A 72,089-nucleotide genomic window follows, 5' to 3' on the forward strand; every position below is an offset into this window, starting at 1 on the left:
TTGCACCAGGCCTGTATTTCTTTATACTTCATCGTTATTTTAGAGTCATAAACATGCCATTCTACATAGACTACGTGCTTGTTACAGCTATCTGTATAAAACTGTGGTTGTATCACACAACAAAACACAAAAGCAAACCAAATGACCCTGAGGTATCTGGTCAATTAGAAAAATTACTGTCACAGCTATATCAAGTGGAACAAAGCTGCAGGAAGGTGAAGAAGTCACCTTGATCTTAAGTCCTTGCAAATTCCATACAAAGCTTACAGTCAGCTACTAGCAATTGCAATACTGTCCTACAGGGCTACAGTACGGTTACAATGAGCAGGGGAAAACTTTGCATTCAGAATTAAACCTAACCAGAGTTACTATGACAAAAAAAAAAAAATTGTGCTTCTAACCACAGCTTTGAAAAAAAATCAGTGCCATGAACTATTCAGAAATTAAAGTTTTCACACTGAGTAAAATGTCTAGTAAGATTTCAAAAGTTCTGAAAGGTGTCAGCTACTGTAGGAAACACAGTTCCTTCCCATAAGCTATTAAATTTGACCCTTGTCTAGTTTTCTGTTTCTGTTTCTATTCAACCATTCTTTTTTTTGCTTTTGTTGTTTGCCTGTTAATTGCTTCTCCTCTTTCTTAAAAATCTTAAAGAATTTTTGCTCCTTATAGTGAGTATTGCCATGTACTCAGTAAGGTTAAATAAAGAAAGGGAGGATGAAAATATGTCAGGGTAAACTTATACAGTGGCAATGCTACACGCCTAATTAGGACAGTATGAACCATTCGGTAGACCACAAGAAAAATGCTGTGACAAAGGACTTCTGCTTATAAAGCATGTACCTTTCAAGAAATTGCATGAAGACTAAAATCATTAATAGTTTTATGAACAGAGTTCACATATTGGCACTCATAGGCCTACTGCTGTAGGCAGTATTACAGCAGAGACGTGGATCCCAAAACACAAAACCAGACTCAGTACGTAGTGAGATACAACCACTGCAAGAGGCAGCTAAGCAGTTGTATTTAACTTCAATTCAAGGCAGCAAAGAGCTCATGTTTATCTGTATGCATTTCTTCTCCTCCAACAGAGTTTATTTAAGGCACAATGGGTCCTTCCCTGACAAGCTGGTGGTGTTACTGTGTTTTTTGTTTTGCTGTAACTGCCATACTAAAATGAGTTCGGGCTTGTAGAAATGTATTACAGGAGACTTACTGGCTTGTTCACAATTTACCTCATGTTTTCTATGTGACTGATCTTCTGTTTAAAAAAATGTGACCGTTCACCTTGTCTTTGCTACTGCATTACAAAGAGAGGCAATCTTCTGGAAGGAGGAATAAAGGGCATGTTCCTTCTCTGAGAACAACTGGATTTGTTTCAGTGTATCCTAATCCTGTATTATGTGTCTCAGCTGAGATTCCTGAGATGAACAGGGAAGTTGCAACCAAGAGGCATCAGAGCAAAAGTCATACCTTAGAACTGGTGAAAAACCTAATAATCAAAGGGTTGTTTTGTTTTTGGTTTTGGGTTTTTTTCAGGGAGCTTGTTGCAGCATGGGAAACAACTAAAATTTAGTGCAGAAAGGAAGAATCACAGGAATAGTTCTGCTTCTGTGAGGACAGAAATCTATTTCAACATTTTTTATATTTTATCACAGCAAGTCTGCTTAAAACTTTGACTTGTAGCAGTTATTCTCTTTGTGTTGTAATGAAACACAATTTAGGAGATTGGAAACTTCTGCTGTCTTTGGCATGCTCACTTAAAGCCAAAGTAGTTCCTCTTCAAAGATTTTAACGGTCTTAGACTCCTGACTCAAAAAAAAAAAAAAATCAAACTAAAGTATTATTTAGTTTAAAAGTTATCAAGAGGAAATATTTTCATTTTTTATATTCTCTCTTAATGAGTCCAATATGTAGATGGGTTTTGCTATCTATTGTCTGTCATTCCACTTTTACATTTCATCTTTTTTAATGCTGAGTCCTTTCAGTAGTCCCTTTGTCATTTTTGTTCTCTTTGCCATTCTATTTTATTTGTTTTCACTTTTCCCTGGTTTTAGTTTGATTTTTATTTCAATCTAGTTATTCTTTGTTTATGATAATCTGTTCTGGCTTTTGAAAACTGCATTGTAAATCAACTCTTTTGTTTTCTTTGTTTTCTAACACTTTTTTTTTTTCAGTTTCAATTATCTCTTGCTTTTTTATTTGTCATACAAACATTTATAATTTCATCATTACAGATGAATTTGTTCATATCATCACTATTTAAGGTGGTCTGATGGTTTTCATGGAAATACCTTCTTTTTGGTTACAGAGAGTAATGCCAAATTGTAGCTACATAGACTGACATTTTACTTGATAAATGTTCCATGTTGTTTCTAGTATGAATGTGTATTACTATTACTAGTAAGTATGTGGACAGGAAGCACATGTGATGTGTTTTTACAAATATAGTTCTGTAGTCTGTAACATTTTAACCAGTAATAAGATAGAATTGGCCTGCAACTAATTAATTCTTAAGAATATCTCTCTGAAGCAAGATTTTGGCAGCTGAGAAGTCATATGTGCTGTTTGCTGAATTCTTAATTGTCTACTGAAACTGTGAACATTTGTCCAAATCATAAAAATTTGAAACATCGCAATCCACGTATGCCGAACAGAGACAAATTAAGACCTTAGAGTTTTTAGTGACTTCCTGTGTTTTGTGCATGCCTCTAACTTACTTGTAAGGTAGCTGACACACGCCACTGTTGCAGTTGCCCTTCCAACCTGCAAGGGCAGAGCCCGACGTACCCAACAACTTCTGTGGTTCGTAATGTAGCTGGAAGTAAAAGCTATGAGACTGATAGCGTAGAGCTACTTGTATCCTCCTCAGTGAGACTAGCTTCAGTTACGTATAGGAATATACATACAGAATGAGAGAGGAACAGATTTAGTTTTGCTGTAAAAAGGTGAATCAGAATAAAAAACTGCTGCAGATTTTTTTTTTTTTAATTGAAATTCCTGCAGAACTCCTGAGTTACGGTAATATATATACATAGCACATCATTAGCAATCCCAAGCCTTGACAAAAGAAATGAATAGAAAAGATTTTCGACACATCTACCCTTTTCTTCTTCCTAGTTTACATGAATACTGTATACTACCTTTGACTGTGACTCATGTGTGACTTATTTGACTCATAAGAAGTACTAGTTTGTTATTTTTTTAACCAGTAACCTTTAAATGTTCAAAGTTAATGTTCTTAGAGACTTAATAAGCTGAGATTCTGCAAAAGTTTCAACATGTGAACAAAATATGGAAAGAACCATGAGGGAGTGGAATGCAATTGAATGCCATGACCACGCAAAGCAATGAAAGGATTTGTTCTAGCATGGCTCTTACTGTGGTCTTGATTACTTTCAAAGTCTTGATTACTTTCAAAGATTTAGGGCTGTAAAATATAGTGAACCAATATACATATTGTTCAAAACTTTTCGGTTGTGCATCTTTATGTATGTCTTGTGTACGTATCTACTTACACAAACATATGCACATGCAAACTGCTGTATATTCCTTAAAAAGATATATTAAAATGAAATCAAGGCAGAGGACATTTATAAGCCAAAAACCAGTTAACTGGTTTAACTGCAGTTATAAACTGTTAACTAAAAATCAGTTATAGAGAATATGTGATTAATCCCAAGAGTAGGCTTGTAAAGAATTCATTTAATATAGCTTGGCCAAATTGACGTACAGAATTGCACAACTAATCAATCTCAAATTCTTATCCTGACCTGTTGTGACTTCATTGGAGAGTCTAAGCATTGGAACAAGCATATTTTATTGGTTTCATTCCAATGATCGATTAGTTTGTCTATCTCCCCTCTTTGTCCTTACTATTATCTTAACCTCATGGCACTCTCTGTGTATTTGAAAGCCTTAGTGCGTATGCATATTAAAATGATGAGTAAAAGAAAAATATAAACTTCTATGGATTTGTACAAGACATTTGAAATTGGGAAAACACAAAGAAAATTTAAGAGTAGTCTAGCATACTCAGCATTTATCAGACCCTTTCTCAGGATCACTTGTCCGCAACCAATAAGTTGAAAAGAATTCCCTTTACATAATAGAAGCATTGTTGGTTGCATGACTTAAAGGCTACATAAAATACTATCAAATGGATATATAAAAATTAAAGGAAGTCCAGACTGCCCTTTAAGAAACATATGTTTTTCTGAATATTTTTAAAACACATTACATGTATTTGACATAAATAATAATAATAAAAAAGAATATATCATTCTGATTTGAAAGCAAAACATATAATTAAAGGAGGAAAAGAAAGAGGAAAATAAAGACTTCATTTATTCAAACTTGCATTTAGGATTCACCTCAACCCCTGAAAAGGCCAGTCTCAACACAATCATGTAACATTAACTTGTATAAAAAAAAGGGTTTTTTTAAAATGAAAAATATTCTACAAAACACACAGTGTACATACATTGTACATTCAGTCATCTTGTCATCCAAAGTAAAGAAAATCATATTTTTTAGAGCCCACAGATAGAAATAGATATTGTCACCAAGAGCTTGCCAGCTACAAGAGTATATATGCATAAATTCAAGTAAAAAAAAAAAAGAAAAATTAAAAGCTGTTGTAATCACAGTATTCAGGACTTGCCTTTCCAAATTTTTTTTTCCTTAAGCTTTCTGTCTCAGTATTTAAGTTTCCTTTCTAATAAATGTTCTAGTAAGTTTTGTAGTGGTCGATGTTAACCATTGTTGGAAATTATAGCAGCTGCTTGTATCCTTAAATTTCCCTATACTAAAACTGGTCCAGGTGAAAAAATGCAAGTTACCTGAACAGGAAACCAATACTAATCCATTTCTGTATTTGTAAAAAATTTTACTATACTTTCATTTCCATAAATCTTCGTACTTCCTGAAGTGTATACAAAAAGATACCACAAAAAATGCAGTACTTGTGGCATTGTGGAGCTTACTACATGAACATAACAAACACAACCAAGCCTCAGAGGAAAGCCTTCTTTTGGAGATTTCCTTAGAAATCACAATCTTGTAAACCCAGGAAGCTGAGTTGGTTTGACTAAGATACCTGAAGCAAAACAACCATCAAATCTTAGGGCATTGACCATCACTTTTAGAGTTTTTCATCTGCCTTTACTGCTAAAAGAAATAATTTTTGGCCAGAAAATACAAAAACTCAGAATAAGAAAAATTATTTCTTATATGCAAACCTACATAATAAGTAAGCTTTTATTAATCACTTGGAAAATGTCCCAGAAATCTGTGAGTAAAAAACACAGAAGTGTGACAGTGTAGATACAAGATGACAGATTCTTAGATCAAGAGGAAGGATCTAACAGCCAGTGAAAAATGAATGAACGGTATGAAGCAAGAAAATTTCTATCTATTTTGTGACCTGCTTGCAGTTATAAACGTACCTTGAGCGTTTTCTTTCTTATGTACATATATTAAAGTATTAAAAATTGATAGCCATAAGAGGAATAGATGCTAATCAGTAACAAAAGGAAAGGAAAAGAAGCAGGGAAGTTGTGAGGTAACATAATAAAACCTAACTCACCATTAAATACTAAAGTTTGAGGAGGGTATTTCAGATACTCAAGAGAAAATGTAAAGTCATTCTTTTATAATGAAAAGAATTGAGGTGGAATCTTCAGATGTACTCACAGTTACTCTTTCTCTACTTATGCTGAAGTCAAGAAGAGTTCATCACCATCTCTGAAAGGCATTGGAAAATACTGTGTTTCATCTTCAGTAGCGAAGAGGAATGTTAGCTTCTGAATATGAACACCCCTTCTCTGGAGAAAATCAGCCTTCTTTAAATGTATGTACTATATCCATTGAAAAAATACTTACTTTGTCAAGGTATATGTACCTATAAATGTTTTGAGCTCTATAAGGCTTTTGCTTGTTTCTTTTCTTACTTGTTCTCCAAACTTGGACTTAACAGTCTACCCGAAAAGGAAGCAATAATACTATTACTTCTCTTGTTCAAGTTAATCAAATTAGTAATAGAATTAATATTTTTTCAACAAATTTCTGTTTCTCTTTCACTTCAGAGATCAAGAATTAAATGACAGGTGATGCTTCATTTGCCAACAATTGCAATACATTTTTTTTCAGACATCAACACTTCAGCTTTTTTTTTACATTGTGGAGGTATTGTTCATTTTAGATAGGACATTTTAAGGAAGTGCTTGTCCTTTTCTGACATGTACAGGAGATATGTTGGGACCAAGTCAGTATGCTTATGTCTAACTCACAGTTACGTCACTTAATTAGCGTAATTGAAACTTCTGATCTTTCGTACAGGTGAGTTTTGAGATGGTATATCCAGCTGCATTTAAATAGAAAGACATAAGGCTATTCCTCTATTTAGTCTATATGGATGTCAGATTTTATTACTATGACCTTCGGCAAAACTTCTCCCCACCTTCAGTATAGCATTTCTCAATCTGAGCTGTACCCATTTTTCTGTTACAGCTCAAAACATCTTGATGACATTAAAAATTACATGTTTTTTGACAGGAAAAAGAAATAGCACCATTCTATATCATTGCTTATTCTTTACAGTATGTAAACTTTATGGGAATCTAATTAATCCAAAGTATCACTTATACCCAAAACATTAAAGAACCCTTTGAACTTCTACCTAGTAAATATTGTTTTGGATACCTTCCTAATGTATTTTATACCACATCAGACTTTTTTTTTGTTGTTTTACAGTAGGGTACCATCAAATGAACTCACACAATTTTTAAGGGGAAGCTGGAAAATTTGGCACTAATAAGGAGTGGATGGAGGGAGGGAGGGACAGATGGATGGAAAAAGTATTATTTCTGCCAACTGAGAGGACAGCTTCTGGTATCCAGGATGGGGGCAGATTTGAGAGCTTTCTGAAATTTAGGAGCAGAAAAGTCATAAAGAGTTTTGATATCCAGATAGTCCATGTGGGGTTTTTTTTCCTCTTTTTCCTACTTTGAGGGGTAGAGTTATCCTGCTGGTGAAGGGGAAAACCATTTGGTAATGTGTTTTTCTCCATTTCAGACCCTGCTGCTCTATTACTATCGATACTGTTAGTTTTGTGTTGACCAGAAATTTAATTTGCTATTAACAGTGAACATACCCTTGGAATAAGACTGTAGTATCTCTACAGCAGAGAAAACAGGGTGCAATCTCATAAGAATTTACAGTATGATTAGTTCTTGGAATTAGTGATTTCCCTGACCATGTTCATAATTATTCCCTTATATTAAGAAAATCAGAGACTAATTATTTTCCCTGAAAACAAGGGACTTAAAATTCTGTAGCTTGTGCTGATTAAGTCTGGTGATGACTTTCCCCACTTTTTAGTAGGATTTAGAAAACCTGAGATGCTGAGATATAGCTTCTGGGAAAATATTCTTGAATTATGCTGCAATGGAGAAAAAATACCACCTTTATTGCAAAATACATAGCATCATTCCAGTTAAAATCCTAACAAAATATGAAAACTCAATCAAGTAGCTGCATCAAAGTTGTGCTAGAAAATTAGACATTTTTGTTTTAGGTGGCAAGTCCGTTAACAGGGTTGTCCTCTGGCTGGAATGAAAGCTGAGAATACAGCTTTCTTTTCTCCCCAATTATTATATGATCATATATCTTGGAATGGTATTATCCTTAGCTAAGAGTTTCAGAGAATTAAAAGCAAAAAGCAAGCAGAGAAGGAAGGAAAGAGGGAAAAAGGTGAAAGTTACTAAATTTCAACTCTGTTCATTATACCCCTTGCACTTGTAGAACTGCTTCCACTGGAGTGTGCTGCCCAGTAATTTAGTTCTCTGTGTTACTGTCCTGGTTTCAGCTGGATTATAGTTAATTTTCTTCACAGAAGCTAGTTGTGAGGCTGTGTTTTAGATTTGGGATAAAAAAATGTTGATAACGTGCTGATGGTTTGGGTTGTTGCTGAGCAGTCAAGGACAGTCCAGCTTCTTGTGCTGGGCTGCCAGCGAGCAGGCTGGGGGTGCCCGGGGAGCTGGGAGGGGACACAGCCGGGACAGCTGACCCAGGCTGGCCAGAGGGATATTCCCTACCACACGACGTCATGCTCGGTATATAAAGCTGGGACAAAGAAGAAGGAAGAGGTGTGGAGAAGGAATGTTTGGAGCGATGGCATCTGTCTTCCCAAGACACCACTACGCGTGCTGGAGCCCTGCTTCCCTGGAGATGGCTGAACACCTGCCTGCCCATGGGGAGTGGCGAATGGATTCCTTGTTTCCTTCTGCTTGTGTGCAGCAGCTTTTGCTTTACCTGTAAAACTGTCTTTATCTCAACCCATGAGTTTTCTCACTTTTATTCTTCTGATTCTCTCCCCTGTCCCACCAGAGAGGGGAGTGAGCGAGTGGCTGCGTGGGGCTTGGTTGCCGGCTGGGGTTAAACCACGACAGTTACGTTAGTTGTTTTCAGAAAAAATCGAAAAGACAGAACAAGTAAGCTTACAGAGTGTCTCATAGAAATAGGAGTTTCTAGAATTGACAAAGATAGTGAAAGGAAAACTTTATTTTTTCATGAAAAAAATTGCAGTATGTGATAGTATAAGCCAACAGACCCTCAAAAGATTAACCTACAATATTATAAATATTTGTTTAAAACAGTGAACATAATGTTTTTGCAATAGTTCTTGATAGCCTGTTTCCTAGTTCGTTCATTGCTTATTACATAGCTAATTAGTTATTGCACAAGTTCAAAGTCATGGATAAGTATCAGACATGGTTTTGGAACATTTGTTGCAATTAGATATAAAAGATCGTAAGATATTTATTTTACATAGCAACAGGAGAAACCACCCTCAGATATGCTGTTAAAATCTCTCAGGACAGAAGAAAGATATATTGCTCTTATTTTTCTTAGTTCCTTATTTCCAATAATTATTTTTTTTTTCATAACTTCTTTCAGCTTGTTTTGCTCTATCATTGATCTTCTGACACTGCTGGTGGCAGGGAGAATGTAAAACGAATGAGTTTTAAGGCAAACATGTCACAGAGTTGTATAGAAACAGAGCTTAAAAGATACTAATTTAAGATTCCCAGTGTAAAGCTTGCTTTCTCTCCTCTAGGCAATTCTGTGATATGGATTATGTACTCTATTGATAGCAATAGATTTCCTTCTGATGGAAAAATAGGTATAAACAAATATCTGTATAGGTTCACAGCACAATTCAGAAACAGTAAATAACTAAATATCTAAGGAACAGCACAAATATTTTACTTTAATGGTATAAAAGGGAACAGGAGAACCGCAAGAAAAACAGTGGGACAGAATAAATTAAAATAAGTTAGGTGCCAGAGAGGTACCTTTATGTTTTGCTTAGTTTAACCAAATATGGAACTGTAATGCAAAGATTCTGATGTGATGAGGACCATCTGCTCTTATTTTGTTATATAATAATTTGCATAAAATCTATTAAGTTCGTTGTGTTGCATGCTTCAGGAATTTAATAACCCAGAATTATGAATGATATACAGCACATGGCAAAGAATTGTAATAAACAAGAATGGTACTTCTAACTGCATATAGAAAAGAATGTGTGATTTTTAGGAAAATAAAGCTATTGAGACTTATTTTCTGTTGTATTTATTTAGTAATTAATGTGTTTGAATTCTTGTGAGTTCACATGTTCCATAATTCTGTATGCTTGAACAAGCGAGCATAGAATGATGCTAGATTTACTTGGTATTTTAATATTACTATGTTTTTCATATATCTACAGTTCTTAGATGTTTACTAGTTAATGTGTATTACTTTCTTAATTATCCTTTGCATATAAAAGAACTGAGTCTAGTCTCATTTATACCCACATAAGCAATACCCAACTCCTGTAAAATTAACAGCTTTGTTACTGGTATAAAAAACATGAGAATAATAACTGCATGAATATGTTACAATAAATTATTCAATTTTAGTAGTACAAGAACATCTACTGCAAGGCTTTCCAGCTTCTGTGCCATAGAATTGAAGAATACTTCAGAAAAAATATTTCCGTATTAAATTTAGATATTGCTAAACTCACTTAGAAATTTCCTATTGATGGTGTCTACCAAAAAAACCCAAACACCTCTATACAAAAGTGGATAGCTAGTTCCTCCTCTAATATTGAAGCAGTTATGATCCCCATATCAAGTAACAGGGACAACAACAAGGCTACTTCTGAACTTCATTGGGTGCCTTAAACCACTTTGGGTACCAAGATTTAAGTTCCCAGCTTTCTTAAAACTGTAGACCAGTGGTTGAATTCCAGCCCTCTAGATCAACATTTAAAATCAGAGAATGAGAATGAAGATACAAAAAGTCAGAAAAAAAAATGTTTGAAACATGATTTTTTTTTTCAATTATGAGCTATTCATGTGGAAGTCCATAAAAAAAAAAAAGCTGATATCATTATGCTTTCCAAAGGCAGAATTAAATTGCTTGCAATTAACACCCCTGGCTACCTTCTCTTATCTCCGTTCCTCCTTTTACAGCTCATTAACTAACTGCTGTAACACAGTTCAGACTCTGGGTCATGCATCAATTTGTATCAGCTGACTGGTGTCTGCCCAGCTGACTGGCATCTCCCAGCTGAACTGGGGTCTCCTGCAGCTGGCATTAGCCTGAGCTCAAGTTATTATACTTTCCCCTAAAATTTATTCTTGATGCTCCCCCTGTGCAGCGTGCTCGGGACATGTAAGAAGTACTGGTGTATTTGGTTAGTAATTTTCCATGTAGAGGTGAGACTTGCAAATTAGTTTTACTCCTTTTGTACTACCTCAGCAGCAGAAAAGAAATTGACTGGGACATGAACCTCTCCCAGAATGATGATAGCAGTATCTTGACTAATTTGGTATAATACAGTTTCCTAAGTTAAACTCAACTTACCTATCAGCAAATCTAAAGCTAACTGGGTACCTGCTTTGTGGAATTAAATAATGATGCTCTGCCTGAAGAGACTTCTTAGTTAGCTGTGAAACTGCTTGGTGCCTGTGGAGCAACTTCTGTAGACTGAATGCAGTCATGTTAGTTTTATACGAAACATGAAGCCTGCCCATCAACATGTCCTAGTCTTACCCAATACCTCAAGAACCAATAGTTCTTATATACCTAAACATGGAATGTTGCTGGCATATACAAATATTTTATATTAGTGCTTGTTTTTCTCAACATATTTAATCCATTAAAGAATACAAAAGGAAACTATTAGGATAATTTACTGATGTTTATCACGGATATATATCACTTCTAATGTTACTTCTGAATTTGTAGAGTCAAATCTGAGCAGATATTGAATTTTAGGGTTTAAAAAATTTTCACAGCATTTTAGACTAAGATAAACAAGTGTGATGTTGTACTGTGTAAAAGGTTTGAGTTTTATTAAAGAAGTCTTCATCAATGAAAAAAATGTTTCAGTATTGGTTCACTTCCTCATCTTCTGTGCCTGTGTACAGATACTTTTACTATCTGATTGGCAACCTGTTGTCCTGAGAAAATGTGTGTTTTCCTCTCAATAACTTGTTTCTAGTTTATTTGTTCGGTTGGTTTGGGTGGGGGCTGTCATATTTTGTCCCCTTATGTTGTAATGCCTGGCTTCTCTCACTTCTTTTGACTGGATGACAAGGTTAACACTGGGCAGAAATACGAATTTTTTTCTCCAGTAACAGAGTATGTTTGAACGTTTGTCTCCTTCAGAACTCTGAAGATTAGAAATCCATGAAAAAAGCTATTCTTTTGTTTCTGAATTACAGAGAGATTCTCTAACTTTTCTCTGCATTAGCTCTGTTAAACAGCTTTTTATAATCACTAGAAGAGGTGGTGTCTTCTTCCCTTTTTCCTTTTCCTTTTTCTTTTCTGTTTCCACTCTTAATGTTGTGTCTAAACAAGGCCCTTGAAGCATCACTTACAATTCTCAAATGATTCTGTCTGCCTCTGCAGGAAAAAAATTATATTGTTAAATCAAAACTTTATTCTGAAAAGTATTAGAATATCATGCTCCAGTTATGACCTTAGTACTGAGAAGTGTGATGCAGTTTTACTCTACATTTTTCCAAATTTTTTTTTGTAGCATGGCTGTTTCAGAAGACTCCATTTTCTATTGATTTCTCCTTTGAAGTATAGTATTTTCCATTTATTTTCAATGAATTTCATTTTTATTCTGCAAAATATTTCTAAAATTAATTTGAAGTTGTACCATTGTTGTCTAATGTGCTTGACTCAAGCCTCGTATTATCCCAGAAACGTGCTGATTCAGATTTTTAATGTAACTTCAGACTTAGTCAAATTTATACTTTGCATATTTTAATCAACTATATTTCCTTATTTTATGAACCTGTAGCAATAGGACAAGGGGTAATGGTTTTAATCTAAAAAAAGGCAGATTTAGACTAGATATAAGGCAGAAATATTTCACAATGAGGGTGGTGAAACACTGGCACTGGTTGCCCAGAGAGGTGGCAGATGCCCCATCCCTGGAAACATTCAAGGTCAGGTTGGACGGGGCTCTGAGCAACCTGGTCTAGTTGAAGATGTCTCTGCTCATTGCAGGGGGTTGCACTAGATGACCTTTGAAGGTCCCTTCCAACCCAAAGATTCTATGATTCTATGAATTTTCTCAAAACCTTACACAATTCAAGATACATCCTTGGTTTCATGCTATTCATAAGATCTTCTGTCAAAAAAAGGAAATAGAAGGTTTATTTCATTACAATGCAGTGACACGAATGCTGGTGATGCCAAATGGTTGTTGTTTTTTTTGCAAAATATTCAGTGGTATGTAATATACTTTTGGAGACACTGGCAGCTGTCTTTTTATTGAGAAAATATCATGAAGTAGCTCTACATTTTTTTCTGAAAATTTTTAATTTTTTTTTTTACACAAACATATATTGTTTTTCTAAACTAAGAGATTGTGTCCTTTTTGCAACAACAAAGATGTAAAGGGGAAAACGAATACCTATGACATATCCAAATGTTCAGAACATTGCAAGCTTGTAATGAAGAACAGAGCGACTGTTGACATGGTATCCTTGGACTGTTCAACTCTCAACTCTGTTCAGTTCTCAGGAATATATCCCCCTCTGACCAAAAAAACCCATGTTCATACGTTAAATACAGTAGTATTTTCTTTCTTGAAACAGGTGGGTTGTGTTTCATGAAACTGTAATTCATAGTGTGTGGAATACATGATGGATAAGGCACCTTTCATGTCTTTGTTAGATATTCTAACTTTTGTATAATGCTCACAATTTTTTCTTTGACTGAAATGTTATCCAAAGCATGCTGACATTGGCTAATGGCAATGTTTAACGAACAATGAGTCTGGTACTACATGAATTTTTTTACTTTTCCATATAATTTGAACTACAGAGCAACTGTAGATGAAAATGTGACATTCTTATTAAAAGTTTAGTGTCAGTATCTTAGGGCTTTACAGCCAATTAGCACACTCAGACAGAAGTTAGCATAATAAAAATAACAGATGAGCCATACACCAAATTCGTGGTGTTAGTGTGATTTGTGACTAACTCCATGACAGTTCATTAAGTTACTCAGGTGTACACTAGTATAGTTCAAGATTTTAATACCATTTTCTCCCTGTTATGATGACGGAATTTGCTATGGGATCATAACTTTTATTTGGAAAAGAGATTGAATCTACACAAAATTCATGGTGTACCATTGTCACATACAAATGAAATGAAAAAAACATTTAGACTGTGGAGACAGGTGTGGGAAGTGCCATTAATTATCAACATGTAGTTAAATTAATTTCATATAATCCAATAGCTGATGTAAGCAATTTTAAAATACATTTTCTGTATTGTATCAAGAATGACAGAAGATTAGATCACTGGAGTTAGCACACAGAGAATGGTTAGAAGCTCCTGGGTTAGTAATAAGTGACTAAAAATCCTTTCTTATGGATGGAATGAGAAGACAGATTAAAAAATGGCTATCATTGTCTTAATTTGCTATATGTGTAGAGTAATACATGTAATATATTTCTGCATGGTGAAAATGATACTTATGCAGCTGAAAGCACATTCAGTATTTCGTTGTATATAACCATGTTAAAAATTTACAATGAAAAAAGAAGTCTAAAAGTAGTATGTCTGTACATTCAAAGTTTTTCAAACTAAGGTAAGTATTTCTCTACTGAGAACAAAACTCACCACTTAGCTCTCCAGCACCATAATATTTCATGTACAGTAAAGTTGAGGCTTATATACAAAAATATTTCTTCCTCTGCAGAAGTATGTTAAAACTTACTATATTACTTAAAATAGTTAAATAGAAATGTGAATGTTATAAACACATAAACCAAAAGGCTTAATAGACTATTTGTTTTAAATTTAATGATTTACAACAGAAAAGACCATTATACATAGTTTTGAAACTTTATGATAGCTGATTTCATGGGAATATTTTTTTCTTTATATTGTAGGACATAATTTATAGTATAATTTCTAAACCGCTTTAAACGTACTGAACAAGCTGCCTCAGAGATTATAAATATATACATATATAAGTGTCCTGGTTTCAGCCACAATAGAATTAATTTTCTTCACAGAAGCTAGTGTGAGACTGTTTTGGATTTGGGATGAGAAAATGTTGAAAACATACTGATGATCTGGATTGTTGCTGAGCAGCCAAGTCCAGCTTCTCCTGCTGGGCTGCCAGCGAGCAGGCTGGGGGTGCCCGGGGAGCTGGGAGGGGGCACAGCCAGGACAACTGACCCAGGCTGGCCAAAGGGGTATTCCATACCATATGATGTCATGCTCGGTATATAGAGCTGGGATGAAGAAGAAGGAAGGGGTGGAGGGACATTCGGAGTGACGGCATCTGTCTTCCCAAGACACCATTACGCGTGCTGGAGCCCTGCTTCCCTGGAGATGGGTGAACCCCTGCCTGTCCATGGGGAGTGGTGAATGAATTCCTTGTTTTGCTTTGCTTGCGTGCGCGGCTTTTGCTTTACCTGTTAAACTGTCTTTATCTCAAACCATGAGTTTTCTCACTTTTACTCTCCTGATTCTCTCCCCTGTCCCACCGTGGGGGAGTGAGCAAGTGGCTGCGTGGGGCTTCGTTGCCAGCTGGGGCTAAACCACGCCAATAAGTATATATGTATGGTTCAGTTTTTAGGTAAAAGTTAGTTCCTAAACAGATAAGGAAATAGTAGTAATTACACATACTATTAAGCTTACAGTGTTGATCCAAGCCGTCTTTATTTTTTTTTAAGAATCAGAAGAAATATTAGCAGTGGACTTGCACAGTAGTTGTCAGAAACCTAAAAATTTACACTCCACATAAGACCTTCCTGTATTTAAGTAGCATTCTACATATGAAGAGTAAAAAGGCAACATAAAAAAAGATGTTAAATGCAACATGGAAGAGGACAAACTATTGTATGAGTCCAAGCATATTTCCTTTTTTAAATTAATAACTAGGCTCAGCAAAATCATCAGAATGAGACCATAAATTGAAACATACAGAGACTAGTTGAAAATTAGAAAGGGTAAAAACAAAATTAAAGAAAGAGTCATAAACATAGATGTTTTTCAGAACTACCATGGGTTTTTGCTTCTGGGACCAGTAGATTCCATGTATTGCCAAGAAGCATAGAGGCTAGTGAAGAAAGGTGAAGATATTATGATTAATTTTCATGAGTTTTTGTGGTGGTGCATTTCTCCTCTCCCTCCCTGCTCGATAAGCCTTGGCCTTGGAGCAGAGAGTTTGGTGGTTAAGAGCCCTTTGTACCAAGCACTCTTGCGTAGCTAAGGTGGGGAATGGTACTGACCATTTAAGGAATTCAGTTATGGGAGTAACTCATCATCCCCAGAGAGCCTTGGAACATGTCTTATCTAACCATGACTCAGGTGGATCAGTACCAGCGTCTCTGGGATTTCGAGAATTCTAGCAATTACCAACAAATTATTTGTGGCAAGGATGGAAATTTACTGATGCCTAAAGTCAATCATCTCCCAGTCCTATAAATAGTGGTCCCAAGTGAGACCCTTTGAGCTCTCCTGGACCGCAGTGGGCTGTGACCAGCACCTCCCTCTGAGTGGGACACCTCTCAGAGTCCATGAACCCTCAAGTCTGTGATCAACTCAGAGGCTCGGCTGATCACTCGTTGAGTGATGCACAGCATTTCATCTGAGTATTTGACTGGATTCAAGGGGGATATTTAATAGGTGCCTTTGTACACATCTATCTCTTTCCTCTACATCTCTTTACATGTCTAAGCTTAGTAAGTTTTAGGTTGATTATGCTGCTAAGTTTTTCCTTCCCTTTTCCCAAGACTTAGACATAGAGCGTTGACCAAGTCTTGGACTAGGGGTGGATTTCAGTCCACTCTGAACCTCATGACTCAACGGAAGGGTCTCACCTACTTTCTCTCCTCAATATACATATAAGCCACATTAACCCGATTCGATCATTGCAATATAATAGTAATTTGGTTTCTCCCTGTATACCTTTTCATGTTGAATAAGTAATAGAGTGGACCTTGCTAATTCTCTTAAATCACACTTTTTACAAATTTAGATTAAAATCATTTGCTTTCTCATATCTTTGGTGGTGATTCTTTAAGTGGTCTAAATTACTCATTCATGACAGTTTTCAACAGAAGGATAACATGTGTCTCAAAATTATTCCTTTTGACTGCTAAATACAAAAATATGAGATGAAATCACAAGGAAATATGTCAGAAGAAAAATGACAAGTGAAAACAAGTCACTGTTCCCAGATTGTAAGATTTTGCGTATTCATAAGTGTAATGTAAATGTTTTTTAGCCAAAATATTGATTCTCCATAAACCAGTCATTATGTCAGGTATCTGATTGGAAAGAGTAATTAATAAGCAACAGCAAAAGAGAATGAGGCCTTTTGCACAAGGCTGTGAGGAGATACAAATGTATTCTTTAGTTCTCATTAATTGACTAAGCAAATATGTGTTGTCATCTGTTTGATTATGCTACTCACATGCACTACTAGAAGTCTGATTTTACTTGGTATCTAAACAAGCAAGACATACTGGAGTATGATAAAGCCAGGTTTGTCTAAGCATAGGTTATACTTTCGAAAGAAGGTCAATTATTCTTGTTATAACAAGTTCTCAATTTTAAAAAAGTATTTGGAATTTTCCCTCTCTTCCTTGTTACCTGGTACTAGTCTCCTGAATGAACTCTTTTTTTTTTTTTTTTTTTTTGCAACCCATCCCCTTAGCCCCAAGCTCTGGGGAGAAACATTGCAGATTATGCAACCTTACAGAAAAGTAATGTAGATTAGTGTCTATAAAGTTTCACGATGCTTCTGCAGTAGATTGTTTCACCTACCTAGGTTAACTTCATCAAAAAGATACTTACGGGAGCTCTTACAATGCTGTGCTCTGATTGTTGACTCTAATAATAATAACCCCCCCCCCCAACAACAACAAAACCAGAAAAAAACCTCAGCTTGGTATATTCCACCTTTCCTAAATGGGGAGACACAGTCTCACTTCTCTCTTTTCCTTATCATCTGCAGTCTCAGATTTTTGTCTCTTTGCTGAGAATGGTATAGCCACAAGAGAAGCAGGACCCTCCTATCTGATTATAGACAAGCAGGTCAGGCTGCAAATGCTACCTGCTTACAAGCATGAGATAAGAGTTTGATTGCTGGGCCGTGCACACTACCTGAATGTTTATGTCTCACCTCCTTCCAGGAATAAGATCTTGAAAGTTACTAAATGGACAATTTATCCTAAACAGTAGATCTCTTGAGCCTATGATTTAAATTTCACTTTGGTCAGTTGTTGATAGAAAGACTGGAAGAAGCAGTTTATAGGCAAGTCATTCACTTTTATTGTGTTCATGACAGCAAATACTTCCAAGGTTTGGAAGTATTTATGAAAAGGGAATGCTGAACTGAAAGAATGAGTTTACAATCCAGCCAGATTATACAACATCAGTTGTTTAAGCTCTTAAAGAAAAATATATTTAGCAGTAGTGTGTGATGGAAAGCTTGAAAACGTTAGCAGATAAACCCGAGACCAAGACACAACTACTGTCTACAATGAGTATTTGTATGTCTGCATAAAAATATAAAAACATACACATAAATTTTGCTAAATTTTAAATATCTCTTTACATCTGTACATTTCATAAAGTTTTGCTATAGAAGAAGATCTTCAGAGCACAAATGAGGAGTCTCACATGTTTTTAGGAAGTTAATATCACTTATAAACTGATGTATCATGAATTAACTTACGTAGAGAACAAGGGATTCAGTTTATGATCTGAACATTTCGGTGGATGTTGATGCTTACATTAATCTGTATGATCATACAAACTTCTAGGCAATCCCGTGCTCAGCAACAGAGGACATGACAATCTGACAGAATAAAATCAAAAGGTAGACTTCAAACAATAAGGAAAATTCCTTTCTATACATACTTCTGCTTAAGACGTTTTGGTTCATTGCCCAGCATTTCTTGAAAAATTCAACATTTACAGCCCACAGTGATTGGAACAAAATCTCTTCATTGATAGAATTCTGAGTTTCCCTTTAAATTTAAGTCTACTTTCATTCCTAACAAAAAGCGAAAAATATATATATTTTTAAATGATTGCTTCCTTTTAATTGCTAAGCATTTTAATTAAAGTTCATTGATCAGAGCTTTGAGGGGAAATAAGTTGTGTGTTATCTCATGTTTTGCTCTCTAATGATACTAAAACAAGAGACGTTGAGATAACTGTAGAGGATTTGATAATATGCCCACTACTCTCTTTGTGAGGCTTCCTGATCTTTTAAGAGTTTCATGATGATGACATGTAAATTTGTTATCTTTGGAAGTTTAATTTGAATGACTTGAAAAAATGGTTCATTCCAAATGCCAAAATCCACATTATATCAGTTTACAACCTGCAACTTTTTTTTAGGGTTCTCCCTGCATCTACAGGTTAGAAGAGCCTCGCTTTTCTTGGTTGCTGCAAGTTGGCTTAATTAGATTCCTGTTCATGTCCTTTTCTCCATTTCTGCTGCCTATTAGACAGATTTTTATATTCTCTTCCAATCACAGTAGTATCCAGGTGCTGAATGTTTTATTACACAAAATATTTCTCTGGCAGTTTATTTGTGTTGGTATGTGCTCCAGAGTATGAACAACAGATAAGGATGCATTCCAAAACAGCTAATTTAGTCCCACCCAAGTAGAAAATTAGTTATTTTAATATATAAAGAGTATGACTTGTACCCTTATCTGTTTACTTTCTCATATGGTCTTAATAATTGAATTATACATATAGAACAGTTGATACACTTTGCTCCTCACACAGCTTTTTCTTTAACTAGTATTGTTATTAATTTGTGTGAAAATAAAATATATATCCTCACTTTATATGAAGATTGACAATTTTGGTTACAAGCCTATATATACATATTAAAAACATGCTAATTTTTAGAAATGGTTACTGAGTAACTTCGTTTTATAAAAAACCTATGGGATGATGTACGATCTGGTTTTGAAACAACTTTAGTTTGTTTCAGCATGTAAAGACACTTACTTTGAAGTGAGCTAATATCCAAGACCAGAGACTGTCTGTAATCAAGAGTGCAAGTAATATTTAGTAAGTTCTAGTGCTAATCGTTTTGTGGTATTGCTGTCTCATTTATTCATGGCAAATACATGTTTCTGATGCATTAACATGAACTCCTCATGCTGTGATGGAATTCTGGCAGCCAGAGCTTTAAGGTGCTTCACCCTGGACCTTTTCCCTGAAGTAAGCACCCAGAGCACATCAACCGTGTGATACTTTAAAAAGTGCCAATTTGCTCAGAAACTAGAATCACACTCTTTTTAAAGTCCAACGGTCAGAATAAGTCCATCAGAAATAAAAAGGCTTGTGAAAAAATTTCCCTGCTCACTGTGTCCTTGAAGGGTGTATATTTTCCTCTGGTTTCATTTTCCATGTCCAGCAATTTTCAGTGGCTTTACTGTGAAGACAAACTCCACAGTGCCCTGTCTAGGTTTCTTGGGAAAATTATGTCCTTTAGTTGTCCTTGAGGAGTGGCCTGCTGTTGGCTTTTGCTGTAGTCTCCTTGGTACTGAGACACTTAGGTTTTTAGTCTGGCTGTCTCGCTCTAGAAAGTTTCTCTAGCCTGAGTTCCTTCTGTTACAAGAATGTTATGACAATTGCAGTAACAAGAACCAGAATGTTTGAAAATATTAAAATTAAAACTGGCCTATAATTGTAATTTATTCTATGTCTGTAATTACTTCAGAATCAGCTATTTTTTCCCCTCTCTCTTTCTGAAATCAATTAAGGTTTTCTTTAGTGAGATAATGGCTGCCTGTTTGGTCCTCCCCATGTTGTTGCCAAGGTTATTAACTGAACGATGCATAACATTTCAAGAGATTTCTTGAGTTTTGTATCTATTGCAGGAGGTGGGGAGGATGTTGACTTGACTCATCCTGTACTTTTTCTTACTTAGATCACTTACAGCTTTGGTAGGATGCTATTCAGTCAACATAGAGCTGTCAGGTTCAGACACCACCTTCCCATATTCTCGATCCAATAATCCTTAGAAATTCCTCTCTACTGAACTGACTGAACTTTTAGCTGAATTCCTCTTATACAAAAACAGATCATAGCTTTTTTTTGAAGCTGCTTAATACAGTGACCACCCCTGTTTTGTTTCATACACAGTGAGAATAAATTTCACTGAACTACTTTCATTAAAACTTAAAGGAAGAGGCAGAAGGACTCTACAATGAATGACATCTGAATGATTACATAGGTAGAGATATAACAGGTTCCTAAAACAATATGTATCAAAATCTGAATTTCTATTACACAACAAATAAGCAAGATCATAAGTTAGAGTGAAAAGCCCTGGAATTTCCCATCTTTTTCAAAAGTTTGGAAAGATATCCCCTCATCCCCTCAATAAAATACCTTTCAATCTGTAACTGTATGGTATTTTGAAGCAGGATTCTTTATTGCAGGACACAATGAAATTTTCTAATTGATACATTTGGTCCATTCTTTCATGTTAACATTACAAAGGCCAGAGATAAAAGTGACATTAACAAGGAAATAGTTAGATTTGTGCAGACATTTGAAATATATACGAATTAGAAAAAGACTCTTCAACAGTAGTTTTCTTTTTTTTTTTCTTCCCAAATGACCGAGTGGAAAGCTCTGGAAAAGCTAGGAGTGAGACAGAGACGAAAGATGCACATTGTGTGAGAGAAAGGGCAAGTGAAGAGAAAAGGTTGAAATTGCCTTCTTGGAGTCCTAATTGTCTTTCCTTTGCTCATCTTACACCCTTTTCTACCCCTTTCTCTTTTTCTTTCCTTCACTTTTCCAGATGCATGTAAGAGACAACATAACAGAAAGTGAATTTGATCTCCACTTTCCCTTTTCCCCAGATCACAGCTGATTTAACTCTGAAACAGAAGTCGCCTTAGTAAATGTTGACTGAGTTATTAAAAAACAAGAGAGAAGACGTTAAAAAACACCCAAGCCAAACAACAAAACAAACAAACATTCCAGTATTTTAGCTGGCCATAATTTAACATTTTTTACTTATTTCTTATTCTGTTGCAAATAAAATTCTGGTCTTGCTCAAAAAAGAAAAAAATCATTTGTAAGATTCAAGGTCTTTGGCTAAATTTTGGGGTGCACTTTGGGCACATGCACAGAATTACTTTAATCATAATTAAAACTTTCTGAAGTGGACTCAATTTGGATTTGCCATGCTTCTTTAAAGTGTTACTCATTCACAGAGATTCTAATCAAATATTGCAGCTGATATAAACCTGACGTATAACTTTTTATGGGAAAGCTGACATTTTAGAATATTTTTCATTCTTGTTCAGAAAAAGACAGTATTTTAAAATACTTTCTTAAGATAACAATTATAAAGAACTTACAGAATAAAACTTGTGTTTTAGATTTCCAGACTTATTTCATGACTTCAAATAACAGTTATCTTAATTTTTTTTTTATTTGAGGATTTTTTAAAGTTCAAAGGATTATTTTTTTCCCCCCCCCGGTCATTTATTCTGTAAAGCACATTTTAAGTAATCATTTAAAATATCAGAATTTGGAGGAAAGGGGCATTCTGGTTCTTTAGCACATTTTCTTTAAAATCTTTGTATATGCACACATTAATTCATTATCTTTTGTAATACTATTACTTTATGCACTATCATCTGTGATAGATCCCCAAAGGTAATGTAGTCTTCAAAATAATAGATAACTTGTAAAGAGATTGTAAAAGCCACTTTATTTAATATTGGTTTGACTCATCTAGGTTAAAGTTGCTCCATTTTCTATGGTAATAAAACTATTTGACATTATGCTAACATTTATTTCAAACTAAGAGAAAATGAAACAAATATATTTCAATTACTTTGTTTTATATATTAAAAATATTTGAATATACAAGTTACACTTCAAGTTTCATTTAAATGGTTTCTAGTATTAATGGATTAAGGAAAGGTAATGAATTAATGTGTGCATATACAAAGACTAAAGAAAATGTGCTAAAGAACCAGGATGCCCCTTTCCTCCAAATTTTGATATTTTAAATAATTACTTTTCCTTAAAATGTACTTTACAGAAATTTATATTTCAATAATATTAACCTCAGTAATAGTAATTTTACTTTGAAAGTAATATTTTAAGAAAGATATTTTCAACTTATATCTTCTCTTTGACTCCTTGCAATTTCTGCTTACTTTATTATGCTCTACTCCTGATGAGACAAATAAAATGGACATTGTTGGGAAAGATTATAGTGCAATTTTTTAGTAAGTCCAGCAGCATCTACCATGAATGTGTTTGAGAGTTGAAATTCAGTATTGTTTGCATTTCTAGCTGTTCAAAATTGTATTTTGTTTACATGTCTTCTGATTCAAAACCATGAGATTCTTTAGGTAAACAGCTATTCTGTACCAATAATGCAGTATAGAACAAGGCAAAATAGAAAAGCTAAAATGTTTGGTATAACTGAATATAATATACCTTAAATGATGAAAATATCCTTAGGATTTGATAAATCACTTTCAGGTAGCAGAAGTCTCGACCGATTTGATTCAACATATGTTGCACATATTAACATATGGATATGAATAATAGCAGAAGAACAATATGTCATAATCACACAATAAAATCTCCTCAAAATAATGTAGCTGTAATAAATTGTATTTAAATAAAGACGTTTGAGGTGTGAAATGCTGGAACTCTGATATAAAAATCTAAAACACACAAGTGAAATCACTGGGAATCTATGAGAAAATTTCTCATTTTTTATTACAAAATCAAAACATTTCATTTAAGACTTTACCCCCAGCTGTTGCAGCCTTATTAAGTATAAGTAAATGCTATATGTGGTGACAATGATATTTGAGTGTATATTTCAAAAAGTTGAAAGCTATGATGCTCTGATTGAAATACAAATATTGACAAAGATACACTGCTGTTCTTGATCATAATTTTTAAGCAACATTTTCACCTTTAGTTAATATTTATTAACATTCCTTCTCTATTAGTATTATTTAATTCTGTTTGCAAACATGCTTACTTCTGTCAGCTTCAAGCCAGAATTATTGTGGCGAATGATCAAGAAAAACCTTCTGCATTAGTTATACAACTACTGGTGTAAAGAAGCTTTTTGGAAATGAAACTTTTTTGAAAATTATATACACTTTAAATGGAAGAGAATTATATTACTGTGCCAGAATGTGAAATAAGGAGTTTTTCATTTGTGTTGTTCATGTTTTTAGTTAGATTACTACAGCATATGTAGAATCACCTTTTCGCTATGTTGAAAACATGCTCAACAGATCAGTAAACAGATTTTTAAAGAGACTGGCATATGTGCAAAGTAGTTATTAAGAGTAATAAACATAGCTGTACGAGAAAATTGCATTTTTGTGATCTACAATAATAAGTAGCCTGAAAGAAAAGAACTCTGTAATCTACAATCACTCAGCAAAGGGTCAGACATCACACCAAGGAAGCTGCTGACTGAGGTGGTAATCATTTAGTTGACTATCTGGTTGCACAAGTCTCATGTGTTCTGCTGAAAAACTCTTGGCCTTGACAGACAGGCTATAGCCCATCTCTACTGAAATTAAGAGTGTCGCATGCCAGATTCTTCTGGGCGTTACAATTTCTAAACATTATCTAAAAATCCTAGGGGAGCTGGAGGCCCACACTGCTGCGGCATTGCTGAAGCAGGGACTGAAGGCTCCAGGGACCTGACTTGAGGTCCTGGGCCACAGGTAGGGTCGGGGGAGCTCCACAGGTCTGAAAGGGGGTCCTCGGCTGTAAGGCATGGAAGGGGGAGCCCCAGGGACTCTGCAGGCATAGTCAGATTGGAGGTGCCCTCAAGACTTGGGCTTACAAATTGCTAAGTTCCAATTTTAGAGCAGTAGCTCTTGTCACTGGTGGTACAGTAGACAGAAAACACAGGACTGGAAAATTAAACAGAAATACAAAGGCTCTTGAGATCTGGCAAGTCCATTGATCCTCTGTTTCCTTCTTTCTTGCTCATCTGGTCTGGCTTCTCATTCATGCCCTTCTAACAAGCTTCTCTGAAACTGGATTTTCAAGCTTCTGCCAATTCTCCATATGGGAGAATGTCTCAATTAAAAAACAGTTAACAATTGATTGGGATGGAGTCAACAGAGTTACTGGTGTTTAAAAGCTATTTGAAGTAAGAAGGTTTTCCCTTCTTTGGCATAATGAACTTGAATTTCCCATTTCATGCTCCACATATGGAACCTGACAAAGAACAAGAAGCTGGAAAATGCCCAGCCTTCTCCAATGGCTGTTACAGATTACCCAGGCTCACAACCATACAAAAATATGTTCAAAACTCCTAATAGTTTCTTGATCCTATCCTATGTGTTCTGAGATCTCCATTATTAGAGTACTGTTTTAGCTAAACTAAACCAATAATAGTAACATAATCCTGCCACGCAGTTATGTTTTGTAATGGAGCTAAGCCTTATGCTCTGTTTCATAAACAAAAGTAAACAGACTGGAATATAGTATAAATCAATTGTAATTTTCTGCAGTTTTTTAGACAAAAGCTGCTGTTGTATATAGTTACTAATGTTCTGTAGGTATTTTTACTCATGCCTAAGGAATCTGTGAAGCTCGGGTTAATTTCCCTACATATCTCTGACATTAGTCCTCCATGGTTTGGACAGCTGCACATTGGTTACATGCTACAATGCACCACAGAACATTGAAAAAGCAAATACAGAAAAATGTAGAAGTATCTGGTAAAAGGACCTTTTTCTGTCCATCACAAACTCTACTTCATTGGAAAGCTCTAAGCTGAAAGCCTATGATGATTGCGAACTTGGGAAATCTAACATACAGTTAGCTAGCTAATAGGTGAAACATCTCAATCTGCTGGAAAGAACAGAAGCAGCACTTTGTGCTAGACCATTAATTCAGGAGACACTTCTAAATCAGGTTATTACTTTCTTATTTGAATAGCACACATGCAGCATTATTTATGATTTGGAAACTGTTACATAATTAGAGACATGATTATCTTTTTTAATCTGCAGATTTTTTTTTCAGTCCTAGTGAAAGAATAATTTATTAGACATTAAAATTCATAACCTCATACATTTCCTTACACTTGTACACTTGCGGGAACGTAAATATATTATCTGTGAGAAATAACTCCCCCAAATTCATGAAATCTTAACTGAAATAGGTATGCCAGACTGTATTCGTTGTTTGATTCAAAACCGGGCATCAATTCCTTTCCCATATTGGAACCAGAATTAATTTGCCAAATTCCCATTCAGATGAATTAGTTCTGCATAGGATATGATAAGATATCACTTAGATTAATGTGTCTCTACCACATTACCCATAATGATGGTCAAATTAATTCATTAAAACTTTGACCATCATTAGAAATAATGTCCTCAAGACATTAATCAAGTAGATACTTCATATCATAGTCTATATAGCATTGAATGTAAATTACATGAAGTAACTCTATATGAATTTCAAAACAATAATTCGTTCACCTTATTACTTAACTGAAAGTAATTCAACATTATTATATAATCGTACTAATATTTTGTTACATAAAGGTGACTGCATCTTATACAGGATATGGATAGGACATACCAAATACATATTGGTGTAATAAAACAGATTGTAATGCCCTTTAACATTAATACTTTTTAGATTCTGGATGAAAACATTTGACCCTCCAGGGAACAAACCGAAATAGAGTTCTAAAATGAACTGAACTACAGATCAATAAACTAATTTAGGCTGGCATCAGAAATCAAGATATAACATCCTTCAGTTTGCAATCCTACAAGAAATATAGGATACATAAAATTTAACATTTCTGGATCTGACAGATAGCATGGTCATGGCAGTTACTATGTTCTTATTAACAACTTTAAACAAATCAATAGAAATTTTTTTCTCAAGGAATTTAATTAGATGCCTTTTTTTGTACTTATTACACGGATTAAAAATGTTGTTTGAAGAAAACCAAGTGGATTTCTTTTCATGTAAACTAAAACTACTTAAAATGGTATGTCAGTTCAAAAACCTATGTTAGATTTGCTTGTGTAATATATTTTCTCCTCACATTTATCATAATTACGTTTTAGCTAAGAATGAAAGCTTTGATAATTGCCTATCTTTAAGAAGTGTAACTTCCATCAAAGCCATTCATCATATCTTTGATTTGAACTAAGGAAATGTTGATACTTTACATGAAAAGCCCTGTTCTTTCATGATGGCTTGAGTTTCACAACACTTATTTGCACTGTATTGTTACCGACCAATGGGAAGTACTGATACAAAACTTAGAGTTTCAAGAAGGACTGAACTATAGTCATCTTTCAAAACAGAGGTTTGTTTAACAAAACAGCCATGAGATTTAGGCAACCAATGCCAGAACCTCACAATTATTATTCTATCAGTCCTCTTTTCTCCTGGGCATAGTTCTCCTTTTTGCATAGTTTTGATAGCCCTCAGCAGCCTAACTGCTAGCCCTCTTTGCTATTCGAATTGTGCATGATAAGGCATACAGGGTATCGATCCAACTAGCAAACCCAATTAGCATGAAACAGAAAAACAATCATTTATTGTTTATATCACGTTCTATTGGACAAAAGCAGAGAAAGGAGGACAGAAGTAGTTCCCTATTTTATATACAAGTAAGACTTTCATTGTCTGCAAAACTGATATTTATCCCATTTAAACCAAGAGGCCTACAATATTTTACTATATTTCGACTGGAATCCTAGTTCAAATAATAATAATTTTAATAATTTCACATAATCATATAAAGTCTAAAGGAACCAGATTGAAAAAAAAAGATATTATTTTTTCAAAGTTTTTCAAATAGAACATCCTATTATCCTCTCAAATTCACTCTCAGTTTTGTCAGAAAGATGTTATGTTCTGAAAAATATCTATATAATGAAGTAAAAGATATTATTTGAGGGAAATACAAACTGAACATACCAAGAAAAAGCTTACTTTTTCAGGAGTATTGAACTAGCAACATGATTTAAATATTAGGAAAGTATTCACCCCAGTACATGACACAACCCCTACGGAAGTTATTTATACTTCTTCTTAGTTTCAGATTAATCACAGGAAGCTATTAAGTCCTTTACACCTTAGTATTTAAAGCAAGGTGAGAATTTCGGCTATTTCAACCTGAGTCTATCTTAATTCTTATACAGTGCATGATCAATTTTTCTGGTCCACACAGCAGCTTTGTTGAACCACGGATCATAGCAATGGTATAACAAGTAACTGTCCTGTCCTTCTACTGAGAATATGCTCTTTCGTGATGAAGCACCCTAATGATGGAAATAAGACTTCTAAAATAATTTCTCTGCATACCTTTCTTAAGCAGTTAATCTTCATTCTACAACTAAAGAAAAATGGACCATGAATTTTTGGAAAACTTCTTTCAGAGGTCTGAGTTAGCCAGTAACAACTGCATAGTAAACACATACAATTCTAGATTATGATCTGATTCTAGAGAATCAGATACTTTCTCCTCTGAACTTTGACTTCAAAAGGCCTTTATTGGAAATATAGTTGCTAATGTGAGGTATTTCTTTTATAAACTAAACACACAATTTAACAGAACAGGGCAGCCTTTTAAAGACAATCCATATTATTACATCAGTTATAGAATATTTACATTTTTAGAGCTATTTTTAAAATCCTGTAGATAATGTATCACTTTTCATTAGCTTCTACTGATAATTTATTCATTTTAATGATGGATTAATAAATTAGTAATTGAAATTAATAAAAAGCATAAAATAATTTCAATTTTTTTAGGAATGCAATGGGAAGTTTGAAGAATTTAAACTACCATAATTTAGAAGCAAATCTAAGCTACCGGAGGGTATGCTTTTACAGATAAAATCATCTTAACTCAGGTGGAAAAATCCAACATTTTATGATGAACTTAAGCCTGTATTATTATGTATATCATTGCTTAAATGCTATAACCAGAGTTATTTTGACATAATAGAGGTTGGACAACATGGCCTCCAGAGGTCACTTCCAGCCTCAACCATTCTGTGATTCTGTGATAATAAAGACACTTAAAACCATGGAATGCAAGAAGCACTAGATTTTCTTGTTTAGATTATTAATCAGCATCTATGACAGTGGGTCACTCATCCAGGACAGTGGGTTCTAATACTCTCTCAGTTATACTTTCATCTTTGCTAAACAATCAGTAAAGAATTTTTTGTTTCAAAAATAATCATCTCTGTCCTAAACCTGTCCTTTTTGATCGAGAGTGCTAATGAAGAGGATTATGGAGTGGCATGGGGAGGTGTCCTGGTTTCAGCCAGGGTAGAGAGGGCTAAACCACGACGGGAGGCAAGGGAGAGGAAAGGTTTTAGAGTATGTTAAGGTCTCAATTTGATTCAATGTATCCTTTTCAGGTTTCTTTTCCTTCTGCATATTAGAATGAATACAGTTTTGAAAGTCACTTCATCAGGTTTTATCATGGGGTTTATCCCATAACAACTATTAAAAGGATAAATTCTAAATTAGGTGTTAGTGATACTAGTGTAATCTGACTAACAAACCTTCTTTTACTCAGAAAAGGAGATAGACATCATCAAACATGCTCTGATTGCATATTTTGATGTAGTATCATTAACCCCATTTATGCAAAGGCATAATCAAGTTAAGAATGAAGTAGTAACCAAATGTATCTGACACTATGGAAAAAGATAAAAATTATATTCACTGTTGTAAACATATATCAACATATGTCAAGCTATTTGAAAGTTACTATTATCAAAGAAATTCATATTAAAGACGTCATGGAGATATCCTGGACAGAATTCAGGTTACACATTTTCCACTTGAATGTGCAGAAAAAAACCCTAATAACTTATCTAGCTGTAGAATAAAAAGCTGTGTATAATTTTTTTTTGCCAGAAAATTCCATCAGTAAATGAATGAATTAAATGTATTCAATTATTTCCCTATATTAATTGAAATAGTCTCATTACATTATCATATATCAAAAATTAGACCGGGTTTCTACTACTTCCTTTCAGACCTCCATAAAAATAAAATAAATTAAAAAAAACCCCTTGGTTTTATTGGCATACCTAAACTTCTTATTCCTGAAGTTCAGCTGTAATTGTAAAAGACAAAACTGGCTAATATCCAGCTTAGAAAAAAAACCGTGCAGAATAATCTCAGTAACAGTGATAACAGGCAAACTCATGCTGTCATTGTGATACGTGTTACCCGGCTACACTGATAGCTGTTACACATTCACTGAGTCAGTAGGTACAGCTTCAACCATGTTTTCAAATGATAAAAGGTTGGGTGTCATTCAGTATCTGACTAGTCTATTGTGTCTGAAATTACTGAAATTAATAATTACTTATTAATTAAAAATATTTGTTTAAATTATTTAAAAGTAAGTATTAAACCTTCAGTGTTTAACAGATAAAATAGGTGTTTCCTATTTATCTTTGTAGAACACAAGACATGGGCTACCTATATTCTGTGGTCTCTGAGCAATCTAGAATATGCCATTATATTAAATCTAGTTATCCAATGCCAAAACCACAGAACATGTAAGAGGACGACGTCCCTCTTCTATTTAGTTCTTGAATGTAAATTGTGAAGGCTGCCAATAACATTTATAATCCAGCTGAGAGACACTTTACATTCTAACGATATACTTTGTAAAAGGTGACGAGATAACACAAACATTAAGTTCTGTGAAAAACTAGTCAAACTGCTTTCATTTCTTCCACTACACTTTAATAAGTGTAATAGCCTTCAGTTCTTCCATTTAGACATAAAGTCAATAGATACATGACGACCTCTAATGCAATAAATCTGAAGAGCACAAATGTATATTGTAACCACTGACTCACAGGGGAAGAAATAACTGGTGGTCCCTGAACGTATGTGCAGACATGACTTTGACTTTAATTATGGACTTGATTTAAAGAACTTAACGGACCTGGCAAAGAACTTCAGTTCTAATAACTTTCAAATGTCAGTCCATAACTCTTCTTAAGGCCAGTTTTGGCTCTAAGTTGACACTACAGGAATACAAAAGCATTACTGCACCATCTGTGAGTTACTTTGACATAAAGTGTTGTAGTGAGGAAAACAGAGGCAAATTTCAAAAATCAAACCTTAGTCTGAAGCCTGACTCAAAGAAACTATGAAATTAGTAATTGCCAACGAATTTCAGAAGGAAAACAGGCACTTGGGCAGACGGTTCTTTTTACTTCTCCTTTCAGGGAACTGCACTGATCTTTTAAGAGTGCTTTGATCTGTGCTATATTCACATTAAGATAAAGGAGACAAACAAGAAAGCTGGATTTCTACTAGGTATTGAATAAAAAAGTTAGTTGACCTTATATTCCATTAAAAGTGTAGCTGTCCAGCCTGGCTTTAGAGTAAGAAGCTCATGCATTATAACAAGGTTGTAGAATACCTTTTTTATGTTGTGGTGTTTTGCTATATTAATTAGTTTTTTGGTTTTCACAGATCTGTATACTTACTTTGTGAGGAAGGCCAAACATAAGAAATGTTTTTTATTGTGTTTTTTTCCCATTTCATCTTCCCCATCTTTTTTGAGCATATCAGCATATCACGTCTGTCTGAGGCTACTGCAGGTATTAAGCAATTATAATTCTTCAGATAATTAATAAGAATACTATATTTTTGAAATTTCATCATGTTGTACAAACTGAAGTTAACATTTACATTCAGCAAAAGCTGCAACTCCAGTAGCTGGGTAACCTAATTTCTATTGTATTGTGTTGTAGTGTACCATACTGTATGTGATGTTATGTTACGCTTTTTTATTTTATTTTACTTTATTTTGTTTTGTTTTATTTTATTTCAATTACTTCATGGCCTACTTCCAGAATAAACTTTTATTATTTTTGTGCCCCTTAGATATGAGAGATATTCTCAAGGTGACAGTGGTTATTAACCGTAATGTAACTGTAGCTCTTTGACAGATACAATAATACATGTGTATGTATCTCCTGCACACAATACTTGAAATATTTTCCCTTAAGACTATATATTTTTCCCATGTTAGCTGTGTTTCTAACTGAAGTTTTTAAGAGAAGAAATATGATCTTTTCATGGTTTCCTGATAATTTAAATCAATGGTAGCTGAAGATTCCAAAAAGGCCATGTGATGGGCTGGGGGACAGACAATAACTACACTACCTGGAAATAATATAGCTGGCGAAGGCTGACTCTTCTTACTCTGATAGATGTGTGTGACTTATGAATGAGAAATATTGTTACACTTCTTTTGCTTGAGCAAAAACAGAACAAACTTTCTGTATGGAGTCAAGTATTTGTTAACAAATGTAATCAGTTATCACACGTCTAGTTGCAATAACGCTAATAATCATAACACAGACTAATGCAGAAAAGAGAAAGTAGTAGCCTTAAAATTATTAAACCAAACACTTTACTAACATCTACCCTTTTCCCTGCCTGTTATGCTCACTCCTTGGGCATCCCTCTGGGTCCTCAGGTGGACAGTTTCACTGTCCCTCAGAAGAGGCGGATTACAAGCTTTCAGCACCCTCTGGGTTTTGCTGAGAGGAATCTAATGCTCATGGAGGAATTTTCTTCCTCTTCAGTCTTGTGCCCACTTGGGTTGGGTTTATTTCTGTACATTTCCTCACAATACCATCAGTGGTATATATATGGCCACACCACTGATGGTATTGCACAGCCTCAGTGCACCCCGGGGAGGTGAGGGTCACCCACTCCCAGGCAGCCAGGGCAACTGGCGCCAACCAGACCTGGACCAGGTCCCAGGCCCTGCACCCCCAGGGCACTGCAGAGCCAGGGGCTTCTGCTAGTGATGGCAATATCATATTTACTGGGCTGCAGCATTATTCCCATAGGATTGTAGGACATAATGAAAGGACATTCAAACAAAAGCTGGACCTTATTTAAAGAAATACACTAAATTCTTGACTGTATGTTGGATACGTAGTTTTTTTCTCAGTTTTTAATTTTGAGAAGGAAAGTAACACAATAAATACCCGATTCACTGGCAGTCTTGAACTGCCAGAGACACAAACAGTTGCATCCAGTTTGTAACAGCCCCTCCTCAAAGACTGACCAAACACAGACCACAAAATCTTATCTAAATGCTAAAATTACAGTTGCTGTTAATCATAATAAGCACACATAGCAGTACAGTACAGAATACAAATGACCAGTTCTAAAGCCTGTTCCTCTCCGGTTTACATCTCTGTTGGTCAATTGGTCTAAGCGGTGTTTCTAGCCCAGGGACCTCAGATTTCATCCTGACCCTGCACTTTCAAGGCTTCTGCTATAATCATGTGATTGTTCATTTGATATTCCTGAGGAGATGGCTGCTTAATAAGTTTTCCCATATGTGGTTTCTTGACAACCACAACATATATTAGTCCTGCATGGCATAGATATTGTTAAAGGATCATCAGAAAGTCATGTTATGTAGCAATAGTAAAAAACACATAAAATATACTTTCACCTATATGTAATGTTTTCTATTGAATTATAGCAGTGTTATGCATAAAGGTTTGATTGGATTCTTTTCAAATTATAACAGGACTTGGGTAATGCCACCAGAAACACTTAAGATAAAGGATGGATCATTTTGACAGTGGTTTTAAAGGCAGGTCAATACATTTAACAGAGAGAAGTTTAAATTCCCATGAGGAAACACAGTCTCTTAATACAAAGTAAATATTGCAGATGACCTTAAGAGCCTTTGATCTGAAAAGATCGTGGCACCCCAGCATTGTTTCAAAATGGCAATTAAGAGAAATAAATTAAAACTATGTTTCAATAAGAGTACATAAGCTCAGATTTTTCTTTTGCTGGAAGTCTAACGACTTCAGCCCATTTCATAGTGTTCAAACAGAGAATGTTTACAACTTCCAGATGTAAACTTCCTAGTAAAGACATTTCTACACTCAACAATTAAATTTTTGCTAGATATATGATAAAGAACTTAAAACCACCCAATATCTTACTGCGGTCTTTGCTCCATGCAGGAGATGCACCATAAGTTGACAAGATTTAAGCTGAGATGTCTGTCAATGGTATGAGGACAAAAGGCAACTAAATGATGGAATTTTCATTAAATGGGAGATACTCTCATCTTTAATTAAAAAAAAATTCAGTCAGAATGTCTTCTCAGGTACCATTCTGAATTTGAGTGCCCCACTCGGTAAGAGCTCTTCACTCATCTCTGGATGGTGTGATTTATCAAAAGTGCCAGCTGCCTAGTTTGTTGCAAAATCTGGAAAGGTTTTGAGAGAAACTTGGGTGAAGTACAGTGAATTTAAATCCAGACTATTCTGAAATATGATGATATACTGTTAGAACAAGGTAGATCAAGGAACACTCAAAAGAATTAACATTGACAAAAAATATTTACTGATAATGCTCAAAGACAATGACATCAATACTGTTGAATGGCTTTGGTGAATTGCACCTAAAGTACAATGGAAAGACACTTCAGAGTATGTTTAAGCATTAGAAGCAGAAAGAGCTAAGACTGCTTACCTGAACAGAGGTTTTTCACATGTTCATATTTCATTTGGGGAAAGAAAACGCAGTACTGACAAAAGGATTTATTGAGAAAATTCAGTCAAGAAAAAGCATAGGCAGGACATGAGAACAAAGTAGTGGGATTCTGAAACACAACTACAGTGAAAGTAATGGGAAAAACAAACCTAATATTTTTTATAGTAAAATGTATGAATGAAAATATACCTAGGCTTGATGACCTATGCTCTAATCTTCTAAACTTTGACATAAAAAATTAAGATTCGTCCTGTCTAATTTTTCAGGCCTACTTTTAATACCTGAAATGTTGGCATCTGTATCAAAGCTAATAAGCTGAATTACTTTTTCAGCCAATGAATAAAACCAGGCACTTTCAAAATATAGTTAATATGATTTATTTTAAATGTCTGCCTTAGGATGAAATTAAACTAATTTTCAAAATTAATGCTTGTTCTGTTACTAATATGTTAATTTAAAAAAAGGGCATTTAACATGAGATGCATAGCAGGAAAACATTATTCCTTACATTGCAGTAACAGAGTAAAGCCATAAATACAAGGTAAGCTTCAATTGTGTTTCAAGCTGACAGAAAGGCCACTCTTAAAAAGGTTTTTTCAACCAGCATGACATCAAGCTTTTGAGATTCACTTCGTCATTTCATGTTTTGTAACCTTCAACATTTCTTTTTTGCTTTTTCTCTGTATGCATGTCTTCTTCAACCAAATGCATCACATTAATTTTAATTACAATGAATATGTTTCTTTCAAGAAAGTATGTTTTAATTTGCAAATTATTTGCAAGGAAGCTGTTACAACAAAACAGCCTGAACAGCCTTTTTAGCAAGAGTTTTTGCAATTTTCCATTTTTTTAAAAATGAATATCTAAAAGATTAACACCTTCATAAAGCCTTCATATGCACTCTAACTTTTTAAATGTAATGTGTTTTGACTGGTTGACCATCTTCTCTTTTATCCTCAGAGGTTCTAAAAGCTATAGAAGAAGGGTACATAAGCACCCACTAAAACAAAGAACACTGAAAAGGTCAAAGTAGCACTACGCTGTTCGCTTTTTACACAGTGTTTGTTGAATTAAAAATCTCATTCTTGCAGTAATGGGTATTGCTGGAAGAAAAAGTGCACAAGTAACACTATCTAAAAAATTCCAGTCCTCATGAGGTCTAGTTAGTACAGTTTCAAACAAAAGAAATAACACTGCTACTCACTTAAACTTTATTTTATGTTGTTTCCTAAGAAAATCTTATTTGCATTTCAATAAAATTGATTTACATTGTAATAACAAAACACACATATCAAAGAAACAGTTGCAAAAAGGTTTCTTACAAATATAGAACATTAGGCTTCATAACTGAGTGTTAATTCTATTTTTATATGTTTGGTTAAACAACACTGTGTTTCTAAAATATTCTTGAATATTCATATAGTAATTTACATGTTTTTATGCTTCTGTATACTGAAAGACTATAGCATGTTTCCTCCCTTTATATCACAAAGATCAAATAGGTCTTTGCCTGCATTTTCCTATTATTTGGACTTACCAGTAGCTATAGGGAAATTTAAGTAATAGTAGTAGTATAAGAGAATTCCTGATTCTAGGAACAGCAGGTATTTCTAGACTTAATATTGACTTCTCAAGTGGTAGGGAAAGTTGTGGGGTTCCTTTTATTCTTATACATGCTTCAGTTCCACACACAGGCAGACTGACTCTACTCCTAAATAATTTTGATGGGCTGTCAGTTGACAGAGATGAAATTTAAATTATCACTATCAGTGGCTCAGGTATTACATGAAGAATATGCAGTTCATTTTATTTAGTAGTATTTTATCTGCAATGTATTTTGTCCTGGCCTAAAGCCAATGAACATTTAAACATATGGGCAAGATAATTAGAACATTTCAAAACCTGTCACTTTAGACTCATAATACCGGTAGATTAAACTGGTCAATTTTTCTGACCTATAGCAATACTTTGCATTGTGCTATTTAAACCGAACTGTAGCAACACTTCACTTTTTTACCTGCCAAGGTTCTAATGAGACATTAATTTCAGCTAACATTTTAGTACATTTTCAAATTAGAAGATGAAATGGGAAAAAACAGACATTTGTAAAGTAAACAGTAAGCTATCAGAGAGAAGTGCAATATCACCAATTTCAAAGAATGAGAATAATTCTGTTATGAATAAATAAACAAGCTGTCCTCCTTGCCAGTAGCTCCACTCAGCATCATTAGACAATTTTGAAGTAACTGCGTAAGTAAAAGTGTCAGGGCCTTAGAGTTTTTGTCTGTGAACATATAGAAGCTAAAATAGTGCAGAAACATTGAACTTGTGAACACTTCTGAATCTCAGCAAGCCTTCAATAAAAAAAAAAAAAAAAAAAAAGAAGTACAAAGCTGAAAACCCATCTCCAACATTCAGTTTTGACCTTGGTGTGGACAGTAATATTGTTAATAGTTCACTTCTGGTCTGCTCATGATGGGATGTTATCATGGGTCACAGCCGTGGCCTCTGACATTCCAAGTCAGCTTTCTGAAATGACAGTGCAATCCCATGTGGAGATACATTAAAAGTTTATAGAAGACTTTGCTAGAAATAAAAACTACAGGATAATTCCCCTTACAAATAAAGGCTCTTTGTCACCCACTGATTTTGGTCTTATGCTAATTGCCATGCTAAGAGATTGCTGAAGCTTTCTGAAGTTCAGAGGCTATGCGGAAAGACATGGGGATTACTAGTAAAATTGTTGCCAACAAGGGGGAGAAAAAGGGATTTCAAATTACATTGTGTACACTGGAATTTTCACAAATAGTGACTGTGTGCTTTTTATAGATTATTGCTACTCATTCCTGTTCAATATTGTAAAAGTGTCCTAGCAATCAGTGAAGGTGTGTTTATTAAACTCCTCTGGAGATCTGTTGGCTGCAAAATTTTAGCTGCCTATCAAGTATTTACTAAAACAACACATTTTTTTAACTATTACAGGAAGTTTGCAACCTCAGAAGCCATCTAACAACTTGCAAAATGGAAGAAAAACATTGGCAAGGTTGAGAAATCCCTTTTACCTCAGGTGAACACGAAAGACAGCAAGGTAAATTTTCAGTTGTAAAGGTCCAGAGAGCAAGGTATTCTCAACCAGCCTAGCCTTAAGCTGTGGCTTTCACGCCGGCACTGTGCCTGCTGCAGAAAGACCTGTGTCAGCTCTCTCTCCCACTGCTAACATTAAGGATTTTGGAAGGTTGTTAAAGGGCACCTATTTCCCGATTTAAGGAATAATAGTGGTGATGGGAAGCAGATTGGTTCAAACTCACAATTCTCTCCGGGGCTGAAGTACAACGTCTATGAAATGTACACAAATTATTCAGCTATTAAACAAGCAGCCATGGGAAGTAACCGCAGTGCATTTTATGGATGATAATCAATAGTGGAAATATTAAAAAAAACACAACAAGGATTTACAAGGTGATGTAGCTCAAATTCAAGTTACATAACAGCACTGTGAGCCTGTATGCGCTTTCGCATACGTGTGCTTTCTACGTTCTAAAAACTTCTGCCCAAACAAATGTGTGAGAAGCATACACAAACTGACACTACCAGACAGTAGTACCCTTTCCATTTTTCCAACACAGTTCAGAATCTTAAAGGGCAAAGGCAGTCTCAATTCAGTTTTTAAACTGAAATACAAGTTACATGTACATGAAAAATAATAAATTTTTTATTATATATATAATTTATATATAGTATAATTTAAGAATACTTAGAAACATTTTTGACATCTTGTTTAGCTTGTAATTAGCAAATAATTCTCCACTTTTGTTTCAAAGCACATTAGAAGCCAGAGCTTTTTTTTTTTAAGTCTATATGGCATTTCATTACTTCAGTATTTTCATTATTTCAGTATTTCATTATTATTTCATTTTTTTATTTCAGTATTCCCAGCTAATATAAATTAGCTTACTAAATTTAAATATATTACATAGAATTATATGCTATACAACCAAAAATTCAAGTCACTAAACTTATTTAATATCCAGTACCAGAATTCATTATACTTCATCCAAGGCGTTTGTTCAGTATGAGTATTTAAGAGTATTGGAAGACAGCCTGAAAGCCCTGCTAAACATTAAGACCCTACCAGTTAAGAACTAACACAAAATTATTCACATTTCTCTAATATCAGGATATTAGAATAATATATCACCAAGCATTTTCCAAATGTTATATAGCCTATTAGTATCACTCTGTTTAATTTAATTTAATGAAATAATCATCTTATATGAGTAAATGAGAAAGAACGATAGAGTCAAATGTAAAAGGAATAGGGTTCCTATCAGCAAATGAATGAGATTCAATTTTGCCTTTCAATTTGTAGAGCTGAACTGTGATTCTAAATGTTATTGATACAAGAATGCAAGTCTAAGATGAAAATGCAGATAATATAGACAGGCTTTTAGAATGCTAATCTAAGAAATGTTGGTAGATTTCCCTACATAAATTTTCCTCCCAAAAATGACCTGTTATTTACTCTATTTTGTTTGAATTTAAATTAAAACATTTTTTAGATTTTTGGTTTACATTTTTCCACTTTTTCTGCTCATTGAATTTCCATACGTATGTTAAAGGATTTTGCAAAGCTAGTGGAACTTACACTGAAATGCACAAGGAAGTTGTAATTAATCATATCTTGGTAACAGAATGGCTGTGCAAAGACAAAGCTTATGTTCACAATAATTTATGCTTGCAGATTCCCAAAGCATCACCATAGCTATGATAGGTTTAATCTAACAAAAACAGCGTAAAATCAAGAGAAGCTGAGATTTTTTTCCCCGAAAAAAATCTACAGAAAATGCTGTTTTCTGCTGTGAAGCAGGAGTAGAAAATGCCATCTCTTTCACAAAGAACACAGTTTGAATGAAATATAATTTCTGTCTGAAATCAGATGACAACAGCTGCTACACTGGGATGACCATTTTTACTAATACATATTAATATATCCAATCTGAAAATACTAAAGAAAATCTTCCCCTATGATATGCCTTTTCAACTTTCTTATCGAATCAAGTTCAAAATATACCAGAACCAGCTGGAAAAAACCAGGAGGGGGGATTAATAAGAGAGCATTAAAATCAGTAAATAACCCAAAAGAACAAGAGTCTGGAAACTTTCACAGGCAGTTCAGAGGCACAAACAGAATTCAAATGAGCCAGTAATGTTTACAGGCAAAACCACTGAGCTATTTCCAATGCTGAGTTTGAATAGTTTTATAGTTCAAGTTGCACAATTTCTAAAGCTCTCACCAAGGTTTAAAATATGACTAAGGTAATTTACCTCCCAATATGGCATTAAATTTAGCAGTTCTTAATGATCACATATAATCCATTTAATTCTGGTGAACTGCAGCAGTGTAAGTGAAAATTGATGGAAGACTGATATAATTATACCCTACCAATAACCAGATTATTTCAAGACGCTGTCAAAAAGATTTAAAATGTAAAGATTTTCTAAAGCCATCCTGGAATAGTAGTTGAAAGGGATCTTTCTTTGTTCAAGAGTTTTTTTCTTTTCTTAGCTCAAAGATGAAATAAAGTAACCATAATGAGAGCTAAATTTTATTAAATAACAAAATATTATCTATCAAAACAACATATATCATAGAATCATAGAATAGAATAGTTTCGGTTGTAAGGGACCTCTAAAGGTCATCTAGTCCAAATGCCCCTGCAATGAGCAAGGACATCTTTACCAGAACATGTTGCTCAGAGCCTGGTCCAACCTGATCTTGAATGTTTCCAGGGATGAGGCATCTGCCACCTCTCTGGGCAACCTGTGCCAGTGTTTCACCACCCTCATGGTGAAAAATTTCTTGCTGGTCTAAATCTGCCGTCTTTTAGTTTAGAACCATTCAGAACCATTAGAACCAAGGCTGCAGCAGGCCTTGCAAAAAAGTCTGTCTCCATCTTTCTTATAAGCCCCCTTTAAGTACTGGAAGGCTGCAATAAAGTCTCCTTAGAGCCTTCTCTTCTCCAGGCTGAACAACTCCAACTCTCTTAGCCTATCCTCAGAGGAGAGGTGTTCTATCCCTCTGATCATATTGGTGGCCCTCCTCTGGACCTGCTCCAACAGGTCCATGTCTTTCCTGTGCTGAGGGCTCCAGAGCTGGACGCAGGACTCCAGGTGGAGTTTCATCAGAGCAGAGCAGAGGGGCAGAATCCCCTCCTTCGACCTGCTGGCCACGCTTCTTTGGATGCAGCCCAGGATGTGGTTGGTTTTGTGGGCTGCAAGTGCACATTACTGGCTCATGTGAAGCTTTTCATCCACCAGTACCCCCAAGTCCTTCTCAGCCGGGCTGCTCTTAATCCCTTCATCCAACAGTCTGTATTGATACCTGGGGTTGCCCCAACTCAGGTGAAGGACCCTGCACTTGACCTTGTTGAACCTCATGAAGTTCACATGGGCCCACTTCTCAAGCTTGTCCAGGCCTCTCTGGATGGCATCCCGCCCCTCAGGCGTGTCAACTGCACCACTCAGCTTGGTGTTGTCTGCAAATTTGCTGATGGTGCACTTGATCTCATTATTCCATTGCTGAAGATATTAAAGAGTCCTGGTCATAATATGGACCCCTGAGGACATCACTCATCACGGGTATCATGGAGAGTGTCTTGACAACTATATCAGCCAATTCCTTCAGGGCTCTGGGATGTCTCTCATCAGGTCTCATAGACTTGTGCATGTTGTTCCTCAGGTGGTCTCGAACTGGACTTGCTCTTGCAGTGGGAGGCAGTTTAGCTCCTCCAGTCCCCATCTTGCAGTCCATCCCCTTGAGAGGTGTGGGAAGAGAGACCGACAGTGAAGACAGAAGCAAAGAATTTGCTGAGTACCTCATCCTTCTCCTCATCTACTGTTACCAGTCTGCCAGTCACGTTCATCCGGGGGGTACGCTTTCTTTGACCTTCCTTTTCTGGCTGACATCCCTTGCCAAGTTCAGCTCCCGTCACGCCTTGGCCTTCCTGACCCCATCCCTACACAATCGAGCAGTGTCCCTGTGCTCCTTCCAGGGTACCTGTCCCTGCTTCTACTCTCAACTAATGTCTTTTAATTCTATTCTTAACAGTGTCCTAAATGAGGAAAGGAAGAAAAACAGGAAAAGAGAAAGGAGAGGAATGTGGAAAGAGGAAAAGAAAGAGGCGAGAAGGGAAAATTACATCTGGGTGCAGGTGCCCTGGTGCTGGCAGCAGCCGGGGGCCTGCAGGGCAGCCCCTGCGCGGCGGGGCCGCGGCTGCCCGGTGCCGGACGCGGCCGGTCCCCAGCGCAGGGCCCAGCTGAGCCCCTCAGCCCCGGGCGGGCGCCGCGGGGAAAGCCTGGGGCAGAAAGGGCACAACGCTGCCCGGCAGCCAGGGCTGAGGGAAAGGCTGTGAGAAACAGCCCCGCCAGCCCCGAGGGGAGAGCGGGAGGAGGGCAGGGGCTGCTCCGGGCGCCCCGGCAGAGACGCCCCCGCGGCCCCGGGAGAGGCCCCGGCGGGGCGGGCGTGTCCCGGCAGCCCCGGGAAGGGCCCACGCTGGAGCAGGTGGGTAGTTCCTGAAAGGCTGCAGCCCCTGGGGAGCCCACTCTGGAGCGTTTATCCTGAAGGACGGCAGACCCAGGAGAGGACCCGGGGGCGAGCAGAGAAAAATGTGAGGCAGCAGGAGCGGCAGAGAGGAGCTGCTATGGACTGACCCCAGCGCCCTGTGCTGCTGGTGGGGGGAAGAGAAGGCAGAGGTGTCAGGAGTGAAGGTGAGCCTGGGAAAAGGAGGGAGAGGAGAAAGTGTTTCATTTTTTGATATTTGTTTCTTACCTTCCTACTCTATTTTTAATTGTTAATATGTTAAATTACTTTTCCCTAAGTTGAGTCTGTTGTGCCCGGAATGGTAACTGGTGTGTGATTTCCCTGTCTTTATCTCAACACGAGATTTTACTTATTTTCTCCCCCTGCCCTCGTTAAGGAGGGGGAGCGAGTTAGCTGTCAGGTGGGCATCTGTCAGCCGGCCAAGGCAGCACACTTTAAAAAAACCCAACATAGTGGATTACTATATTGCAAGTATGTGATGAAACCTCTTGGAGGGAAAAGATTGAGTGGCCCAAAACTGCCGTTGTTTTTCATGGTATTTTGGACGGATGTAAGTAAGGGAGTTAGAAAGGACAATGCCCGTACATTTTTTTGCAGAGAGTGATGAAATAAATAGTTAGAAATTTTTTTTGGATTTATTCGATTTATTATTAAAAAAATATTTATTCGATATAAATAAAATAATATTTATTATATTATGAGCTAGAAAACAATGGTTTTATACACAGCGTAGTGATCCATCTAAACTTGTGTTGGCTCAGATGTCAAGAAGTATTACGTTCAAACAGGGATCTTACGTACCCAGTGTAGGAATAATATATCATAGATTCTAATATTCTCCAATATTTAGTACTTATTTAAATTTTGTAACATTTACAGTGCAGTGCCACTTACATACACTTGAAAATTAACTTTTTAAGATGGCAATGTGTACCTTAGTTGTATCAATTAATGGCCACTTCTTTCCTAAAACTAAATCTAGACTCCTGGTCTTCAATGAAAGTATCATGCATACTAACAAAATTTATTTCAGTTGCATTTGGGCAAACTTCTGGGAAAAAATTTTAACTGTTATTGTTACTGTAGATTCTAAATTTTCAAGGGAAAGGTATGCCTTCATGATATTAATAACTGAACAGTAGACTAAAACAGTAGGCAATACTGAACAAAAAAACCCAAACCAATTACGTATAAGTTGGTGGGAAAAAAATAATTTTTATTTGGGAAGTCTGGCTTCAAATTTCAAATGGTCAAGAATCCCTTGTGCTCAGCCTGTTCTTTATGCTTAAAGGCATCTCCTGGCACTGACAACACAGAACCCAATACAAATGCAGAAACAACAGGGGTTCTGACTCTTATCCATGTTTCCTAAGGTAACTTCCTTATTTTACTCTGTAACACCAGCCCATGGCTATACCGCATACAAAGAAAAGGTAGCTTCTCTTGGAGAAAAACAGGATTTGTGAAGTATATGAAGATTTAACCAGCCTTGGTGTCCAGTAGAGTCATGAATTGGATTTCATATTAAATCTCTACTCAACGAAAATGTCAGCTGATTTGACTTACTGTAGCTGACAGAGATAAATATGTAAATGCATATAAAAATTACTATAGTCTTGAATTTTAGTCATGCTATACCCACTTACTTAAAGAACTAAAAAATAACAATTAATAGATGATAGTCACGTAAAATGCATGTTTCTTTTCTAAAATCAGGAACTAAATATTCAAATCCTTAGTACCATACAGATGCTGAATACTGAATGGGTTATCAGAACATTTTTGAAACGACCACTTCACCATAAATAAAAATGTCTGTATGGGGCATAATTACGACACAGTTCTAAGAAATAAAACTGGATACAGGAACTAAAGCTGAAATGAATTTGTTAACATATTAGAAATATGCCTTATCCTTCAGTTAGGTAAGTTGACTTACAGCATTTAAATGAAATATCATAGAACAAAATTACTTAGATCACAGTTACCAATTAGTCTAAAGCAAATGTAACTGATGAGAAATAATGAAAGCCCTAATCCTTTAAATCTTTGTTTATAATTGCTTTTCAAGCTACTGTGATATGACGTTAGCTCCTTAGATGATAGGGAAGGAGAGGAGCAAAGATACTCTTTAAGAGTGCTCTTTAAGAATTCACATATCACGGCTTAGACCCACATTTCGCTCATAGGTAAAGACTATGTCTTTATGGCAAAGTGGTTATAATAATGAGTAGCGTGTAAAACTTACATGCTCTGGTATTTCTACTATGCATTGTTTCAGGCGTTATGCGTTATGAAGTGTAGACTTCTTCAAATTGTAAACATGTATGAAGAAGAGTTACAGTAAGCTGTATAGTGGTTTGTGTAAGAATGGGTCACACTTCACCTATAACAAAAAAGGGAACATGATAGAACATGATGTTTTCTTAAAAGTGCATCTAGGGTAACTTTTGTGGATGATAACAACTAGAGAATGTATTGGTCATCACTAAATTAATTAAGAACTGGGTCATTATCAAATCTCTACAACTGTCAGCTGAAGAAAACAATAACCAAATGAGAGTCTTTCAAACAGGTTCCACAGGGCCTGAACTAGAGCTATTTAATATTTTTAATTGGTGGTATGGAAATAAATATGAGAGTCACCACTTGGAAGATTTATATATGCCATAAAAGTTAGTGGAATGAGATGTAATGAAGAGAACACAGTCAAACAAAACTGTCTGGATTACTTGATAAGTGGTGCACTTAAATAACATTTACTCTATAGAGCCATATGTACAATTGTAAATCTAGAAACCAGGAATGCAAGCTATACCTACTCAATGAATGACTGTTTCTTATACGGAATATTTGTTTTCTTAGAAGGTTTTGGAAAAGTAGTTGATGCAGTTTAGTGAGTTTATTGCCCTGTAGGTCATCTGCAGAGTAAAATGTTACATTAATGTAATAGAGTCATGTTCTGGAACAGCTGTATGGACTGGAACAAGCCCAGTGCATGCTAGGATATGTAAACCACATTTACATGATACTTGTTTATTGTGTTTGGAATCAGCTTAGTGGCCATGCATCGCTTTCCTTACCTTATCTCATGTGACATTTGTTATTTGTGACAAGGAGGCTTACATCTAATTTACACACTTACTTTGTGGCCAGTCTTAGCGTCTATGCAAAGAACCTGTTTCTGGTTTGGTTTTTTTTTTAATTATTTTTTAATGAACTGCTTTAGTAGCAAGACCTTTGGCTATTAGGGAATTTCTGTAAGAAACCTTAGTATAACGCATCCTGGGAATAAAATACAGAGTAAAACTAAAATGCTTGGGTGTGCAGTGACAGCGATTCTGAAGAGAATGGAGAGGTCATAATAAACCAACCTAAATATAACATAGTAAATACGTGTGATACTGTGATATTAAAAAAAAAAAAAAGTAAAATTTAGCTTTGTGAATAGGGGAGCATTGACTTACCAATGACCCAGACACATGCATTGTTGGAATGGATTTTGGAACATTATACTTTTCTGGTTTCCTCATTTTAAGAGGGTGTTGGAAAAAAAGGGGATGCATGAAAGAACCATGAAAATGAGTCTCTAGGTGAAGAAAGTGTTCATTGAAGAGGGACAGAAAACAGTCTATTTACGTTTTAAAGAAGAACTTGGTTGCAGTGTACAAACATATCTATGAAGAAAATGTACTACAGAATACTGGGATATTTAATTTCTCAGGAAAAAAGTATAACATGAACCAGTGGCTTGAACCTGAAACCAAGTAAACTGGAAATACCCTGTATCCTTTTAACCAGGAGGGTGATAAACCCTGGACAAAGGAAGTTGTGAAGGGAAATATACTCTCTGTCTATTAATATTTTAACTAAAATTGTATGCCTCTTTGGATAATAAACTTTATCTAAACAAAAGTTACTAGCCTCCATCAAAGGATTCCGGGAGAACTATAAGAATGTCCATAGAAATGAAAATGCATAGGGACATTTCTGTATTAGGAAGATGAAAGCAACACTACCTTTTCCAAAAAGTGTGTAAACATAAATATATATATATCAACATAAATGTACACACATGATAGGAATACATGTCTTTATCAGCTTTTATCAATTTATAGTAGTTTTTCTAAAGCCAAACAAAAGCCATTGAAAATCATTTTGCTACCCCTTTGTTTCATGGTTTTTCAGAAATCTTGATACTTAAACTGTGTTTGCCTGTCTTCTCTCCTTAGAGATAGAGAGGCCATACAATAGTGGGGCCCTCTTTCTCTCTAAAATGTCTGGATCACGTGGTCTTTGCTCTACCTTTCTTGTTAATCTCAGGGAAATACAAGGACTCATCCTTTGTTTCTTGAGTGGGTGCAGAGTCTCAGGGTTGAGGGTTGTATAGTCTTTGGCTATCAACTGTGGGTAGGCAAGTGTTGTGGCTTAACCTGGCAAGCAGCTAAGCACCACACAGCTGTTTGCTCCCTAGTTCCCCACCACAGTGGCATGGGGGAGAGAACTGGGAAAAGTAAAATTCCTGGGTTGAGATGAAGACAGTTTAAGAAGACAGAAAAAAAGAAGGTAAAATGTAATAGTAATAATAATAATAGGATATACAAAATAAATGACACGCAATCCACTTGCTCACCATGTGCTGACCAATGCCCAGCCAGTTCCCAAGCAGTGGTGCTCCCTGGCCAATGCCCCCAGCATTGTATACTGAGCCTGACGTCATATGGTATGGAATACCCCTTTCGTCAGTTTGGGTCAGCTGTCCTGGCTGTGACCCCTCCCAGCTTCCTGTGCACCCCCAGCCTCCTTGCTGGCAGCCCAGCATCAAAAGCTGAACAGCCTTGACTGCTTAGCAACAACCCAAAATATCGGCATGTTATCAACATTGTTTTCATCCCAGATCCAAACCGCAGCACTATTCCAGCCATCGGGAAGAAAACTGACTCTAACCCAGCTGAAACCAGGACATATATATAACTGAACACATACCTTTATCCCACTACAGTATCCCTTAAGCTTGTTTGTAAGTTAGAAAAAAATGAGTAGTGCTGGACTGGATTTTCAACAGCCTCTGAAGACGGTGGCTAATTCCAATGAATGTAAAGAGGTACGGAATCCTTAGCTCCCTTTGGAAAAAAACACAGCATGTGTGATACTCTGTGCAGAAATTACAATACAGTAGCATGTACCACACAGAATCTGCCATACCAAGTGATTCTTTCCAAAATCTCTTATCTGTGGCATCTGTACAATAGTACCACTGCTCATGGTCTTCTGCTGTGAAGTTCTAGGATCATAGAATCATTAAGGTTGGAAAAGACCTTTAAGATCATCAAGTCCAACCATCAACCCAACACCACCATGTCCACTAAACCATGTCCCCAAGTGCCATATCTACATGTTTTTTGAACACTTCCAGTGATGGTGACTCCACCATCTCCCTGGGCAACCTGTTCCAATGTTTGACCACTCCCTCAGTAAAGAAATTTTTCCTAATACCTTGTCTAAACCTCCCCTGGCGCAACTTGAGGCCATTTCCTCTCGCCCTGTTGCTAGTTACCTGGGAGAAGAGACCAATACCCACCTCACTACAGCCTCCTTTCAGGTAGTTGTAGAGAGTGATAAGGTGTCCCCTCAGCCTCCTCTTCTCCAGACTAAACAACCCCAGTTCCCTCAGCTGCTCCTCATAAGACTTGTGCTCCAGACCCCTCACCAGCTTTGTTGCCCTTTTCAAGTTGTGAAGTTGCAAATCAGTAAACTTGCATGTACCACTTCACGACTAGACAAATGACCTTGGCATATTAAATGTAGCTGTTGCTACATTTAATTGCATAATAAATTGCAACTTTCTCAGTAAGTTTATATGAAAATATATGAAAAGAACTCTATGCCAGCTGAAATCACGAGAGCAAGGAAGGAGAGGAGGTGGAGTAGCCCTCTAATGGAGTGTTTTGACTGTCTAAAGCTTGATGATGATGATGATAGGATTGAGTGTTTATGGGCAATAATCAGGGGGAAGGCCAAAAAAGCAGATATAATGGTCGGAGTCTATTCTAAACCACCCAACCAGGATGAAGAGGCAGATGAAATATTCTATAAGCAGCTGGGAGAAGTCTCACCATCACTAGCCCTTGTTCTTGTGGCAGACTTCAAGTTACCAGATGTTTGCTTGGAAATTTAATACAGCAGAGAGGAAACAGTCTAGGAGGTTCCTGGAGTGTGTGGAAGATAACTTCCTGACACAGCTGGTGAGAGACAACTAGGGAAGGCACCGTACTGTACCTGTTGTTTGCAAACAGAGAAGGACTTGTGGGTGATGTGATGGTTGGAGGCCGTCTTGGGCATGGTGATCATGAAATGGTAAGAGTTTTTGATTCCTGGAGAAGTAAGGACAGGGGTCAGCAGAACTGCTACCTTGGACTTCCGGAGGGCAGACTTTGACCTCTGTAGGACCCTGGTTGAGAGAGTCCCTTGGGAGACAGTCCTGAAGGGCAAAGGAGTCCAGGAAGGCTGGACATTCTTCAAGAAGGCAATCTTAAGGGTACAGGAGCAGGCCTTCCCCATGTGCCAAAAGGTGAGCTGGCAGGGAAGAAGACCAGCCTGGCTAAACAGAGAGCTTTGGTTGGAACTCAGGAAGACAAGAGTTTATGACCTTTGGAAGAAGGAGCAGGCAACTCAGGAGGACTACAGGGATCTCATGAGGCTGTACAGGGAGAAAATTAGAAGAGCCAAAGCCCAACTAGAACTTAATCTGGCTACTGCCTTAGAAGAAAATTTAAAATTTTTCTATAAATACATTAGCAACAAAACGAGGGCTAAGGAGAATTTCCATCCTTTATTGGGTTCAGGCTGAGGTGCTTAATGCCTCCTTTGCCTCAGTCTTTAACAGTAAGACTGGTTGTTCTCTTGGTACCCAGCTCCCTGAGCTGGAAGACAGGGATGGGGAGCAGAATGAAGCCCCCCTAATCCAAGGGGAAATGGTTAGTGAGGTGCTGCACCACTTAGAGACGCACAAGACTATGGGGCAGATGGGATCCGCGAAAAGGTACTGAGGGAAGTGGAAGTACCTACTGGAAGTACTCACCAAGCCACTCCATCGTTTATCAGCAGTCCTGGCTAACAGGGAGGTCCTGGTTGACTGGGAGTTAGGAAATGTGAAGCCCACTTACAAAAAGGGCTGGACGGAGTATCCAGGGAACTATAGGCCTGTCCGACTGGCCTCAGTGTCAGGGAAGGTTATGGAGCAGATCATCTTGAGTGCCAGCACATGGCACCTACAGGACAACCTGGCGATCAGACCCGGTCAGCATGGGTTTATGAAAGGCAGGACCCACTTGACTAACCTGATCTCTTCTATGACAAGGTAACTCACTTAGTGGATGAGGCTGTGGATGTTGTCTACCTAGACTTTAGTAAAGCTTTTGACACTTTCTCACAGCATCCTCCTGCAGAAACTGGCTGTTCATGGCTTGGATGGGCGTACTCTTCGCTGGGTAAAAAACTGGCTGCATGGCCACACCCAAAGAGTTGTGGTGAATGGAGTTAAATCCAGCTGGTGGCTGGTCACAAGTGGTGTTCCCTAAGGCTCAGTATTGGGACCAGTTCTGTTTATCCACATCTTTACCAATGATCTGGATGAGGAGATCAAGCGCACCCTCAGTAAGTTTGCAGATAACACAAGTTGGGTGGAACTGTTGATCCGCTTGAGGGTAGGAAGGCTCTGCAGGGGGATCTGAACAGGCTGGATCGATGGGCCGAGGCCAACTGTATGAGATTCAGCAAGGCCAAGTGCCGGCTTCTGTACTTGGGTCACAACAACCCCATGCAATGCTGCAGGCTTGGGGAGGAGTGGCTGGAAAGTTGCCTAGTGGAAAAAGACCTGGGGTGTTGGTCAACAACTGGCTGAATATGAGCCGGCAGTGTGCCCAGGTTGCCAGGGCAGCCAACAGCATCCTGGTCTGTATCAAAAACTGTGTCCAGCAGGAGTAGGGAAGTGATCGTGCCCCTGTACTCGGCACTGGTGAGGCCGCACCTCGAATCCTGTGTTCAGTTTTGGGCCCCTCACTACAAGAAGGATGCTGAGGTGCTGGAGCGTGTCCAGAGAAGGGCAATGAAGCTGGTGAGGGGTCTGGAGCACAAGTCTTATGTCTTATTAGGAGCAGCTGAGGGAACTGGGGGTGTTCAGTCTGGAGAAGAGTAGGCTGAGGGGAGACCTTATTGCTTGCTGCAACTACTTGAAAGGAGGTAGTAGTGAGGTGGGTGTTGGTCTCTTCTCCCAAGTAACTAGTAATAGGACAAGAGGAAATGGCCTCGAGTTGTGCCAGGGGAGATTTAGACTAGATATTTGGAAAAAATTTCTTTATGGAGAGAGTGGTCAAACATTGGAACAGGCTGCCCAGGGAAGTGGTTGAATCACCATTCCTGGAGGTATTTAAATTTGTGTAGATATGGTGCTTGGGGACATGGTTTAGTGGTAGAGTTGACAGTGTTAGGTTAATGGTTGGACTTGATGATCTTAAGGGTCTTTTAGAACCAACCTAAATGGTTCTATGATTCTATATATGCCAGGTATATATGTTTCAAAGTTAGTAATAACATTGGGAATAAATAGAACTATATTTTTTCCAGAAAAGTGGATGTTATACAACAGAAAAAGAAACGCAAATGTGACAAACCCATCATATATTGCAAATATTTACAGCTACCATATTTATGTTCGTTTATGATCTCTGTAATTAGTCATGTTTTTTCATATTTTGGAATGACTACCTCTCAGATTACAGAAATGTTATGGCCATTAATAGGATACCTTTGTTACACATTTATATCTATTTACGTGCATTAGTTAGAGTGTCATTTTCCCATTACACTAACATGAGCACATGCACAGAAAGCCTCATCATTGAACACCAACATTTCAAAAGCTTGTTTTCAAAACTGTGTATTTGCACTAGTGCATTATTTTGCCCAAATAATAAATCTTGTTTCAAGGTCATGTCTGTTTTGTTTTAAAGCGCTGTAGAATTTAAATGCTGCAACTGATGTAAATGATGTAATATGCTGTTTTAAAATATGCCTCACCCATGCTGTTTAAGGAAGGTAGATTGTTTAGGGCAAGAATTGTGTTATGTGTGCACTTCTGATTTATTCTGAATCTGGGCTGTACTTTACAACAGGAACCTTGTAGTCACCTCATCAGCCTTTAAAAGCACTGTTTCATTCACCAATGCAAATGTACTATTTCTGGATGTATACATACAAGAAAATTATCTCTCAGGTAGACATTACACCCAGTAATGTCAAAGTGTTAGAACATTGACACACTGTAAAAGTGGTATCTACAAGTCACTGGTCATTCATTTGGGTTGAATTCACATGGGCAAGTTTCTTCTGTTAGTTTTGTTTTTTGTTTTTAACATCCATCTGTTCACATGGAATCCACAGATTGTGCTTGTGGTTCTGGCTGTCATGAGAACAAGAAGGCTTAGCAAATATATCTAATATACTTTAAAAGTAGTTTGGAAACAATTTAAGAACATGGAGAAATGGGTAGGCTCCAGGCAATCTAGTACCTTAGAGAATGTACCCATCCCAGAACTGTAAACTCCAATAAATCATATTGTGAACATACTGTAAACATTTTCATTGTTCCAGCTGGCAAAATCTTTTTTCATGCATGCAACATAGGCCCTGGTGCCAGCACATTTTTTGCTTTTGACTAAAAGGACACAATTACTTTTTTAAAACAGTGTTGTATTTTTTGCGTTCACTTAAAATATGATACTCCCTTTTTGACAACATCACAGAGAAGCTGAAAAACAATGAGTAACTAGAATCAAAATGTACAAATGGGCAGTTAAAACACAAAAAATAAAAACCTATCCCACATAAAATTAATCAGATCTAGTCAGTAGTGGTGTGAACATAAATGGAAAAAAAGTAGTTATAAAGGTCTCTTTCCTCCAAAGTTGCATGGAGTCTTGCCCATGGAAAAAATCCTAAGGGAACTCTCCTTATAGAGTATGCTATGGCGGTTCGTTCTTCATTAGTAGCAGATAAGCAACATGGAACCGCGTAACTACTATTATCACTGGGACTAAAATTTAATTGGTGAGTGACTTTTGATTTTGATTCATTATTTGCAGATGCTGACACATATAGGTTTTTATAAGTTTAGTCACATATGTCAGAAACAACACAAAAGATGAAGTGAATGAACAGTAGAAGTTAGAACTTTGTAGCGAAATCAAAGAGAAAATAAAGCACAGATATGGAATAGTATTTCATCTTGGTGGACAGAGCAGACTGAGAGAAAGATGATGTCAGGGCCTTGAGGGCACTGTTAGCTCTTGCTGTCCCTGCCTGGCAAAGGACCTCATTTCAGCACCTCTAGGGCCATCAGTCCCTGATATCGACACAGGAGGCAATCACATTGGACAGTCATGGTTTACCCTGGGTAAATCCATGTTGACTGTTTCAGATTGCCTTATTGTCCTTCTTGTGCTCAGAAATGTGTTCCCAGAGGACTTGTTCCATTATTTTCCCAGGGGCCAAAGTGGGGTTGAACAGTGTGGAGTTCCCTGGATTTTTGAAGATGTTTGCCTTTCTCCAGTCATTAGAAGCACCATTCACATCTCCATGACCTTTCAAAGATGACAGAAAGCAGACTTGCTAAGACATCAGTACCCTTGGATGTAGCCCATCTGACCCCATGAACCTGTATAGATTGAGTTCTTAGAATAATCTATCCCCTGAGCCTAATCTTCCACTGGAAGTTCTCTTCTTTGAACTCTGTGTCTAAGTAGAGAGATCTACAACGGTGATAAATAAGCTAAGTCTCTAATTCGAGTTCATAACACTCCAAAACCACCAGTCCCCAATCACCCTGCTGCAGCGCTTCTTCCAGTCCAGTCCATCGTGGGTACTACTTACCTCACTCCAGAGAATCAGGCCCTCACATCAGAACTCCCATCTTCCTATTGTTCCGTTCCTGACCTCCTTGTTTATGCTGTGTAGAGGCCAGTTCTGTAAAAATTTCCTGATAATCCAGTTTCATTACCTCCATATTCCATGGCATCTCATCTTTCTGCTCCAGGGAAAACATTTTAATCAACAGCAGAGCAGAGGCTATGTTAGGCAGGTGTGATTCCTGACAAATGCTGGGTAGGGCTGACATCTAGGAACCACCTATCTAAATTAATGTGGCTCATGGTCTGAAGGACATTGTGATGGAAGACACAGACTAAGGAAGTAAGAGAAGCCCAGCAGAGAACTGCCTGGCATCCACAAATCTTGCTCTCTGTGTCACAGGGCACCAGCCTGCTCAGGACATTATAGCAGCTTGTCTTGGATCACTGGAAGAAACATCAGCAAGAGGGGATGCAAATGACAGTGTGAGAAACAATGTAAATGACTTCCCTCAGCCTCTCTCTTGTCACGAATAGTGCAGTCCTAGGCAGAACTTCCTCTCCAGCTTAATTGCACAGCCCCCAAGAACTGCTGTGTCTTCGTCCTGTCACTCTCACTCTGCCTTGCTCTTCATGCCATGCCTGTGGCCCCTGTGTTAGTTGTCAGTATCCTGTGCCCCCTTCTCCTGAGCTGTCATATCTGACTGAGATCATGTCCTTAGCTGAACTTTGCCTCTTAATTGGCCAACCCTGCAAAAGAGTGCCACTTTGTACATCTGACCAGATATCACAAAGTTGGATACAGCTGGTTTTTGTGAAAAACTAACTCTGTTGAAAATAGGTGTAGAAGAATACATGTCCAGAAAAAATTATATGCATGAGTATCTGTAGGAGAGTCATAAACAGACTACTCTGGAGATAGTGTACTGCTCTTTATGCGACATTTTGCAGAAATGACTTGTGGCCCTCAGTAAATACAATTTAATTAATCAACATCAACCCTTGATCCAAATAACATGTGTCATCATCTTCAGTCAGAGATTCACTACTAAATCAGAGGAACCATTTTCACAAACCAAATATATAAACACCATATTTCTGTGATTTTCTTGTCATTTCTCTTCAGTGACTCATTATCAGTTCCATCCTATGATATCCACAAGAATCTAAGCCCCAAAAGATTTGCTTCCCTGCGCAGCTGTTGCAAGAGACTAGTTTGTCAATGTTTGTACTAAGTTTTAAAATATAACAGCCAACTAATATAAGATATGAGGCCATTAGAAATAATCATATTTGAGAACCAGTTTAATGTAAATGTTATCTCCTCATTTTCACTTTAATCTAAAGAATGTTAAATATGCAAATCATATATTTTTGTTAGAAAATGTCAGGCAAAGATTTTAAAGTATGTGCTTAAAGTTAGGCTCATACATATTTAATTGTACTGCACTATATGTTGTACCTACTTACTGAAAAGTATTTTAAGTCTGTTTTTTCAAAGTGCTCAGCACTTATAACTAGTTTTTCTTAAATTCAGATTTCATGTGCTCAGTGGTTTGGTACAAGAGGATGTATTTAGTAGTTTGTAGATGTAAATATCAATACAGAACCCTAACTTTAGGCAGTCAGGTTTCAAACTTTCTTGGTATGGCATATTAAATTTATTTAGAAATATTCATTGGCCATCTGTGAACCCACAAGTGTACTATATCTCATATGGTAAGAAAATCTGTAGCTTTTTTTTCCATGTAGCTAAAAATCGTTACTTGCATGTCATTTTAAATTTAAGCATGGATTGCTGAGAAAGTATTTTCAAAGTCTGTGATAGCCTGCTGCCAAAATACTGTTTACACTGACAATTTAGTAGAGTGGAAAAATGCTTGTTTCCTATTTAGTAAAATTTAGGACCCGATCTAGATGTGAATTGCTTCCATGGTAGATCTCACAAAAACTGTCAGGCAATGGGTTATGTAGCACTGCCAGTGAAATGAAATTTTGAAAGGTAATATACCTTTGCCAACAGATAATTGGACATGACATAGTTTATATCTCAAGGAGGAAGTTTTCATCCTATACAGCAAAAAACTACTGAACCTTGCTGATTTCATTAGTACACTGGACATTCTTAGTGTTTATTGAGCACTTATATAAGCATCATTACGTAAGAGGATTAAATTATTCTTTAAGTGTTTGGAAAGCAGAAGAGGTAAAATAAGCTTATATGGAACAGTTGATAACAGCAGGTTCCTCTGTTGCCAGCATCTTTTTCTGATGTCACACAGAGAAGCATGTAATATGCATCACGCCTTGTCCAAAAGTCCATCTTTTCAATACTGATGAAAAGGCAGCCATGAAGGTATGAGTCTCCCATTTTAAACTTATAAATCAGCTAATCATAGCAGGGTAAGTCACCTTATTTTTTTTTGCTTCAGTAGTTGTCAGGTAATCACCAGCAACCCAAATCAATTAAAATGAAAAATCTAGCTAAATTAGAGAGAAGGAACTTAGCCTTTGTTGTCTCCAGCACCTATGATCACATGAGGATTGCGTTCTGTCCTGCGTGTTGGCATATGGTGTGATGAGATTTTCCCAAAGCACTCAAGGGGCTTTTAAATTTTAATTGAAAGATTTCTGGTTACTTCCTCGTGATGTCACAGGAGATGTCAAACAATAGCAGAGTATGAGGCACGGCAGCATATAAGAGAACATTCTGAAGAGAATGTTCTGAATCACTAAGTCATCTTAACTGAATTCTAGTTACTCATACTCATAGTATTCTTTTTTTGAATCAGGAATAATCACTGAGTACTGTGCATTCCTCACCTGTTCAAAAAATCAGGTATAGAAGGACTGCTGCTAATATCACCTGTATTGGGCCTAGGGTTGATGAAACAAACTGGCTAGGAATTAGATGATGTGCTATGGCCATAGCAGTTCACAAAACCAAAGTTCTGTATGCGCAAAGCTACTTTTAACATGTTTGGAACTTTTCTTACAAATCCAAATAATTTAAATTAGGCTTTAAATTAGGATTCCATACATATCTATAAATGAAATTGTACAATATGTAGAATCTATAGAATTAAATGTATATCATATATACTGAATGTAATGTAATGTAAATTATTGACAATATGCACGTGACATCCAGATGAAATGTAAACTGAAAAGAAAGAGCACAGTTAATTAACTTTAAGGAGAAAGGAAATAACTTTTAATATATAAAAACAGTATAATACATTGTAATAAAGCTGGATTCACTCATGCAATACTGTTGAAGTCAGTAAACCTACACTAACAGTAATGACTCTACACAGAGGGGTATTATAGCACATAGCTTGGAAAATTTTAACTATTAATGAAATGCAAATTCTTAATATTAAAGAGTGTTGACCAGTGAAACCTTTATCAAGGATTCTGATACACTGATTTTCTCTGGAAATTTAGAATTCCAGATTGGAAATTTTTCTGCTGCATCGGAAATTATTTCAGAGAATTTATATTACTTACTGTCTTGATTTTGGCTGGGATAGAGTTAATTTTCTTCCTGATAGCTGGTATAGTGCTGTGGTTTGGATTTGGGATGAGAAAATGTTAATAGCGTGCTGATGTTTTCAGTTGCTGCTAAGCAGTCAAGGACTGTCCAGTTTTTCATGCTGGGCTGCCAGCGAGCAGGCTGGGGGTGCCCGGGGAGCTGGGAGGGGACACAGCCAGGACAGCTGACCCAGGCTGGCCAAAGGGGTATTCCATACCATATGACATCATGCTCAGCATTTAAAGCTGGGGGAGTTGGCTGGGGAGGTGCCACAGCTTGGGAACTGGCTGGGTATTGGTCAGTGGGTGGTGAGCAATTGTGCTGTGCATGACTTGTTTTGTATGTTCTTTTATCATTATTACCCCCCTTCCCCGTCCTATTAAACTATCTTTATCTCAACCCATGAGTTCTACTTTTCTTTTCTCCGATTCTCTCTCCCAGCCTGCTGTGTGTGTGGTGGGGTGAGTGAATGGCTGTGTGGTTGTTTGTGCTACCTGCTGAGTTAAACCACAACACTTGCGTTGCACTGGAAATCAGTCTAGGTACGGCAACTTTTTATGGTGTTCTGAAGAAGTCTCTTCTAGCCTTTTCCAGTGTTTATTAAATTATCGGAATAAAACTGAAAAATGTTGTGGTAATCTTGATATTTCTTCAAATATTTAGTATTCTCAGTCATTTTTTTCATGTAATAGTTACAAAACAGTATTACTTCATACTACATTTTTCCCCAGATAATTTGAATTCTAGACAAGGTGTCTAATCTTTCTACACACGTTATTTTCTTTTAGTTTCTGTACTTTAATCCTACTATTGTCTTGAAGTTAGACTCTATGTGTATCACTGGCTTCTTAGAGTAAGACCCATTCCTTGAAAAGAAAGGTTTTAATGTTTTCTTACCTCTGGCATTCAAAAGTATGTTTTAGATATGTTAGATTTTAAATAGGATTATAATTTTAGAACTTTCCAAGTACAGCTTTTCTTTTTGTTTAGTATTTTGATAAAGGCCAGTAATGCACTTAAACATGTGTCAGTAAATAGGCAAAACCTTGCTACTTGGATGATTTGTAACATAAAAAGTAATATTCATTCATATGAGGGAGACGGTGTCAGGACAGTGCTAATTTGATAGAACTCCATATAAGTCAGATTTTAAGTGCCCCAAAGAAGATCACAGTATCATAGGATATAATCTAACACGCATTTAAATCAGTGCAATTACATTTTGAAGAATAAAATTACATGGATTTTTTGCAAATTTTACACCTTGGAAGCTATCTGATCATCATGAGCTGATAGCGTAGAGACAGGTTCAACACTTTACTAGTCAATTTGTTTTGGTCTTACTTTTGTACCTAATGGGGATGCTAACTTTTTTTGTCACTTTGTCATATACTTGGATCTCACAGCTGACAGCCACAAGGGAGGCTACAAGCCGGCTAACTGCTAAAAACATTTGAATAGTACATGTTAAAAATTTTCAACAAACAGCCACTGTCTTCAGGGCATCATTTCATTATTTCCCATTATTTAATAAAGGAGATGCCTCAATGGCATGGGAGACATGATCACTTGGGGAAAAAAGTCAGCTTTTCAGTAAATTTAAGATTGTATTTTTTTTGTTGATTAAGTAGCTTACATAGTAATATTGCAAATCTTACTTGCCATTGTGGTTTAACCCCAGCTGGCAAGTAAGCACCACACAGCTGCTCACTCACTCCCCCTCAATAGGATGGGGGAGAGAATCGGAAGGGTAAAAGTGAGAAAATGCATAGTTTGAGATAAAGAGAGTTTAATAGGTAAAGCAAAAGCCACGCATGCAAGCAGAGCATTCATTCATTACTTCCCATCAGCATGACATCATATGGTATGGAATACCCCTTTGGTCCATTGAGGTAAGCTGGACAGCTGTCCTTTCCCAACTTCTTGTGCACCCCCAGCCTCTTCGCTGATGGGGTGGTGTTAGAAGCAGAACAGGCCCTGACTCTGTATAAGCACTGCTCAGCAATGACTAAAACAGCTCTGTATTATTGACAGTGTTTCCAGCATAAATCTGAAACATAGTCCCATACGAGCTACTATGCAGAAAATTAACTCTATCCCAGGTGAAACCAGGACCGTATCCACCCTTTATTCCATACCATTTGCATCATGCTCAGGTGCCACACTATACAATATAACCTCATTAACCACCACCCCCCTTCCCATCCTTTGATATAATACACAGATAACATCCCTTAGTCTATGGACCACTCCTGTAAAATGTTTAAAAAGCATCCACAAACGTCCATTGAGTTCATTTAGTCCATGATTTTGTGCTCCCTCTGTTATGGTGGTCACTTGGGACAGGCAAGCTGGTGTGTTGTGTGGAGTTACTGGGCACCAAAGCGGGGCTCAGGTCAGGTCACTGCTGCACTTGCACTGCTTCTTGTAAGGCTTGTCCTCCGGTTCAGGTGGTTCCTGCTATAGTAATTCCTATAACATGCAACTCAAATCATGTGTTACAGCAATTTAAAGGTATTTCCATTGCAATCTCCACCCCTGGCCCCTTTGGACCAGGCCATCGGGTTTAACATTGCAATGAACTCCTCCCCTTAACCCTGCTCCAGCTTGGACTTATCCACAGACTGCAATCCTTTAAAGTTGTAGCTGTTCCAGGTGGAGCCTTATCTGTGTACCACAGTCTCTCCAGGGGTAACACCTGCTGTGGCATAGACTTATCCACAGCCACAGTTGCTTTGAGGTGCACCTGTGCCAAAGGGTCCTCCTCCATGGGCCACAATGCCTTCAGAGATGTACCTGCTCTAGTGTGGTCTTACCCACAGCCACAGTCCTTTCAGAAGTAAACCTGCTCCAACATGGCCTTACCCATGGCAGCAGTCCCTCCAGGAAAGTACCTGCACTGTTGAGGGCTTATCCATGGCCAAAGGGTTTGAGGTGCTCCAGCATGACCTTATGCACAGCCACTGATGCTTCAGGGTGTCCCTGCTGCAGCATGGACTTATCCACAGCCACAGATGCTTCGAGGTGTACCTTCTCCAGAGTGGACTTACCTTTGTGCCACAATCCCATCAGAGGTATACCTGCTGTAGCACAGACATAACTATGGCCACAGCTGCTTCAAGATGTACCTGCTCTGGCATGGGCTTATCGGCGGCCACAGATGTGTCAGGGTGTCCTGGTCCCATACGGACTCATCCACAGGTCACCGTCCCTTCGACTCGAGTTCACAGTGGAGTTCCAGCCTGTCCAGGACAGCAACACAGGAACAGCAGCGATGCCCCGGCCATCTGCCAGCCCAGGCCCGAGGCCATTGCTGTTACCAAAATCTTCCCAGGCCCAGCAGAGCCAGGCGATCGGCAGCGCAGCAGCACGGCAGCAGCGAAAGCAAAAAGCAGCCACTGACGAGCACTGGACTCTAATATACGTAAGGAAAGCAAACCCATGGCAAGCACAGGCGCCTGGCGATTAGTAGCTAAACAGCAATAACAGCTGTGAGCTAGCATATTACAATCGAACCTGTCATTATCTTGAACCCTTTGAGCCTCACGTTTGGTGCCAAAAAGGACTGTTGTGGTTTAACCCCAGTCAGCAACTAAACACCACACAGCTACTAGCTCACCACCTCACAGTGGGACAGGAGAGATAATCGGAAGGGTAAAAGCGAGAAAACTCATGGGTTGAGGTAAAGACAGTTTAATAGGTGAAACAAAAACTGCGCACACAAGCGAAGCAAAACAAGGACTTCATTCAGCAGTTCCCATCAGCAGGCAGGTGTTCAGCCATATCCAGGAAAGCAGGGCTCGACCATGCATAATGCTTTCTTGGGAAGACAAATGCCATCACTCTGAATGCCCTCCCTTTCTTTCTTCGTTCCCCAGCTTTATATGCCGAGCATGGCATCATATGATATGGAATATCCCTTTGGTCAGTTGGGGTGAGCTGACAGCTGTATGCTCTCCCAAATTCTTGAGCAGCCCCAGCCTCCTCGCTGGTGGCGTGGTGTGAGAAGCAGAAAAGGGCTTCACTCTACGTAAGCACTGCTCAACAGTAATGAAAACACCTCTGTCTTATCAATGGTGTTTTCAGCACAAATCTGAAACAGTCACGTACTCATTACTATGAAGAAAATTAATTTTATGACAGCCAAAACCAGCACAATTGCGTCTACAAAGTTAATGGAGGTACACCTGAAGCCTACACAGTGCTTCAATAGTTGACACTAAACAGAAACTTGATATATTTATTTTATTGTCATATATTTGGTACATAGCAAGTGATATGAAAAAAACTGAAAAAAAAAGATGTTGTCATTTTAAGGCTTTTTAAAAAAGTTTGCCATTTTCAGGTAATGACTCAAATTATGTGGAGAGTTCACCTTCATTTTCTTAGGTTATTGTGAAATATGTAAATGCCAGAAGAAGAAAGGATATTTGTTTCTGAACACAAGCAATTCATACACAGGTTGAGAAACAAAGCTCAAAAAAATTGACTCTTTGAATATCTTGTAGAGATGACTATGTGGGTTATTTATTTTATTTTATCATAATGTGGATGTACTGACTGATTTTTAAGTACCTTTGTCTTTTGGGATTACAGTAGGGTCAATAAAAATATTTATGGTTTCCTTCTGACAAACAGTGCTATTTACTGGTCACTTACATGTTGATTTCCTGCTTCAGGCAAACTGCATCAAGTGAAATTCTGGTATTTTTTTAATTATAACTTATAAGGTACCTGTAGTTGTAGAACAGAGTTGGCCACAGTTGTATTCAGACAAGATTGCCCTCCCTTGGGGAGCTGCTGGCCCTCGCTCCACCCTGGCACAAATAGTACTATGCTTCTGCCGAGTGAATTGAAATTTCTGTTTTGTTATTGTCCTGGTTCTGCTGGAATCAAATCATAAAGTCAGTTTTCTGTTCAGGAAAGCTGCATTTCTGAGCAGCCCGCAGCACCGTTACTGTGAGAACAGAGCTGATGAGACACTTTGGTTTAGTTCGTGGCCAGCCAGGGCATGGGGGTTTCCAGAGTGCTCGAGGCCTCCAGCAGTCTCAGGTGGCCGGGTGCTGAAGCCGGGAGGAACGGAGGCCAAGGCAGCCGACCCATGCTGACCACCAGAAGTGTTCCCTGCCATAAACCTCACGCTCACCGTGAGCTGGGGAGTCTGCTGGGAGCGGCTCTGTCTCCCGCAGCGGCTGCCGTCCCCGGAGGGTCTCGCCCATCGCTCTGCGCTCCCCGCGCTGGAGCTGCGCTGCTCCCGGCATCCCCCAACCCGCGTTCACTGCTGGGAGCGCGCCGCTCGCGACCACCATCTGGGCCGAGAATAACTCTGCGTACTTTATACTGCTTTAGTATTGATACTAGTTTTATTGTTTTACTAAATCTGTTTCTGTTTCATCCCATTTGACCCCCTGAGTTTCCTTCTCTTTCCCAATTTCCCTCTATCAGCTGAGAGGGGTGTTTTCGGAGATAGAGCAAGTGCTAGCGTTTAGTCTGGAGGTGGGCTAAACCAAGACAATTACAAATTTAGTTCTAAATATGTTTTCTACAAATTGGAGTATGTATTTTTTTGTTTCAGTCTCTGCTTGTTTAGTAATAGGATTTTCTGAACAATCATGACAATGATATTTGCCTGATAGTTATGCTGATTTCAGCCAGCAGTTCATGGAACATAAGCAAAATCTCACCTGGACATTTAGGAAGCCCTCAATGCTGGGAGGCCAAAACATGTCTGACTCCTATTTTAAAGTGAACTGGAGTTGACTGCTGAATTTCAGACTGGTAAGGAACTTGTCCTGTCTTATTTAGGTCTTCTAGATGGATTTTGTGCCTCCAGTGGCAGTAAAAGTAGATTTTACTTTAATTTTCTTTGGAAATAACAATGGAATTTCAAGTTACTTCAGTAGATCTATTCACTTTTGATGAACTGTCTACAAACTTCAGATATTAGTTGCATTATTTGCAGTCTTACAAATAATAGATCATGAAGAACATGAACTCATTAATTCTCTTTAAGCAACAAAATAGGCAAAAGTTAAAGACTTCACTGAGAAGAAGAAATTCGTGGGTGTTGATTGTAAGCAGAATGAATAATGATACATTAATAGGCAGTTGCAAGTTATGTCTTTTCTTCCCTTTATTCCTTTGGCTAGTGAGTGCCAGCTAGTGTAGAGAGCACAGATTAGACTTGGATGAACAACACTGTTCACAAAGATTCTAGTCTCCTGTGTTTCTAGTATATATAGAATTCACTGGGGAATCACTTGAAGAATAATTAAAATGTTAGAAAGAAAAAAATATCACAAGTTTGTGCTTTTTTAAGTAGTCATGGCAGTAGATTTAGTACAAGAAGCATGCTGATGTATCAATGACTGGGGAGAAAAGCAGCTTCAGTATAGAAAAGAACTTGCAAATTCACAAAATTATGCAGATGGTAGAAGATAAGACTTTATCATCAGAACCTGTAGCTTTCATCAGACAGTTGTGCGAGGAGTGTGGGACATGTTGTAACACTGACCCTGGAGACATAAATCCCTATATTTACTGTGGTTTTGAGCATAATTTGCCTGTCCATAGAGTTTGTTTCTTCCCAAAACAACAACTCCAGTGTTTGTTGCCAGAAGCAAACTACATCTGGCTCTGGGTGCCAGTTAAGTCCTTGAGAGTCATATACCAATGAGGGGAAAAAAAAAAAAAGACCATGTTGCAGTATTCAGAAGCAGACTCCGTTCATTCCACTAAGAAGCTTTAGAGATGTAATTACAAAGCAGGTGATTGACTACTGTGCATGCTGATCCTTAATCAACACATACTCAAAGCTGGAAACTCATAGTACAATAAAATGATTAGTTAATTTAATAGCTAAAGGAAAGTCAAATGGGAATATGTTAAGAGCAGCCGGACAGTTTATTACTGTGCTAGCATTTTGTGTCAGTAAAACACCTATTTATGTGGTACCTATAGGATAATTTTACCAAAAACAAAACGAATTGTTAAAAAGATCAAAATGTCAATCACCAACTAGAAAACATTGTAAATAAATTGCAGCCTAAATTTTCACTTTATTAGCTATTTTTTCCTGCCTTTTGTGTGTGAAGATTCATTTAGAATTATGACATAATAACATTTTAGCCTTAAAGAGCCATGGGATTAAGTGATTCCATGTCAATGTACCCCTGTTAAATAGTATTTTCCCTGATTTATACCACCTTAAGAAAAGATGAAGTCAGGTCTGTTTTAGATAAAAATAAACAATGAGAATTCATAGAAAATTGTGACAGAGTTCAACATTTCCCAGAGTTCTTTCCCTTATCATAGACGACAAGGTAAAACACCCAGGTCTGCTTTAATCACATCGTAATTGTATGAACTGGGTTCCGTATTAATGCATATGAACTGTGGTTATGCAACTAGATACTTTCCTTTCCCAGGCAAGGGTGGATTTCTCCTTTGTAAACATAGCTAGCTCCACAGGTAGCAATATTTGTTCCAATATACAGGAAGAGTACAAGTTGAATGCTATTTGTTGTGTGTGAAATCTAGCTTTTACATATGTTCTTTTAAATTCCATTAATCATTGCTGAAACAAGATGCAACAAAGATGGCAACAGTTTAACAGAAAAATAGAAGTCAGCAAAGGAAATGATCAAGCATATAAAATGAAGGTTAAAAGGAGTTTCTGCTTTTAATCAGCTGCGGAATTTTACACATTTACATTATGGCTTCAGAAATAAATTGTGTTTGTTTATTTCCTTTGTTGTCTGTTCAGATCACTTTAGCTTTTCATTTCACATTGTCAAGTGACTGAGTCACAATAAGTAACAGCACTTGTGAGAGTGCCATACCTTTATGTGCTGTTATAAATACTTTTTTAAAATAAAAGAACAACACTTGGAAAACAAGAGAGTAAATATATATGGTTCTGTATGAACAAGTTTGAGTATTACCAGAAGACCAGTTGAAATGCTTAATGCAATATTTTTTCTTAAATGCATAACTTCTGGTTATACATGGTTATAGTAGTTTATACTGGCTTTAAGATTTAAGTGCTGTGGTAGCATTTAAAAAAAAGGAATAGGAAATTATAAGAGCGTAGTATGTTTACATCTAGTAACATCCTAGCACTTAAGGCAGTGACTGTTTGGTTACTCTTCTGGAAAGCCTTTTTTTCCCCTTGTCCCCTCAAGTCCCAAGAAGAATGTGTGCAAGCCATGATGTCAGTGGTTACTTCTCTGACTGTAGCCTGATAACTCTGATTTCCTCCTGTCTTCTGTGGGAAGTCAAGCGCCCCAGGGAGGATTAAAACCTGCCTGCTGAGATTCTGATTTGGTACTTGCTGGATCCTGACCCAAGTGAGCGAAGAGCTCATGTAATAACCTTCCACTGGTACAAAACATTCCTCTAAACATTACATGCACTTATTATTTTATTTCTTGTGTCAGCTATGTCTTTCGTCCCTCCCCCATATTCTTGTCTATGGATTTTTGACAAAGTGAAGAGCAAAAGCAGAACCCATTAGCAAATCTGTATGAAAAAGAGTCTACTGAGTTTTAAACACTGAGTTGGTTGGAAAGAAGCATTTAGAGGGGTGGAGGTGGCCGGTACATCAAATGTAATAAAAAGTACACAAAACAAGATAGGAGAAAATTATATAGAGAAAAAGCAATACATTTCAATAATAGGGCTCTGTGCAGTACAAGCAGATAAATGATACATTACTGTGAGTAAATGTAAATAGACGTATTTCTGCATTCAGTTATTGAACTGGCTTCAGTAAATAGATGCTTCCATGCAAGATAAATAGAAATTGGATTCTGCATGAGCAATGAAACCATATTAGTAGGCAATATTTTGAATATTAGTCTCAATAAAAATAAACCCATTTTACTCAAGGAGTACATGTCTGACAGGGCAGCTTCCCAGAGTGAATTCAATTGTATATAATTTTTTGCTATTTAACATAATTTTCTTTCAGTTCACCCCTTCTGAAGGCCAAGATAACTTACAGAAATATTTTGCTCTCTAATGTGATATTAAGGAACAATCTGATCTTTTACCATTTATTGATGCATTTAATAATAGCCTTGACTGCTAACTGGGTTTATGAGTTCCTTAAATTCACTTTAAGGTCCCAATTCAACAACGTACTTAAAAACAAGCCTGCATTTGAGCATGAGTGCTAAAATCAATGGGATGACTTAGGCACTTACAGTGTCAGTTCAAGCATGTTGCTGATTTGGAACGTGCAAATGAATTGGAAGCAGATGGCAGCGCATCTCTGTCGTGGTTTAGCCCCAGCCGGCAACTAAGCACCACGCAGCCGCTCGCTCACTCTCCCTCCCACAGTGGGACGGGGGAGAGAATTAGGAAAAACCTCGTGGGTTGAGATAAACACGGTTTAATAGGACAGAAAGAAAGAAGGGAACAATAATGATAATACCAACAAAGGAATGTATAAGAACAAGTGATGCCCAATACAGAAATTGCTCACCACCCCGTGATCGACAGCCCGTCCCCGAGCAGCGATTTCCGCCCCCCGGCCAGCTCCAGTTTATGTACTGGGCATGACGTCGTATGGTAGGGAATATCTCTTTGGCCAGTCTGGGTCAGCTGTCCCGGCTGTGTCCCCTCCCAGCTCCCCGTGCACCCCCAGCCTGCTCGCTGGCAGGCCAGCACAAGAAGCTGGACTGTCCTTGACGGCTCAGCAACAACCCAAAACATCAGCACATTATCAACAGTTCCTCATCCCAAATCCAAAACACAGTCTCACACTGGCTTCTGTGAGGAAAACCAGCTCTATCCTGGCTGAAACCAGGACAATCTCTCATTTGGTGGATAGCAGGGAAGGAAGCATGTAAGCTGCACACCAGGTTTAAGATTTTGGAGAACCTGAATAGTGTGGACAGGCTGGAAAATGGGTTATCTTGCAAGTTTTACTTCTGATTTATGTCAAAGTATATTGCCTTACAGAATCTCTAGTTGAGCTGCTGCATTACAGACTTACATCTATCTGAATCTGTCTGGTGTATGTCCTCATATAACTTAAAATTTCAGTTTTGGAGGAGAATCATAAAATAGCTTTTCTGCTCCTTCTCCCATATCTGGTGTTTCATGCTACATTTGCCTGGAGAGATGTGAATTCATACAAGGCATCTTTATGTTGCTTACTGGATATAGATTATGTATTTGTATTTAAGAACAAAAAAATTACAATTACAGTATCTCAATAAATGCAGGGACTTCTAATAAAAAGGAAGATTAAAAATAATTGAAAAGCTACTTAAATGTGCATGAGGAAAAAGGTTTGTAGTGGTTTGTTGTTCCTTCCCCCCCACTTTCCTTCTTTGGAGTGCTACAAAATTAATACTCTTGATTTTGCTTTCCCTTGTATTAGAACACTGTTTATTTTGGCATAGTTAATATTGCTCTTTTCTATTTTTCCTCCACCTTCTCTGTGATGCTTTCCTTTCCCATCACTTATCTCAACATGCAGTAAAACTGAGAAAGCTTTATCTGAACCTGTTTATAAACATTGGTTGCCTTCAACTATTAATATGTTTTGCATACATTCCCAAAGTGGAAAAAAATCTTCCACTGAAGTGCTTATAAATAAAGGAGCTTATAACCAGCAGGAAGGGACGGTGGACTGTTGCCTTCATACACCACTTTTGCTGTTTTGCGATACTTCTACTCATCATGTAATTCCATTCAGCCAGGGGAAGTTAGGTGAAATGTAAATGAAATATTTCTTAGTGATACTATTCTGGATCACAGGATCAGGTTTCAGGACTAACTTTAGTTCTTTCCTTTCTTTGACGTGCCACACTCCTCACCACACAATTTTAACAGAACTATCCCTGCTTGCTCAGAAAGAACAATTACTGAAGAACTATTGCCAGAGCACTGTGGAGGTCATCTTTTTCTTTTTTCCTTTGTTTGGGTTTTTGAGGTAGATTGAAAAAAGAAAGAGAGAGGACTTTACTCTAAAAGAGTATTTTGTCTTTTTTTTTGTTTTAAATTATATAGAAAATATGAATATATATTCATGTTTTGTTTCTGGAGTGCCTTTTGTCAAAAAAAAAAGGCGGCCCCTAACAGAAAGGAAGAATTGCAACAGGAAGAATCAGAGGATGTCTTGCATGAACTTCTCCACAAATCCTGCATGCATCTATGTATGCATGCTCCCACCTAACAGCATCTCAGAATAAATGTGATCTGGCTCACCTCTTCTTTGAGCTCTCTGTGGTGGATAGGCTGCTACTGTTAACTCTGGTACTTTGAGACAGGTGTTGCAATACATTTTTGCGATTAACACAGAACATCTGATGCACTGTGGATTCAGCTTTGCTGAGATACCTTTTTCTTGGAATGCAGACATTTGTGATAATGGAATGAGAATTGGTATTTAAATCTTAAAACCACTGAGTGTGGTCTGAGAATCGGATTAAGATATTAGTATTTGCCTGATCAAGTCAGTACCAATTGGCTTAGTGATGTGCTGAGGTTGCAGGTACTGCTAGTTCACTCTTTTAAATAGGGAAGGGAATTGAAATTAAAACTGAAATTAAAGTTAAAGAAGAGCATATTCTGTTGAAGTTGTCTTGGCGAAGTGGGATCTTATTTGTTCAGGTTCAGTTTAATTACAAACACAGTACCCCCTAAAATAGAATTCTAAGCAGCAATATCTATTGACATTACCATCCAAATTCTCAAAGTCTAGGGAAATCTCTACTCTCTTTTTTTATTTTATATATATTCAAGTTCATACATATTCTTGTTTGTCTTTTCCTTCAGGATCATGAACATGAATAGGAGTGTAGGAATGGGTAAACGTATGTACAGGCATTATATTATGCATTTTACCCATACTTTTATGGTGACACACCTCTGGCTAAGCACAGTTGAAGGAATGTTATAAGGACAGACAGATGAAGACCTAAAGAGAATTTTCCTGTGAATAATATTTTAACCTGTAGGCAATGGTTCCCAAGGCAGATAGACCAAGCTTTAACGGGTTTATGTTTGGTTTTCATTGGTGAGGAAAATCTCTGTATGACAAAAAGGATGTTGAATGGTTACAGACTGTCTGGGAATAATGTGAAAATTGTCTCAGGGACAGTATAGGACTCTGTCTGCAAAAAGCAATATAGCATTTCTATCCCTATTGCAATTAAATAGAAAAATGATGCAGATCTGCTTCTTGAGCTGCTTGGAAATTACTCTGCTAAAAAGGCCTGCATCTCTCAGTTTCCCTCCAACATAACTACACTGCACAGTTGTGTTTGACTACTATTGTAACTGAATGTATAGATCTGCGTATCTGCTAGGAAATCAGATACCACTGTGATGGTAGTATTTAAAGACTAACAAATCAGGCCGGTTTCAAACTTCAGCTCTTTACTGGCTTGTATACACACTGACAGTGTTCAGTTCTCAATAGCTATCAATCATTATCACTACATCTACAAAATAATTTGTCTTTACAAACTTACCCTATAAGCATAAAATGCCATGCAACATAGGAAGTATATTTAGAACTGATGGCTGTGGTCCTTCATTGAGATGGTCAAGATGGTCAGGCTTGAGAGTTTGTTGATAAGGGAGGGCAGAGTTGAAACTGGCTTCCTCCTTTTTTTTTGCCATCTTTCCTCTTTCATCATTGTTGTGCCAGCCCCAAAGAAAGTAATAAAATCATAGAATCATAGAATCATTTAGGTTGGAAAAGACCCTTAAGATCATCAAGTCCAGCAGTAAACCTAACACTGTTAACTCTACCACTAAACCATGTCCCTAAGCACCACATCTACATGTCTTTTAAATACCTCCAGGCTCAACCACTTCCCTGGGCAGCCTGTTCCCATGCTTGACAACCTTTTTGTTGAAGACATTTTTCCTAATACCCAATCTAAACCTCCCTTGGTGCAGCTTGAGGCCATTTCCTCTTGTCCTATCACTTATTACTTGGGAAAAGAGACCAATACCCACCTCACTACTACCTCCTTTCAAGTAGTTGTAGCAAGCAATAAGGTCTCCCCTGAACCTTCTTTTCTCCAGGCTAAACAACCCCAGTTCCCTCATCCGCTCCTCGTAAGGTTTGTGCTCTAGACCCTTCGCCAGCTTCGTTCCCTTCTTTGGACACGCCCCAGCACCTCCATGTCTTTCTTGTAGTGAGGGGCCCAAACACAGGATTCAAGGTGTGGCCTCACCAGTGCCAAGTACAGTGGGACAGTCACTTCCCTACTTCTGCTGGCCACACTATTTCTGATAGAAGCTATTGCATGGTGTTGTTGTGACCCAAGTGCAGGACCTGGCGCTTGGCCTTGTTGAATCTCATGTAGTTGGCCTCGGCCCATCGATCCAGCCTGTCCAGATCCCTCTGCAGAGCCCTCCTACTCTCAAGCAGTCCAACATTCCCACCCAACTTGGTGTTGTCTGCAAACTACTGAGGGTGCATTCGATCCCCTCATCCAGAGCATTGATAAAGATATTAAACAGAACTGACCCAATACTGAGCCCTGGGGAGCAAACGGGGTGATTTAGTCTGCTTTTAACATCCTAATATTTGAATCCAGACTTGTTCAGGTTTCCTTTATTCTGCAGTATTTTTCTGGTTCTGTCAGACCTCTGAGGGACTAGCAGCCAGTCATAGGTGGAGTTCCTTATTGGTTTAATATTCAATATCTTTATAAAGGATAACAGGGTTGAAAGAACCCCGCTCATGTTAGCCTTGTGGATGACAGCAAACAGGGAGATCATACAGATGCAATAGAAGGAAGAGCCTCCATCCAAAGAGACCTAGACAGGCTGGAAGATTAAGTCAGCAAGAGTTGCATGTTTAACAATGATGGAAGAATCACAAGCAGCAGTACAGGCTGGGGTCTGACTGGCTGTGGTGCACCTGCAGAAAAAGACCTGGGGATCCTGGTGGACAAGAAGTTGAATATGTGCCATAAAAGCACCCTTGCAGCAATGAAGGCAAACCATATCCTGGGTTGCATCAACAAGAGTATAGCCAGCAGATCAAGGGATGTGATTACTCTACTCGGCACTTTTTGGCCACAACTGGGACACTGGTTTTGGTGCCCACAGTTCAAGAGCCTTTAAAAAACGTGAGGAGGTTCAGAAGCCACCAAGGGCACCATCAAGATGGCAGAAAGGTTGGAGAATTTTGAATATGAGGGAAGGTTAAAGGATTTAGATTTGTTCAGCCTAGAGAAGAAAAGTGTGTATGTGGGGGGAGTTATCACAGACTTCCAGTACTTAAAAGCTAGACATAGAGAAGACGGATGTGTTACCGTCACAAGGATGAGGAGACAGGACAAGAGGATATGGGCAGAAGTTGCTTCAGGGGAAATTATCTCTGACTATAAGAAAAAAAAAATCTCTGCGGGAAGAGTTAAACAATGGTTGCCCAGAAAAGTAGTGGTAAAATGTTGCAGAATACTTACACATTGTCACCAGTTATTTAATTTTGTGTACCTCTGTCTGGGTTCAAAATAACAAATATTAATTTTATCTTGCTTAGTATGTATCCGTTTTGTGCATACAACAGTCTTGCTTTGGCCACACCACATAACATGCCTGTAATCATAGGACAAAGGGATTTATGGGAGATAGAAATAATTCTCCCAGTCTAAGGTGCTCTGAAATGCTGCAGCAAACAGTAAGCTGGGAGGGAATTAATTTTTTGGGGGGTTACACAACCCAAAAGGTGCATGAATTACAGGGGAAAGGCAAAATAAGTTTATGTTGAAGTAACGTAACTGTTACATGAATTTTACAAGGACTATTGGGTGTTCTTTTTTATTAGAAAGTGAATATATTTTTGCCCATGCTATGAGGGGAACTGCTAACAACAAAATTCATTGGACTGTTAGGTAGAAGACTAGCAATCTGGAAGTGTCTTGTGATGACAGGCCTTCATATGGGAAGGTTACTTGACTGGTGGGCAGGTGGACAAAGGCAACTCATGACAGTCTCTTGGCCAGATAGAAACGAAAATGAACCATGACCTGCACTGTATGAGTTATTGCCAGATAGCTCTCAGATGAATTAATACACTGAAACCTAATTAAACCACAATCCTTTTATCTTGTCTTTTTCTCTGCATGTCTAGGGCAAGTAGAAGTCTTCATAAATATGAAATATTATAGATCAATTAGTATGCACACAAGCTGCATATTCTGTAATGGGAATAGAGTTAATCTAACACAAATTCCCTTTTGGAGACTCAGAGTAACATTAAAATATTTGTCCCAATTCTGGTCCTACCTGTGCTGATTTCTCAGCAATGTAATATTATTGATTTCAGTGGTGTAAATTGAGCAAAACCCCCTTTTTTGGCTTCTTGTCCCCAAGTATATGGACTTCATCGTTTTTCTCCATTAGTTAGTGGAAATTTAAATGTGCAAAGCTGGGGTAAGTAGCATGAGTGATTCATTTTACACAAAATCCTCCTATTCTGTTAAGCTTAATATAGACCACATAGTTTGACATTGTATTGCTTCCAACGGTTTTATCTCATTAATTACCTGACCGCTGTATTAGCCTGGACACTCACAGTTTGGGAAAAAAATATTTTGCTTTCACGTAATTCTGTAAATTGAGAAATACAAAGGCAAAGACTATGAAGAGTGCCTATAAGAACTGTATTTTGAATGCATTTACAATTATTTTATAATGCTTATTATGATACTATCAGTTTTATTACAGGACATGTTAAATTCTTAGCCCTCCAAATTGTAGGATTTAACAAAGAATGGTATGGGTAAGATCCATGTTCCATCACGCCAACTACCTTGTCTCTGACAGATGCCATCTGCAGCAGATGCTTAGTTAAGAATAAGAGAATAGCCGCACAGAGTACAAATACAGAGAGGCAGTTCTGGGTTCCATTAATT

The sequence above is a fragment of the Phaethon aethereus genome, assembly GCF_964289735.1.
Source record: "Phaethon aethereus genome assembly, chromosome: 2".
Classification (NCBI taxonomy): Eukaryota; Metazoa; Chordata; class Aves; order Phaethontiformes; family Phaethontidae; genus Phaethon; species Phaethon aethereus.